Raw genomic sequence first — 72,089 nt, forward strand, 5'->3', positions numbered from 1 at the left:
AGCAGCTACATATCATGTACTACCTCAGGTAGTACTATGAATGGGATCCTGGAAATGTTACACTATAGAACTAATACTAGTAAACAGAAGAAAATGGTACTAATCAGCTTTTAAGATTCTAAACTTCATTTTTTATTAAGACGGTGCATTTATTTCTCAGGAAATTTGGTTATTTACTCTGTCAACATTTTTCCTGGACTGCTCCACATTAACTGTTAACCCTTTTTGACCCTTTAAAATGAAAATTGGTATTTCCTGAGCAAAGGTAGGACACAACATGTAAAAACATTACTCAAAGAAAAAAATCTAAACAGAATTAAGTTGTAAAGTTTCTCTACACATGGAATTGCTCTGTTAACTGCAAGAAAACAAAACACAATGCTGCACAGATTTAACAATACTTTCCCCTAAGTCCAGATCTGGTACCAGGTACAAAGAAAGTCCTTTGATGATCTAATGGTAATTTAGGCCTGATACGTGGCCGGGGTTCGTTGTGACCAGAATACACAAAATAGTCTATTCACTTGTATACAAGCATACAGAATACAAAGGCACCTGCTTACATCTACTTGTGAATCCTTGTGGTTATGTGAAATGGACGTTTAAGGCCTTGTGTGTAACCATGCAGGTTCCTCTCAGCAGGACACCCCAGGCTGTATGGAGTACACCCAGATGAAGCTCAGCTGGTCTATCCATAGCAAAAGACTCCAGAGAATTCCTCTCCGTCCATCCTCACAGGAAAATACAGTCCAAAAACAAGAACATAGACTCTGCATCTACCAGCATTTTATGACCATTCTTCCTGACGTTTACTTTTCTTCAGGCAAAGCGCAGCAGCTGGATGCCACAGGTCCAAGGCTTTCACCACGCTTAGCTTAGATCCCGCCCACACACACGTGATTGGACACTGAGTTTACATCAACCAATGCAGTCAATGAAAATCCAAAATGAACAACGCAAGTGTGGTTGTGGACGGCGCACACTTTGGACATGGACATTTCAAACAAACTTGCAAAAAATACAAACATTATTAAACCATATTAATAATTACAACAACAATGGGTTGGCTTATTACTGTTTTTACCAATTATGAACATTTTACACACGACAAAAAAAAAAAAAAAATAAATAAAATAGCAATGTTTGCGTACATTTTTATCTTAGAAGATGCATTTTAACTGATTTTAACATATTCATTGTATTTATTTATAGCATCTACAGTCTGAAATAAATATTTTACACACGACTACATACACATTGATTTGAACCAGGTGTGTTGCAGCAGGAACACTTGGAAAACCTGCAGGACACCGGCCCTCAAGGACCAGGATCAAGGATCCCTGGTGCGGACCCTGGATTAGGACTGATATCCTAAGGCGTCTCAGAAACTATGTATTGAATATGGTGTTTTGGGTGTTAAAGGGTTAACTCGGTTTTTTTTTTTTTTTTAAACGTGTCTTTTCATTCTCGTCTATTTTGGGTAGGTCGTACCTCAGGATGAAGAGTGACTATTTCCCAGTCGTATAGTTGGTTTGAGTCCAGGTTTCCTCACATGGGTTCATGAGCATCTATGTGAAAAAGAAAAATAATCTGTTTGGTGTGTTAAGATAATCTGACCATTTTTTTTTTACATTAGAGGAGCATTCGGCACCACTGTTACTTTCTGTTACTTCTAACTACACTGTTATTAAAGAAGAACTGTATGATTTAGTTTTAGAAAAAGCTAGCTGTAATTTTCTATAAAGCTTTGTCTCTGTAGCATCACTCAGAACATTTAAGGAGAAACTGCTTTTTGCATTTGAGGAACATTAGTATAGTATATTGTCTACATGAATTGATTTGCACTTTAAACTTTAAAGGACTTTGACATCAGACAAACTGGCCACTTTCTGGTAAACCACTGAGGAATATGACGATACATATTGTCTGGCACTGAACTGCGTTTTCTGCTGAACTATTTTAAATATGTTTGTGTTGTATTTATGTAAGTATTTGTATTTAAACACTCGATGATGCAGCAACACGTCTGTAAGAAGTTAGAACTGGAGCAACAAAAGCAGGAAAATAAACTGGGAACAGCTGACAATCAGTAACATGGCTGGATACAAAGAGCATTTCAGGGAGGCAGAGTCTCTCAGCTACAAAGCTGGCCAGAAGCTCTGTGTCTACAAATAGTGGAACATAGACAGAGAAAGGTTGTAAAAGTGTGAAGAACTTGCAGGTTAAAGCTTTGTCATGGACAGAAGAAGCCCAGAAAGAAATGTAGAAAAAACTTGTCTGCACATGGATTTTGTGGAGGAACGCAGGGCAATGTGTGTTTTCTCACTGCAGTTGGACACTGGATCCCACTGGAACAGAGTGGAGATGTGTCTTAGAGGTGGCAGTGGCTCAGCAGGTAGAGCATGTTAATGATCCAATGGTCAGCGGTTGGAATCCTGCTTCCCCTGCCAATCCCACAGGACAATTCACCCTCCAGTGTCGGCATCGCTGGTGTATCGGTGTTTTGGTGGTTGGAGAGGTTGCTGGGGCGCATTGGTTGCTGTATTTCTGCCATTGGCCAGCTGACATTAGCGTATATGAATGCGGAGTGAATGGATAACAGGAAAGAGCTTTAGGTACCTTAAAAAGTGCTGTAGTCATCTATTCCATTATTATGTTTTTCTTTTTGAAAATTGAAGATTTGTCTCTTTTTCTGTGAGTTGTGAGCATTTGTCTGTGCACTGTGGACATCCGGCATAGATCTACCAACAACGATGGAGTATTTTCTCGCCAACAACAGCACGTGAAATTTAGATGAAAAGTTGTCTTGACTAGATTCTTCGCATCCATGTTTCCATCAGCTTAATGTGACGCAGCTGGTATGCTAGTTACTGTTCATGCAGACAAGAGGCTGCAGAGTTGAGGAGTGAGACTGATACTGCAAGTCTTTTTGTCACTTCAGACTGTTTTAGTCAGTGATGATGTACAAAAAGTGTTCACAGTGTTCTGTAGTCATTTCATCACCAACTTCTAATAACTTATTATAATGACATTTATGTTTTATATTCCAGAGTGAACTGTCGGTTAATAAAAACAGAATTTGTCAGATGAATGTTGCAAACATAAGCTTACCACAGCTTACTCCATCGCATTGTCCCAGTTTAGTAGCATTTTTAGCATTTTGTATAATGATTTTATGTCTGCTGGAATCTCAAGTTGGAAGGAGGTAATATTTTGGACCCAGGCATTCAAAGCACAGGTGGATTCTCATGAAAAGAGAAAAGAAAGAAAAACGTGCATGAAGGTGGTTGGGTATAAATCACTTTCTGGTATCTGCACCTTTAATGACCCCAACATGCCACATGTTTCTCCTGCCCACCCATCACTCTCCTGGCATGATCCCTCACAGATGATGTTGGATGAAGACCCACCGGTGCAGAGCCTCAACGCTGGAGCTGAGCAGGAGCAACAATGCTCTCAGTGTTGCTCTGTTTCTGGGCTAACAATCGCTGTTTTGCACAGAAGCTTCAGTGAAGCTTTCCATAAAGAAAGATTCTGGTGGGAAATTCCTTTCTGATAACCTTCCCTGATAAACGTTTCTTAACTTTTGTTGTTTTAGCCATGAAGAGAAAAATAAATAACCTACTGCAGGATTCTCTCTGCATACATGTCCTTACAGTTTCCAACGCCTTTCTCTTCCCATGTGCATCTTGCAACATATTCAGAGCATGAAAAGCTGGACTCACTTTCACAGAAAGATGTTTTGTTTGCCATGTCTGCAGTGTTTGGCTCTTTCTTTCTTTTCTCCCTTTGGCTGCATCTCTCTTTCTCTCTCATGGTCCTCTTCTTTTCCACTCACTCTCCCCAGATGTGTTCACAAGTGCAGACGTTGGTTAGCTTTGTTGCCATGGCGACAGACCTAACAGGAGTAAACAGAGATTTGAGGAGAGCAAATGAAGAACAGGGTGAAATAAGAAGAAAAATGGCAAAAGTGAAACAGTGAGAAGCAAAAAAATAAAGGATAGTTTCCCAGAAAATATATTTTCATATTCTCCTTCTTTCACACACACACACACACACACACAAATGCATACATAAATGTTTCTGTTTTTCTCTATAAACGTCATGGATCGCTGTTCTGGAGTTGCACTGCCTCCTCTTCTCCTGTAGGACGATTAATTATCACATCAGCTGTTGGTGATCAGCTGATCTGCTTTTCCGTAAAAATAATCTGAACTATATTGCTTAGATTATATATATATATATATATATATATATATATATATATATATATATATATATATATATATATATATATATATATATATATATATACATATATATATATTTATAGGGACATTTCTATCCATTATTTCTCTGATCAGGTATTGAAGGGTTAAATATATTTATCTCACTTCAGCCTTATTTTCTGTTGACCTGATTAAAGGCTGATAGGAGAACATACAAGATTAACCCCCATGACCCCCTTTTTATGCTTCTGACCCACCATTTAACAAAACAGTCAGTGCATGACAATGTTTTAACTCAATGACATCAGTCAGTCTGAGTTTGGAATAAGGTGGCAGGAAGAAAAGAAAAAAAAAGAAATGAAAAGAAAAGAAAAACTCAATTATGTGTCTAATTCAGGTAATAATTTATGGTATATATTAAGTCCAACTGGAGGTTGTTTGGGGGGGGGGGGGGGGGGGGGGGCTTGTTACTCGGCTGTTACTTGGTGCACTGTTAGTGCCGGCTTTATTATTGTGTGGTGGAATAGTTTCATTTTACTGTTTGTGTTTTATCTTGTATTTCCAACCTCATGTACTAACTCTGCTTTATGTAAATGATGTTTAAATAATCCCAAAAGCAGAGATAACATAAATGACAAAGTGTGGTAGGAAAAGTGTTGTTCATTCATTACATACACTGAGTTTTGCTGAAGAACGGCTGTGATCAAGCAAACAGCAGGAAATGACAGAAAACTGAAAGCAGAGGAGCAACAGGTGAACTTCAAAACAAATTCTGATTGGCGTGAAACTCTTGGCGGGGCTTTCCCCACATCTATTAAATCTTTCCCTCCGTGCGCTGAACATACGAGGGAACTTATCTGATAATGACTCAAGTATTTGCACAACAAGGCCCTGTTTGTTATCTCTGACTGGGAGTCTTGGTCTTATAGGATTATGTTGGGAGTCTCAGAGTTTCAGCAGATTCGAATGAAGCTGGCTCTGGCCCAGGGAGGATCCCGCTACATAACTGCAGCCGTGCGGACAAAGTGGGGTTTCATGTGTTTCTTACCGGCTGGAAACCAGCAAGTCATCAGATTTCCCCTCTGAGCAGCAAGTTTGTAAAGCAGGCCGGGGAATCAGATACTGAGATGTGTGTGCTATCCTTCAGCTCCGTGATGTTTGAAGGATGGTGCAGATTGTTAATGTGATTTCAGTTTGCTGATAAAGCACAGAAGTGTAAAGTTGGAGGACTCCTCCAGCAGAACAAAGCTCCTACTATGTGGCAGAGGGATATATTCTCAATCTGCCCCTTTGTGGTTCTGAGATCCTAAATGCCTGTGCAGCCTGATATAATGGACTAATGCAGTAGAGGAGACACACATATTTACTGCACACACACTCAGTCACTTAACTGGATGTGCACTTGGTGTACCACAAACCCCTGCCTTTGTGCTCCGTGCACACAGAGAATCCTCTTTAACAGCTCCTTCATACTGCTCAAATGTCACGGAGCATGAGCGTCGGGGTTTGCGTGGCTGGTGGGGTCAGGCTGAAGGAGCACAGGTCACCTCAGTCAGATGAAGGGGCTGGTTGTGCAGGGGGCTTGTTGTTCTGCTGAATGTCAGGGTGAGAGAGTTGGTAGTAAAGAATGATGGTCAGAGAACAGATGAACACCATCAGCCAGACTTTACTGTCACACCGTTGCTCACACACACATGATCTACTTCCTCCCTGACACACTTGTAGCCTTAAAGTCAGTTAAAGAAACTTTGATTTGGCAGATGTGTTGCAGTGCGCTGTGGTGCATCGTTATAATACGTCTAGTGGACACAACTTTATTTTAATCTAGCTATTATAAAGACTGCCCTAAAGTATAAATCATATGAGTGCTGGTGTAAAAAAAAAAAAAAAAGATTGAACAAATTCATGTATTTAAATTACACGATGATGTTCACTGCCGTTAACAAAGAATTTGGAGGTTAGTGATATTTTAAAATTAACCAAAAACTTTCTAACATTTTATTTATCTGGTTGATCAATAATTCATATATCACCATAAAGTTTTCTAATAATGTTTCTGCGTCTAGACATCTGCAGATAAAAACAGTTTCTGTGTCAGAATGATGACTGATGATGAAGGATTTATAATTAATGTTGTCGTGTCTGCTCTCCAGTTACGGGTCATCTGGTGTGTAAAACCAGTATCGAGGCAGCTGCTGCAATGGTGTGATATTATTTTAGCTACTACCACGTCCACAGCTCCTGCTGTGCAGCAGCTATGTACTATGTACATACTTTAGGAAAGGTGGAGGAGAAATCATCATGTGTGTTGACAAAAAAAAAAAAAACCAAAACAAAAAAGATTTTGTGAAGTTTTCTTGTAATGTCTGAGGAAATTATCACATAAAGTTTTTTTCCAAGACTTCATGAAGTCTCTTCAACATGATTCCTCATGCTTCCAGATCCTGACTCAGCTGGAAACGTAGCATGATCCAGTTTACCTGTTAAACTGGGTTAACTGGTGTCGTGTGGGGTGTACCTGAACATGCATGTGTGTTTGTCTCTGTTCTGGCTCTGTGATGGACTGGTGACAGTTATGAGCCCAGTCCTCATCTCTCCTGATGGTAACTGGGATAAGGTCCAGCCCACCCCAACCCTGCAGTGGACTGAGCGGGTCCAGAAAACAGAAGACTAAAAAAATGTTTAAACATTGCCACCTACAGGCTGCTGGTCTCCAACACATCCCATAGTAAGCTAATGATGCTGTGTGTTTCCTAACCTGGGGGCCCTAAAGAGCACAGGGGTCCCTGAAGTTCTGATGATCCAGAGCGAGTGTGATTTAAATGTGTATGACCACACGGAGACAAGTTCAGGTGTTTGTTTTTAATCCCTCGGGTGTTCATTCACATGGTGGAGCCTGAAAACACCAGCTTTGCACCAGTTCATTTAGCAGACATGACTGAGAAACAACAACATGCAGATGATTATTCCTGCTTTGGAATAAATAAATAAAGAGAGGGGTAAAGCCTGACCTTTTTTATTTATTTTTATTTTTTTTTCCAATAACCCTAACTTTGGTTTATAAAAGGAAAAGGTTTTACCATGAAGCAACATCCGTGTGGACGGGGGATTGTTGGTGTATTACTGTGTGAGAGATATTAACCCAGCTAGTGGTTACACATTACAACATTAAGGTGGATCCAGGCAGTTTTCTGTAACAAACAGGTAGGAACACAAGAAAGAAAATATAACCTTGTTGAACAAAAGGTGGCATCATAAACTCTGCCAAATATGTGTCCACTTTAGAAGTCTCAGTAATCAGGCTTTTAAACTTCTGTAAGAAATGTAAAACAATGAGAAATATTGTTGTAAGGAAATTTGATCTAATTCTCATTTGCACCTGATCTGGAAGTGTTTTTAAATAGAAAGCGGTCAGATCTCGGAGAAACGACCTGAAAATACCCAAGAGAGCACTAAATACTGTGTTTATGTCTATAAATATATATGTATGTGTCTACAGTTGTGCTCATATTTATTCATACCCTTTCATTAAAGAAGAATATATATATATATATATATATATATATATATATATATATATATATATATATATATATTTATATATATATAGATATATATATATATATATATATATATATATATATATATATATATATATATATATATATATTTATATATATATAGATATATATATATATCTATATCTATATCTATATATATATATATATATATATATATATATATATATATATATATATATATATACGTGTGTGTGTGTGTGTGTGTGTGTGTGTGTGTATGTATTTATATCCTGTGGATTAAAGTCACATATACATCCATGTCACATCTGGAGGAGGAAAGTGAGGAAGGTGTCCTCTCCAGTGGAAAATCCATCCTCTGCAGGATGTTTTTGATAACTAGTTTAACTCTTTTGTATGTAAGCAATGAGGACGATCAGTTTTATGGGGATTGACTGTTCTGCAGTGGTAAGTATTGTTCATTTTCACTGATATGACCAAAGCAAGTTATATAAAAAAGTTAAAACACAGAGAAATGCATCAAAGCAGGGATTCCCAGGCCTGATCCTCGAGGACCAGTGTTCCTGCTGAAACATCCAGACATTCAGAAAACAAGCAGGACACCGGTCCTCAAGGACCAGGATTGGGGATCCATTCATTAAAGCAAATACTACATGTCCAAAATCATTTGCAATTTGATCAATGCAATGAGAAATGCTGCTCTGGTGTGCAGAAAGAACTGATTGTTGTGGAGTTTCGAGTCAAGTCTGTTGTGGGAAAAGCAGCAAAGTCACTGAAAAAAGAAACTGTATATGTTTTAGTTTACTAGCAGCTTGCATCCAAACAGTAATGTTGACATTTGACATGATCAGACCAAGATGACACATCACATATGAGTTAATGAACAGTTTATGTCACAGCTTTTCATTCAATAAGTTCTTCAGCCAACTGTTTGAGATAAAGGAATTCTTACTGAATGAATGAATCACAGACAGATAGATGTTTCTGTACACGTGGGCCGGCGTCTGTCTTGCGTTTTCTTCCAGCTGGGAGAAACAGGAGTGTGGAGGGGGAAGAATCTTCTCAGATTTCACTCCAAACTGCGATCCTGCTTAACAACAATGTAGCTTCTGCTCCCAGACGCTCGCGCGGATGAGCGTGCTCCCCCGGGGAACAGGATCTCTCCAGAAACGAGTCTGGCCATCACCTGAGACATGCTGAGAGGAAAATGACCGCTCGGTTGTGTCCGAAGCAAAAGCAGGCTGTTATTCTCGGTTTGGGAGAGAAACGGCTGCAACGTCAGGACTACCGGCTGTCCGCCAGGAATTCAGTCCAGATGATCCATAAATGAACTTTTTACACCTGGAGGGTGTCGCTCGCGCCCAGAGACACGAACCATGGTAAGCTTTCATATAAATGTATTTTTCCCTTCAGTCAAACAGCCCGAAACGAGACTGAAGGATTGTGAACGTGGCTGAAGAAATGCTGAGTAAGCAGACTGTCTCCATAACAACATGGCTGTGTCTGTAGAGCTGCTGTTACAGAGATGCTTCATCATGTTGTCCACATGTTCAGCTGTCAGGGTCACCTGCAGACCTCTCATCTGGCCTCATTCAAATGTTTTACTGCTGAGCCATTTATAGCAGGACGATACAGCAAAGTCAATTATTCCAAGTTTCTCCCAATCAACCAACGTTCAACTGATGTTTGATTATTGATTTATTATTTCAAACGACCAGTAATCTGCTTGTAGAAGAATAGTTATCATTATCAAACTGCAGGTCATTTTCTCTAAAATGACAGTTTTGTGAAATATTATCCTAACACCTTGCTGCTTTTAATTATAGTTATAGTTTTCACATTTTTAAGGTTATACAAAGAGAATAAATATTGTTTCACATTTGCACAGCTGTAGCTGCACTTCTAGGCTACAAGTTAGTGAACATATAGCCTTTTTATTTGACCAAAACTTATTTTATTCTAAATTTTAAAAAAAACTCTTTAGTTGCTCTTTTTCAAATGAGACATTTTTTGCCCCACCCTTGTGTACTTAATTATGTTTATTTTTTTATGTAATGTAAACAAATGACCTGTATTTGTAAATAAGGAGTCATATTTCTCAGGAAAACAAATAAATAGTTCTGGTCATCTTCCAAATTTTGTTTTGCTGACGCGATACTCATCAGTGTGGCTAGTAGACCAGAACATGTGGTAGATGTGTTCTTAGTTTATCTCGTGGGTAAATTAAAGCTTGTGGAGCAGTAAAAGCTTTAGCAGCTTTCTTATTTTACTTGCATGGAGCTAATGTGGGGCTAAAGATTCAGCCTTATTCATTGATTTGTGCACGCAATCTTTATGATGTAGACTAGGCTCCTATGAAGAATGTCGGCCAGCTATTACCAGTTCCAGACTTTGAGGGACCACTGTCCTGCAGGTTTTAAATTGTTTCCCTTCTTCAACACACCTGATTAAAATGAAACGTTCTCAAAAAGCTTCTTGTCAAGTTTTTCACAAGCATCTCAAAGTTATACACAGTATAACTTTCTGAACTTAAAAGTTTCTGACAGTATCCCAGGACTGAAAAACTGCACTTCACAATTTTTTTTTTGAGGACCCTGTACTGCTTTACAGCAACGTTTTGCTTTATGGCACCACGTCACCCGGTAGCAAATAATGTCAATATACTACCCATTTTAGATCCAAACCACGACTGATTCATCAAAGAAATCCAAGAGGGCATTATTGATGTCTGAGAGGAAAAGAAAGATAAAGCTTTAGAGCAAGACACAAACAAGAATCAACATCTGACTTTGGCTGATTGGAGAGACCTCCTGATTCCTGAATTATGCTGTGTCTCAATTCAGGGTCTGCACACTTCCAAATGTGAGGACTGCGTAGGCTATGAAGTGTTTCATGTCGTCCTCACACACCGAAGTGTGCTAACTTGCCAGAAAAAGACAGACTATCTAGTGTACGAGAATTACCCATAGTGCTCCAGTCCTCCGTTGCCTAGCAACTACATATGTCAAGTTTATTAAAAAACTGATCCCACTCTTTTACAAAAAAAATCAAGTTATTTTTTAAAATGACAGAAAATGGTGCCATGTATTTTAATTTTATTTATTTAAATTTTCCTTTGTGAATAAATGACAAACATGAGGAGGCGGTTTAGATGAGCTCTCCTCTGGCTGACAGCTCATTCTGTCAAGCTGATGTTAACTTCAGTGAAAAATAATCCTTGTTAGAAGTATTTACAGTTGTCCTCAAATGTATTCACGCCCTCCCATCAAAGAAAAAAACAGCTGCCTGGGAAATAAGCTGAAATTGATAAAGGGAATAATAAATTACAAATTTATGATGAAAATTATGACATTATTTTCAAATCCTGGATCAACAGAAAGATTTTATAAAAAGCAAACAAATATGATAAAATAATATATGTTACATCCCTCATAAACTAATATTTAGTTAAACAATCCTATGATGTTTCCACTCCAGTCAGGTGTTTTCTGTTCCTCTCAGTCAGACTTCTGCACCTCTAAAAATAACCTTCATCACCATGATTTTAATGACCTACTGATTTTACTAAACATGTTGCATCAGAGAAACATCCAACACCCTCATGACAATGACCCTTTTTGTCTGGAGCTGATGATCCCTGATCTAGACCGTAGTGAAGTCAGTCATGGTTTGTTTACATCAAACCCACTCCAGATAGCAGGCAGGTTTGGGCTAATACAGGTTACTTTAGGTTTTTTGGCTAAGTGAAGGCACTGGCAAGTAATGTGTGGGCCAGATGTGGTCAAAATATGAGGAGCTTGTTATGATGTGGTACTGTTATGATGTGGTGGTTTGCTTTTTCCTTGGTTCTGGGTTCCTGTTTTATTTTGGTAGTATTTCCTGTTTGGTTCCCTTGTTTGTTTGTTTAGCTTTATTGATTTCCCGGTCATTGAGTTCACCTGCGTTCACTTAGTTAATTTGCTTCACCTGTTTCTTGTTTGGTTTTTCTGTGTATTTATACCCCTCGGTTTCAGTTGTGTTTGTTGGTTCATTGTCATTCTGTTAGTTGTCATTTTGTTGCTCTGCCCTGGGAATAAACCTGAGTTCTGTAGACTGGCGCCCCGACTCCTGCATTTGGGTCCACCTCCCTCCAGCCACTGTAACAGAGCTGGCCTTAAATTAGATTACAGCAGTTTCCTTGTGGGCTATATGTGGTGGTCATGTGGCTGAGTTTTCAAAGCATCGCTCACTTTGAGTCAGCGGCTTCAGTCAAGGCAAAAAATGAGCCGAATGTGGGACTTTTTACAAGTCACTTGAAAATGAAAAAAATAACCACGGATGGCAGCAGTGGGATAGCAAAGGGATTTGGGAAAGTATTTCCTGCACGTTTCTGTTAAAGTCTTTACTGAAGTCCTTACCTTACTATATTCCAGGGATCTGTCCTTGTTATGGATGAGAGGAATGGGCTTTGAATGAATGAAAGAGGCAGAGCAGTAATCTAACAGCTATCTTTGATTCTTGAATTACAGTCACAAATAGAGTCCAAATTATTAACAAAAATTATATCAAATGTATCAAACAGTGTGCACATGCAGCTGTCTGTTAACAAAGTCATGAAGTGCAGTTGTGACAAATAGAAACAGAAATAAACTGAATGACCATGAGTAAAAGGAAGAAGCTTCTGTACAGTCAGATAAATCACTGTTGTCTAATATTTACTGTTTACAAAGTGTTGGTTTGCTCATTAAACCAGTGTTTCATCCGTCTTTCAAGAAGTCCCCAAAGTTTCACATTTCAAATTGGTTCCATATGCAACACAGACACACTTCTGAGTTTCAAGTGCCTCATGGAAACCAGGAAGGAAACTCTTCTCTTCTCTTCTCTTCTCTTCTCTTCTCTTCTCTTCTCTTCTCTTCTCTTCTCTTTTCTCTTCTCTTCTCAGCAGTAAAATGTAATTATAATGGTAGTAATGGATTTTTAAAAAAAAATAAAATCGTGTCAGAGTTGCTGTCTGACTGGTCTGCACACATTCCCAGACAGTCCTTTCTTCCCCTCATCTATGGTTTTACCTTGGCTGTGCTTCATTTTGCAGGGGTCCTACACTGGAATTCGTCGTTGGGCACACAAACCCCTCCACAGTATAGTGAGCCTTTGTATGTTAAACACCAGGGACTGCAGCTGATTGTGTTCTCAGCTGTGCTCTCCTGTTACTTTGGTCCACCTCTGTGTCTGTGCAGGAGAGAAACAGAAAATTAGGAGGAAGAATGCAATTTAAACATGTACACATTTATACAAGTTATGAACAATGAAACAATGGAAGTATATTCCATTCAATTTATTTAATTTAATTTACCCAGATTTATTTTAACTTCATTTAAACATCATTCAGTCTTTTTAGAAGAAAGAATCAGTTTCATAGAAAGATGACTATAAAGATTCAAGTTGTTCAAATTAAACATTTAATTTATCCAATAAAACCCTTCATTTTCAGAATTTGATAACTTTTTTATTTTTTATTCAAACATGTTAGCAAGTGATTTCCATAAGTAAATTAGGATTGCATTACTGCAGCAGGTAAAGCTGAGCTGTAATAATTAAAATGTGTGAATTTCCACTGCGTGTTTAGCATGTAGGCCGGGGCTCGTGGTGGGTTTCTCTAACTGAACTGCCCTCCACACATGCAGCCCACCAGAACGGAATATTCCAACAACTTTATGTGAATGTAAATACAACACAAGAAGTAAAGCATGTAACTCAAACCTACTGTGTTGCAAACACAAAAGGTTAAATCCCTGCTGAATAAGAATTTTCCATGAGCCTTTTGCTCAACTTGAACTGAGTCAGAGCAACTGAGAATCAAAAGAAACAGTGATTTGAGTAACTCTGCCTGTCAAGTTAAACCAACACTATATATGAGCCTAAATAGACTCAGTTCAAACCCTTTTTACAAATAAAAAACATATTAAACTTGGTTCTACAGTTCTCTCAATTTCAAGTTAATTAAGTCCATAAAAATGCTACTTCATGCCATGTCATCACTAACTAACAGAATTAATTGGGATTCATGTAGGGGAAAAGTGTTTTAGCTCAACTGCAGATCAAGTGCTCTTTTTGGAGTGTAAGTGTCAGGTAATGATTGTTTGTTGCAGCAAGCTTCCTGCCTACAACCCAAAAAATCCCCACCAGGACCAAACTGAGAGCAGCTTTACTGTGTTCTTGAGTGCAAATGTTAACATATTTGAACTCATGTTGGGTGTAAAAGTGTCAGCCTCAGGCTTTCACTGAGCCCTGGTCTCTGTATGATGACATAATAATGGTAATCTGGGTGACTGTATGGTGGCGTAGGGGTTAGCCTCACAGCAAGGTCACTGGTTCAAGCCTCAGCTGAAATTAGTTTTTTTCCCCCCCCATGTACGTGCCAGTTCTCACTGGGTAATCTGGCTTCCTCCCACAGTCCAAAGCCAGTGTTAGGTTAACTGGTCACTCTGAATTCTCCCCAAGTGTGAGTGGTTGTTTTCCTCTCTTTGTTTGCCCTGCGATGTACTGGAGGACTGTCCAGGGTGTCCTGCTAATCGCTGGGATAGGCTCCAGTATCCCTGCGATCCTGAAATGGACTAAATGATTTAAACTATAGCGGGATGGAAATCTGAGCCTCCGTCACCTGTGAATTTGCAGCATTCTGTCAAAAAGCCAATAAGTGAAATTCAGAAACTATCATTCATATTTATACATATATATATATATATATATATATATATATATATATATATATATATATATATATATATATATATATATATATATATATATTAGTAATTAGGATGTATGTTAATCGTCTTTCAATTGAATGGTGTTTGAATTGATGTTTTGTAATGTGATGATTAACATGAGCTAGATCAACTGCCCCTCATCTGTACAGTGACAAACCAAAAAATGTATTAACTTTATGCTAGGATGAAAAACTCTTCTGATTCGACCAAGTGACATAAAAGCTAAAGAAAGTTCACACCATCCCAGTGAAACCTGATGATATCTGAGGATATCTTGCTGCTTTGCCTGCTCAACTCAACTTTATTCAAAACAATACAAGTGAATAAAACAAGAGAGATAAATAATGTAATTAAATAATTGTTCATTGGTTCCAAAACATTTTACAAACAATTCTTAAGAGTAAGAAAATAAAATCCAATACAAACAAAATAAATAAATAATAGGTCTGTCGCAATAAGTCAATCACACGATAAGAAAAAATGCGCGTAATAAGTTTGCTGGACGCAATAATTTAAATTTCTTTCTTTTCTTTCTCGAGTGTCACATTTGTTTTAAGACCATATTAACTAAACACGGCAATACAACAAGCTTCCATCTGCACTTAAAAACACAATCATCAACTGCAGTTTTCCCAGCTGGGAAACAAAAGACCTTAACAAACAAGCTATCTCCATTTTCCTGACTGGCCATGATCACTGGGGTGTTTAACTGACCGATTAAAAACAAACAGGACAGTGCAACATGTTGTGCACTTAGACAGTGTGGTTGGTAAAGCTATGCTGCCCTTTAATATTGCTGAAAAGGCGACATTTTGAAAAATGTTGCAAACATTTCACAGCCAGTATGAATAGCCTGGATGAACATACATGTTACAAACGGCATTTCCACAGCTTTAAAGTGATATGAAAAATTACATACTGGAGGCGATCAAAGACATTCAATTTTACCTTTCCACCTTTGGTCTAGTCCAAAGATGTTTCCATATATGAGCTTGACCATAGACTATATAACTGCTGACTGGACCCTGACCTCCAAGTGTTCAGAGACCATATGTTCCAGATAAACACATTGTCAAAACCCCAGAAGAAATCCTGATCGTTTTTTGGAGACTGGGGACTAGATAAGCATAAACTAATCTGCACATTGAGGTAAATGTTCTTTAGAAATAAAGTATGTTGATCTTTGAAAGGGCGTACTTGCATTAATATGGCATTATATTTATTTTAGTTGAAAAAGGTCTCAAAATGACAACAGTACTTGCTCTACACAATATTATCCTCTATTGAGACAATTAATCGCATTGCAAAATTTGTTACTGTGACAGGCCTAAATAATAACTATCCATCCATCCATTTTCTGCCGCTTATCTGGAGTCGGGTCGCGGGGGCAGCAGCCTAAGAAGGGAAGCCAAGGCTTGTCTCCCAAGGCATTCCCAGGCCAGCTGAGAGATATAATCCCTCCAGCGTGTCCTGAGTATTCCCCGGTGTCCAGGAGGCATCCTGGACCAGATGCCCGAGCCACCTCAACTGTCAGCTGGTTCCTCTGGAGGAAACTCATTTTAGCCGCCTGCATACGAGATCTCGTTCGTTCTGTCACGACCCACAGCTCATGACCATAGGTGAGGGTAGGAACATAGATCGACTGGTAAATCGAGAGCTTCGCCTTCTGGCTCAGCTCCTATCTTCACCACGACAGACCGGCACAGAGTCCGCATTACTGCAGACGCCGCACTGATCCACCTGTCAATCTCATGCTCCATCCTTCCCTCCCACATGCACAAGACGCCAAGATATTTAAACTCCTCCACTTGAGGCAGGACCTCACTCCCGACTCCGAGAGGGCAATCCAACATATTCCGGCTGAGGAAAAAATTTCTATATTTAAAACCAATAGATAAAACCAAACTATACCACACTAAACCAGAAACGGTCTCACACTGGATTGAAAGTCAAAGAATAAAAATGGGTTTTAAGAGGAGTTTTAAAAATGGACAGTGAGGAGGCTTGTTTAATGTGGAGGGAAGCTCATTCCACAGTTTTGGAGCCAGAACTGGAAAAGCTCTGTCCCCTCTGAGCTTCCATTTGGACCCCTGTATGTCCAGGAGCAGCAGGCCTGATAGCCTGCTGAAAAAAACAACTGACATTATGATATCAGCAAACTAACACATTGATCCAGCAACTGAGAACACAAATCAAGGGGTATAAATCATAGACTGCATATAAAAAGATGGGCGGACATCACCGTGACATCACCAGTAGGTTTCTGAAGAGCTGAATTGAAGCTCAGTGGGTGGTTCCTACCATCCTACCATCCTACCATCACCATCTTGGCAGGGTCATGCGTGTCATCTCGCATGGAAAATACAAATATGGGCAAAGAGGTGGAGTTGAGAGGGGGACTGTGAGCGTCACGGTGGATGATTGACATCGAGCAAACTCCAAGCTTTCTGTAGCAAAGAGCTAACTGAGCTAACCCGGAGATAACAGGAGCTAACCCGCTAATGGAGGTAAGCGGGTTAAAGCTAAGTCATGTTAACCGGCTGAAAACCGCGGTTGTGCTTCATTCTTCTGATGTGAAGTGGGAGATCGGGTACCTGTCAATCAAAAAGACATGCCCCTAAATATGCCGAACTTTGAGATTAAATTACTTTAAAACGGGCGAGTTAGAAAAAAAATTCACTCCCTCCACAGTTGTCATGAAGGTAAACCTGACCTGTTAAACCTAAAATGGATTTTTTGAACCAGGCTGTAAACATGTTTATTTCTGCTGTGAAGCTGGTCTTTTTAATATTGGAGTCTTTGGGGATTTGCTCTGTATTGCAGCCCCTAGTGGATGAAGGAGGAACTGCAGTTTGATGCACTTCCGCATAGGCTTCACTTTTAACCACCGGAGGCTATGTCCATCTTTCATATACGGTCTATGGCATAAATACACAGAGGAAGTAACTAGACACAGGTGAAATGAATCAGAAAATCAAACCAGGTGAACTAATGAATAGGAACCAAAATATGAGAGAACTAAACAAAGAAAACTACAAACCAAAACAGGAAACCAGAAGTAAAAAGAAACACAAAATATCATATCATGACAGATGATCCGGATCACCATCAAAGTATAATCACTTCTTCCTAATTCGTTTCTGAGATTTCCTGAAAAATGAAAACCAGTGTCGCCCAACACAAACGGTACAGAGATAACAAAAATGCTAACTTATAGTAGGAGTAAGCGGGTAGCATCAGACGCATTTCAGAAAACACTAGCTGCCTAGTTTCTGTAGTGGAGTTACTGTAAAAGATGCCCTGCACCTATTCCACAGAATGAGCAGGAACAGGGTTTTTGTTGTTGTCTACAGTTGGAAAAAGGTGGATTTTTCTTGGCAGGTTGAGAAAGTTCATCTATCCCAGGGTCTCATTCACAGCTGAGGGAACAATGAAGAATAGGAAATGGACAGGCCTGTAGTTGCAAAGTTTACAATAACACTGCATCTCTCAGTCATTGTTAAGAAAGACCTGAGCCAAAAGGGGACACTTCATTTATCCGTCGATCTATGTTCCATCTGAACAGATGGTCACGAGCTGTGGGCAGTGACTTAAAGAGTGACATGACACATTCACAAATAAAATCAAACTGGATCAGAAATATTTATTTTAGAGTGAAATTTGAAATAACAATGACCCAAACTACTTTCTTTCATAAGTGACTGTACTCTGTTAAAGAATGGATGGGAAGCTCAGTCATCCAGGAGGGACTCCGAGTAGAGCTGCTGCTACTCCACATTGAGAGGAGCCAGTTGAGGGAGCGCTGGCATCTTTTAGGATGCTTCCTGGATGCCTTTCTGATGGGTTATCTCAGGTATTTCTCACTGGGAGGACTCCCCATGGAAGACCATGGACCCAGGACCAATCAAGATCCCCTCAGAAGAGCTGAAATTGAGCTTGCGACCCAACCTCAGACAAATGGAGAACAGAAGGACAAATTGATGGACAGTTTACATGTAAATAAAAATGTATTAAGAATATTTTTGTAAGCACTTTGAACATCTGCACCTTTCTAGTTTTTTAAATAATTGCTGCTTTGGTTTATGAAGTTTTTTTTACCTGCATCATTTCCCACACACAGTAATTTTCATTGCTTCCAGTCAGTATGAGTAATGGCAAAATGGTAGCACTTAATATGTATTATTGTAGTATTACAGGTTATTCTGAAAATGTATGCATCTAAGTCTTTCTGTGCAGACCTCTGCTTTCACCTAGTAGAAGTCAGGTGCAACAGTCCAACACATGTGAAAAGTTACTGCTTCATTTGTCTTAGAGTTGATGTCTGTTCCCTAACAAGTAAAACAGCAATAGTGAGAATCTAAATGTAAAGCTGATTCAGTTTCAGGAAAACTCCTGTTAAGAAGTGGGATGGTTTCACAGACAAGTAAAAAGATTCACTGCCCCTTTCAGCCTTAAAAGTTCCAACTTTTGCTTTTTAAACTAGGATAGCTTATACAGAGTTCAAGAGGCTTTTTTTATTTTAATTATTTTGGAGAAAACCCAGATTTATGTCTTTCTTTACAATAAGTATTTTGAAAAGACAGTTATTTTTTGGCGGCAGTTTCTCTCAGCAAACATTCATTCTTATGCAGCACCTTCCTCTCCAGAGAAAGGAATGTGCACGGGGGAACAGATTTGACCACGTTTACAGTCCTTTTGCAGCCATATGGAGGGGAGGATTTTTGTGCCAAGCAGTAATTGCTTTCAGGGCTGTGACCTGATGTCTCGGCTTCACTATACAGACAAAGACATACTGCTAAGCAATGCATTCTTTACATATTTGTCAATGATGGAAAAAGAGAAAAAGTATCTTCAGAGAAAAGTTTTGAAAAAAAGATAGGAGACATTTGTGTGCGAATGAAGACATATTTGACCTCAAGTTTTAAAAAACATGAAAATCTACAAACTTCTAGAATCTATAAACAAAAGAAATGGTTGAATATGGTTAATGTCTTTGGTACTTAAAAGAAACTTGACAGCTGCTGTTTAAATGACATGAAACTAGCATGAAATTCATTGAAACCAGTTTATTTGGAAGTCATTTAGCACTGTGGAATTGGCAGTTTGACAAGAATTGGTTGCCTTTGATCCTTTCAGGCGCCAGTGCTGCCATGCTGCCAACATGCAAAGATTTATAACAGTGATATTTATTGCATAACTCATTGTAATATGTAGCTTTTGTGGCAGCTAATGATCTCACAATAATACGGGTTATAAATATAGTTAAAAATATATATTCTAAAGTAGTCCAAATACAGGTTGGATGCACAGGTTACTAACATGCAATACAAACTATGGGATCAAAGTTTACACATTGTCATGATGTTGGTTGTTTTGTGCCTTAGTTTCAGGTTTCCGGTTTTATTTTGTAGTTTTTCCTGTTTGGTTCTCTTGTCTGTTGTTTAGCTTTATTGATTTGCTGTTCATTGAGTTCACCTGGTCTTGTTTAGTTCATTCCGTACACCTGTTTCTTGTTTGGTTCCCCAGTGTATTTATACCCCTCAGTTTCAGTTCTTGGTTGCTGGATCATTTTGTTGCTTTAGTCCCTTGGGTTACAATAAATCTCTTTGAAATCCGCATCCCTGTGGCTCTTCTCTGCGTTTGGGTCCACGTCCCCACCGCCCGACCTGACACACATTTCTGAAGCTCCAAGCCAAGTGTTGTTTTTTGTTTATTTTCTTTGAGCAACTGTGGAGAGAACACAGGGGTGTTTGAAAATAATTAATTCTTTAGAGTGGAAACCATGGGAAATGTGAAACATGACAACAGCACATATGTGTAGTTACAGCTCCACAAATGGACCAAACAGATAGGAAAATGGTCCAATAATTGAGGAAAATGGTGACTTTGGATACTTGCTGTGCAAAAGTTGGTGTTTTTAAAAATGACAATGGTATCATTGGTAGAAGATAATATACTTGAAGCAGTACTACTGAGCTTTTGAAGATATTTTTTAATAAGTTACCCCCAACCAAAAGATAATTCAGCAACTGCCTTGCATCCTGTTACTTCTCTGAGATCGCTCCAGCAAGTAAAAGTCAATGCAATGTTGACTCTTATCTAACTTCTTGGTTAGTCACTTTCATTTAATCTTTTCCTGCTTCCTCTGATCATGCCCTCTTGCATTTTGTAGATAAACTAGCTATGGTCCACTTTAATGTATCCAGTGTCATTATACCCAGATGCTAGTATCTGATGCGGTGCCATAAAGCAAAATGCTGTTGTAAAGTGATGCATCAGGACAGAAAGTCAGATGCAGCGTTTTAAAGTCATAAAGTTGCATTATGATACTTTAATGAAAATGGTTTTGTAATTAGATTCACATTCTTATTTTGTGTCAGCAAATTTAGAAAAAAAACTAAACAGTGTATTTTAAAGGCACATTTAGTGGCTTAGTGGGGTAGGCATTGGCACGTGGCAACTCCATGTGACAAAATCGCATGGTATTTTGCAAAACTTCTTTTTTATTAAAAGTGTAGAAAGAAAATGTGGATTAATATTTGATTGTCATGGAACAGTCTTTGCCTCCATTAGCACCTGTCAGTGATTGGTAACACCACCACAAGCTATTGTCAGTTAGTATACCAAGCTGTTTGGCAACTACCAGACAAGAAAAACATCCATGAACTGTTGCTAGATTCTACTAAAGTCTGTGGCACTGTGAGATTCTGTGCTAATAAAGCACAAATACTCTGTACAAGCAAGTAACCATCACATGTAATACTGTACTCGTTTACGTGCAAAGAGCTGTTCTTCAGAACCACAGTCATAAATGAGGGACTTAATGCAGAAAAACCCTAGAAACTGAGGGCTAAATAAAAAAAATAACATATCATTGGCTTCATGGCAAAATTACTAAGTTTATATTTGACAATTTAATGGGAAGTGATGCACAAGGGATCACCAGTGTTCAGAGAATCCATTTGAACAAATGTTACAAATTAACAAAAATATTACTTTGACAGTTATGCTCTGATGCTAACAACATGCACTTGACGATGCTAAACGTGTGGCGTTACACCTGCTGGGGTTTTTTGAAGAGTTGTTGAATAATTCTTGTGATTTTGAATACTAGTTTTGCTAAAAATGCCCATCTCAGTTATGTCTAGCTTACTATTTTAATTTATGTTGTAATTTCTGGAACATTTAATGTGTTGTCTGAGAATGCATAACTGTCAGAAGCACTGTGAGGAGTGTGTGTGCATCGTGCACACAATGTTGCACGTCTGTTGCACAATGCACACACACTCCTCACAGCACCTGAATAGCAGAGGGTCTTATCAGCAGAATATTGCCAGATTATTGCTGTCATACTTTACATTTCTGCTGGCATACAATGGCCGACAGGTAAACCATGCAGAAAAAAACACACATTCCTAGGACACGGAATGACAGCTGGAGCCAAACAAATAAAATCTGCAGCATTTTTATGTTCAGTCTTTCTGTCTTGAATATTCTGTGTTTAGACTTTGCATGGGGAATAATATGGGAAGTTGGCTTGACAAATACTTACCAATTTTTATTTATGGGTTTTTCTGCGTATCTGTAATTTGGTTTTTTTTTTCTTTGGTATTTTAGACATTCTTATCATCTGTTGTTCTGTTTTTGGTGTTTGTGTTAGTATTCTTTTTGTCTTCGATATTTTGTGTTTTGTTTTTTGCAATGTGCCAAAGTCCAGAGTTTTTTATACAAAAGAGTAACTGTTGGAGCTAGTGAAGATGGGTCATGGATACGGACTAAAACATCTAATTCCAGCTTAACTGAGGAGGCCGTTTTGTGGATGCAGAACTGGAGTAATGAGGTAGCCTAAAAGAAATGAGAACAGGTGGAGGTAAAAGCCTTATCTGCCCAGCAGTATAATGGGAAACTGATTTTGTACAGTATGTGGACTGTCCAACACGTGGAGCTAAGACTCAAGATCTGCTGTATGCCAACTGGAAGGAAGCATACATGGCTGTACCCCTTCCACCACTGGGCAGATCTGATCACAACATGGTCTATCTTTGCCCAACGTACAAACCTTGTGTAGAAAAACTTCCCTTTACCACCAGAACCTTCAGGAAGTGTTCACCAGAGGCAAGGGATGCACTGAGGGACTGTTTTGGCTGCACTGACTGGGATGTATTGCTGGAGGAGCAGGATTTGCACAGGAGTGTTGATACCATCACAGAAAACACAAGTTTCTGTCGAGACACTGTGATTCTAGTCAGGACTGTTAGGTGCTATCCTAACAATAAACCAGGGATAACCAGTGTCATCAAAGGTCTCCTGAACCAAAAAAAAAGAAGGTATTTGAGTCAGGGGACAAGGAAAAGCAGAAGAATGTGCAACAGGAGCCTAAAAGGTCTCTGAAGCATGCCAAGCTGGGGTACAAAAGAAAAGTGGAAAAGCAACTGGAAAACATCCACCTTCGTGGGTGCCCCTTTCACCTCTGCTGCTGGTTCCTCCACCTCTGGTGCTAATTCTTCCACCTCTCCAGCTAGTTCCTGCAGCTCTGCTGCTAGTTCCTCCACCTCTTCGGCTGGTTTCTGCATCTCTGTGGCTGGCTCCTCCACTTTTGCAGCTGGTTCCTCCACCTCTCTGGCGTATCCCTTCACCTTTGCTGCTAGTTCCTTCACCTCTCGGGCTGGCTCCTGTACCTCTGCAGCTGGTTCCTGCACCTCTTTGGCTGATTCCTCAACCTCTGTGGCTGGGTCCACCACCTCTGCAGCTGGTTCCTGCACCTCTTTGGCTGATTCCTCAACCTCTGTGGCTGGGTCCACCACCTCTGCAGCTGGTTCCATTGTCTATGCAACTGGTTCCTTCTCCTCTGCAGCTGGTTCCATTGTCTATGCAACTGGTTCCTTCTCCTCTGCAGCTGGTTCCATTGTCTATGCAACTGGTTCCTTCTCCTCTGCAGCTGGTTCCATTGTCTATGCGACTGGTTCCTTCTCCTCTGCAGCTGGTTCCATTGTCTATGCGACTGGTTCCTTCTCCTCTGCAGCTGGTTCCATTGTCTATGCGACTGGTTCCTTCTCCTCTGCAGCTGGTTCCATTGTCTATGCGACTGGTTCCTTCTCCTCTGCAGCTGGTTCCATTGTCTATGCGACTGGTTCCTTCTCCTCTGCAGCTGGTTCCATTGTCTATGCAACTGGTTCCTTCTCCTCTGCAGCTGGTTCCATTGTCTATGCGACTGGTTCCTTCTCCTCTGCAGCTGGTTCCATTGTCTATGCAACTGGTTCCTTCTCCTCTGCAGCTGGTTCCATTGTCTATGCAACTGGTTCCTTCTCCTCTGCAGCTGGTTCCATTGTCTATGTGACTGGTTCCTTCTCCTCTGCAGCTGGTTCCATTGTCTATGCAACTGGTTCCTTCTCCTCTGCAGCTGGTTCCATTGTCTATGCGACTGGTTCCTTCTCCTCTGCAGCTGGTTCCATTGTCTATGCAGCTGGTTCCTTCTCCTCTGCAGCTGGTTCCATTACCGCTGCAGCTGGTTCCATTGTCTCCAGACGCTTCAAATATATGTCCCCGTGGAGTCCTCTGGTGTGCAACACGGCGTTTTAGGTGCTTCGTCGTCTCTCTCCCTCGCTGCGCAGCCACACTCTCAGCCCGCCTGCGGAGAAGAACAGATGCGGCAGTCCACCGTTCGAAAAGCTTCCTCACTCCTCCCACCTGGCCCCGCAGCCAGCCTCCAGTTCTAGGTCCGAATTAGTCTTACTCACGCTTTTCCCAGGCCACGTAAGGTTTCCGGTGGCCCAGGGCTGAGTAGTCAGGCCAACAACCTCAGAACTGCTGCGGTTTCCCGATCCTGCCTCCGCTCCTGGCGAGTGAGCTGCGCGTCCGGCTCTGTTCCTCTGCCGTCCTTCTCTGCCGTTCCTGTCTGCCTCAGCTGTGGCTTCACTTAAATAATGTCCAGGTGCACACAGCTGTTCCTGCTCATCAATTAGCTGAGGGATGGATGGGCCTCAGTAGGGATTGGTGGCAGCACACAATTTAAAATACACAACAATACAATCTAAAATGAACATGCACTGTAACAAATCAAAATAAAACTAATCTTTGGCCCAATCACATATGCAGCTGGTTTCAACACTTCTGCAGCTGCTCCCTCCACCTCCATGGCGGTTTCCTCAACATATCTGGCTGCTGACTCCACCACTGCAACTGTTGTTTCTACCTTTGCTGATAATCCTCTTCATGAGCCTTTTGAGCAGCTCCATCTGTGTGTATCAACTACAGAGGTTGCAGTTGAGCTCAGGAAACTCTGACTAGGAAAGGCTGTAGGTCCAGATGGGTCATGTTCAAGGCCCCTTAAAGCCTGTGCAGGGCAGCTAGCTGTTTCTCTCCAAAGGCTATTCAATATGAGCCTTAAGATGGAAAAAGTCCCGGTTCTGTGGAAGACATTGTGTTTCATACCGGTGCCCAAAAAAGGGCAACCGGTCAACTATTTTTTTAACTGACCAGTTATTATGGAGGTGATGTAATAGATTTAGCAAGGTGTTGGAAACATTCCTTAGCAATTTTGCTTAATCTGTTCAGTCCATTCTTCTTTGACCTCTGAGATCAAAATGACATCCTGGTCCAGACAACTGGTGCTCGCTGGATATCTTCTCTTCCTCAGATCATCTCTGTAAATTCTAGAGATGGTTGTGTGTGAAAATCCCAGTAGATCAGCAGCTTCTGAAAGACTCAGACCAATCCGTGCATCATTAAGTTAGCATGTCTACATGACTAAATGCGTTGTGTTGCTTTATTATATATGTGTTAACAAGCAGTTGAACAGTTAAAGAGGCATCGGAGTGGACCTCTCATTTTGTATAACTCCACCACTTGTGTTTGGGTGACACAGCAACCCATCTTACCATGGACACTGGTGAAGTGAAGGGACAAAGGTCAATGACAATTTGTGGCTCTCTGATGTCAGCAGATGTTCCTTCCTCGGCTTTCTTATTATCTGTGTTCCAGCTAATTACAGGCTATTGAGTGGAGAAAATGATGCACATGGGGAAGAGTTTGACTTTCAGTAGCACCAATCATTAAAAAAGAGAGAAAATAATATATTGTGCTGGAATTGAGGTTGTACGAGTTTGGCGTCTACACATTTTTGATTAAGTGTGTGAGCCTGGGAACATTCAAAGCATTAGTTGACACATTAACACTCAAATTACAGATGAATAAATGTTTCTCATGCTGTTTAAAAATAACAATTACCAGCTTTCAGTTTTAAAATGCTTGTTCAATCTTCATCTGGCATCAAAATTAAATCATGATTTTCATTCAGGATTTTGACCAAACCACGACACTACAACAGACCTGGTCAGTTTTAAAAGACTTCCATCTAGACACAGATAATGTAAGTTTGGTTTTAGTACTTTTAGATCTGAGTGCTGTTTTTGACTTAGTTGATCATTATGTCTTATTAGACCAACTGATAAATGGGTGGGAATCTCCAGTTCTGAACTGGTTTGAGTTCTTCTAGGAAAAAAGGGACTACTTTGTGTCAGTTGATAACTATCCACTCAAAGATGATGCGTGGAGTTTTACATACTGGTAGAACAAACTGCATTGGAGGTTTAAACCAGGAACTTTCATGCTGCATGGGGGTGTCAACCATCACATCGCCCCAGAAGACATCTCAAAGCCATTAGATATTTCTGTCCCTCCTTAACGGGACAAGTGACCTGTGGACTCTAGACTAACATAAGGCTTTATTTGTATTTCTCAGCTAATTTTGATAGGATCAGTTTTGCTTTACAGACCTGACATTAAATGCTTTAGTTTTGCATGAATGTTGGCCTCATAGTTTGTTGATTCTGATTAAATGTTTCAGATGAAAGGAGCAGATAACAGTAAATATGAGACCAAATCCTGTAAATTTATATGTTTTAATATCTTTTAAAGAGTGTTTAGAAAAAATGCAGTGAACACTGTAATTGCAGTGTAAAAAAATGTCTTCCGTCTTGCTATGTACTTCAGGCAGCAGCACTGATTTACGTGTGTGCCACAGTGCTCCTGGATTCAGCTACAGCGTCTAATTCTACAGTAGTTTCTAGAAACACTCGGCTGGCTGACAGTTTTCATACATAAGTGGTGTTGTATCACAAATGGACTGAATGGACCTTTCATTGCAGGGTGTGAGTCACATGTTCAGCCTCTTTGTGACCATTCAGGAATATGACTACTATGTTGTGTTTAAATTGGAGGACATACTAACTTTGTCATTTACAATGTTCCTCCATTATAATCATGGTTTTGCTGTTATCCCTCTAACTTTGCTTGCCTTTTTCTCCTTACCCCTCCTGCAGGGAAGGCGAGTGTTGCCAAAATTTTCCTGTGGCAATAATTGGATCCTCCTCCTATCCCCTCTGTTTATTCTCTTTCTCATGGTCTTAGTTATGACAATCACTCTGCCCCCGCCTTTGCCACCTGGTGACATCGACCGACGGTCATCCCGAGCTCTGAGCTCTGCATCGGAGTTCAGATCCAGGCTCAGGATCATGGAGCCCCCCCCTCCTGCCTTCCAGCAACCTCGTCCTCACATCCACAGCAGCACATGGAAATTAAACGCTGGCAAAGCTCCATCTAAATATTTAGCGGCTTTAGCTTGCAATGACAAAAGCTGCATAGAAGCCAGAAATAATATGAAGAGAAATAGACACAGAAGCAAAGAAGTGGGCATCCAGTCAGACAGTCATCGCCTTCCTCATCACTCAGACTTTACAGTCAACAACCGTGAACCAAAGCATAGAATTAAGCTGGGCAACCACAGCAATCTGGTTCAGCGCACAGCACAGGCACACATTAATCTAAGAAGGAGTAAATCCACAGCATCACATAGCCCTTCTCCAACAGACGCCATAATAAGTGGAGGTAGAGTTGCAACCAGACTAGAAGGCAGAAAGAGGGAAACACGCATAAACAGTAACTCAGACAGACAAATACATGGCAACCATAGGAATCACCAGGCTTCAGAAAGACACAGACAAGGAGCAATCCACTCTGGGAAATCCAACGGTGTGCTTTTGCTGGATCCCACACAAGATCCCCCTCGACCAAAGAAGAATTCTGGATCAGTGAACCGTAGAAAGGATGACTGGGACTGGTGTCAGAGCTTTGTGGAGCAGAGCTTCCCAGAGAGTGACCACAGGAAGATCAGAGTCAGCAGGAATCCACAGCTTACCTGGTTCAGTGAGGACGACATTCAGAAGATGGAGCTACTCGCTGGGGGAGAGGTCATCAGCAAGGCCAGGGTGCCTTCACATGGACAGGTGCTCCAGGTGGCACTGAATCCTCCTGCACAAAACCAGGTACAGTGAGCTACTCTTTACATATCAGGTTACTGGAAAACTTTCTTTACGGTGAGAATAGTTACTGTGTTCTTATTATAGTGTTAGACATTGAATGAAGAGGTGTGGAATAACCACCAGTTCGTTAATTATGTTCCTTTCTATGTGGGTGCAACGTTGTGGGGGTTAGAGTTGTTACGGTCATGGCTCAAGAAGTTTGAGAAGTGCTTTTTAACTTTTATCATTTCCTGCCAATTTCATCAAAATCCATCCATTATTTTAGAGTTGTGATGCTAACAGATGAGAAGCAGGCAGACAAAACAAACGCCAATGAATACATTACCTTCACCCTGGCAGAGGTTTTAATATGGTGTAATGTAGTAATAGTTCACCTGTGGAGCCTCCTTGTGGTTCCATACCAAGTAATTGAAAAAGTATTTTATAGCATACAATGCAGACGTTTATTGTGAACGTGATCCTCTTTACATTGATGACATTTTGTTGTGGATGTAAAGTTCTTCATCCTTTTTTTTCCCAGAATATTAACAAAAATATTTTTATGTGTATTTACAGCTCATAATGGGAAAACCTGGTACACAGCAATCTAAAGATGCCTCTGGTTTTGTCCATAATTACGTATCACTGATATTATAAGAGACTGTTGTCCTGTCAATTTAACTTTACGAAGATTTTAGGACGATATACTCATGAAAGAAAAGGGGAAACCTGGCTGATATTAAATTGATTAAATGTCATGTACAGGCTTGTAGAATTTAAAATGTTTGTATTTCACAGCAGCTTTGCTTCTCTGCCACTAACAGAGATTTAAAAAGCTCAACATCATTAAACGGTACATTTCTGAACTGCTCAGTTGTTGCTTAAGTGTTGCGGGGAAGCTGGCGCCTATCCCAGCAATCTTTGGGTGAGAGCCAGGTTACACCTGGACAGGTCACCAGTCCATCACATAGAGACAAACAACCACTGACGCTAACAGTCACTCCTAGGGACAGTTTAGAGCAGGGGTGCCCAAGTCCAGTCCTCAAGATCTACCATCCTGCTGTTTTTAGGTGCAACCCTTCTCCAACACACCTGAATCAAATAATTGGCTCGTTAGCAGGTTTCTGCAGAGCTGAATGACATGTAGAAGAGGAATTCAGCTATTTTACTCAGCTGTGCTGGACAGGGGAGGCATCTAAAGGTTGCAGGATGGTAGATCTGGAGGACTGGACTTGGGCACATCTGATTTAGAGTAGCAAATTAACCTCACATGCATGTTTGGACTGTAGGAGGAAGCCTTAGTAACCACTATGCCACCATGCAGCCTCTAAATTATATATCAAAAGTTAATATTTAAATTAATAAAAACCAAAGGTTTTATGTGTCTGTTACAGAACCCACCACTGCTGAAAAATTCACATCTGCATGGAGCTGCACATGAGCCTCCGGCCAACCACACTGACTGCTGCCGTCAGGGGTTCTGCTCCCTGATCAAACGCACCGATGACTGGTTTGAAGTGTTCGCCTACCACCTTGACCGAGTTTTGGGACTCAACAGAAGTCTCCCTGCAGTTCTGAGAGCTTTCCATAGTGATGTCCTGCCCTACCGGTACACCACCGGAACCCCCAGACCAGCAGTGTGGTGGGATCCTGATATTCAGCATCTTATCGATGAGGACAATGATCAGAACTCGGTACCTCTCAGTTGGGTCCAGTACCAGAAGCTGTTACAGGCCAGGTGTGGGAGCAAAACAGACCTCAGATCAGAGCCCTGCGTAGGAGTCCAGCACTCAGAGTGGGGAGGACTGGCTCTTTATGATTTCCTGTTACAAGTAAGAGAACTGTTTATGGCACAACATTCACACACAAGCAGTAGAGGGGAGAAATGGATGTTTAATCATCTTATAGACAGGAGATAGTGAAGCACTGAACTGTTAACTCTAGTTTGATTTGATGACATTTTAATTTTAAATGAGTCAAAGTTAAATGAAAGTTGTAAAAAAATCCTTCCCATTTGCTTTGCTGCAGTTTGCAGATCTGCTGATTGCTGTAATTCCACTGAAATTAGTACATTAACACATCCTTACTATCCACTCTGCACCTGGAACGACATGAGGACAGTGTGTGCTAGAAATCCAAAATATAAGCAGAGAATTGGATTATCTACAATATTCACAGTCAGTAATGCACATATTTGCAGCTGAAGCCTTAGTGAATGTTATATCTTATGTTCTGCTATGCTACATGACACAATGCACCATTTGGAGGAGATGAAAGCTGGGCAAGAATCCTTCAGTCTTCCACCACCTGAACAGGCTACAGAGCTGGCCTTTCTGATCAGTTTATCTGTTTAGCATAGGTGTCGAACTCTGTCCCGTGGGCCAATGTTGGCCCGCAGTGTAATTTTGGCCACAAGGTCAAAATTGTGCTGTGTAATACGTCGGTATTACACAGCACATGAATTTCCAATATTACAAACCCCAAAATGCTCTGGTGGTGGTTTGGTGCCTCAATCAAGACAGGACCTTCTCCTCTTTTGGAGGTAGTCATATCAACTTCAAGTTAATACAGCAGAGATTGCAAAAAGAGCACAACCCTTCTATAAGGAAAAAAAAGTGTATGATGAAATTTGAGCTTGTGTGCCCAGAAAAAAAAACAATTTCAACTGAGAGCCTGAGGAGAAACTCAGTAGCTGAAAGCGCGTGAGTTAGCCACCAATCCGTGAGGTTTATTGTAATATCTGGAAGATTTTTTCCATGAATATCGAGGTTGGCTCATGAGTTTTACCAACTTTAAATTTTTTGAGTTTGGCACCCCTAATCTACAGTAAATCAATTTCCCAAGAAAAGCATAAAAACGGTATAGCATGTAGAGTCTGCTCGGGGCCTAATGAAAAAGTTATCAGTGTTGTGAGTCCAGTCAGGTTTATCTGTATCAGGCGGACGTTTTTGCACCTGTACTCCCTCAGTCTTCCCTAATATCGATTTGGAGAGGTTTCCTCTGGCGCCAGTCTGTTCTGTCATTGTCATATGGAAATGGACTTGTACAGCACTATTCCAGTCACAGTTTAAAGCATAAAATGTCAAAGTGACCCATCACTCTTACTCACACACAGGGCGAGCAAGGCCTGCCCTTATGGGCGCATTTATTAAATGTTACAATTACAAAGTCAGAACCCAAAACTCAGCCAACAGGGGAGATTAAAAAGATTTATTGAAATAATGATGGAGTCAAAGGTGGTCTCGCTTAGTCCAGTTGTCTGGAACACAAAAGACAGAGGTGAACCAAAAACAGGGGTGGGAAAATAATGAAGAGGCCACCAGGAGCTGGGTGAATGAGCAGCCTCAGAATGGTCCTCCAGAGCAGGGAAAACAATCTTCACAATCCAAATTCTCAAAGTCCAAAACAGTCCAGGGTTCAGGACAAGCTGAAAGGACTTCTGGGATCTAGTCTCCAGGACCATTTTGGAAGATGTGAGAGGAAAAGGTTTTGTTTGGAATTGTTGCAGTGAGTAAACATTTTCTTTTGGACTTCTCTAATTTTTTACCTGAACTTTTTAACAGACATATCAGTATACAGTTGTGCTCATATGTATTCATCCCCCTTCATTAAAGAAGAAAGGCTGAATTTACAACAGTCACTCAAATAACTTGAGACTTAAAAAAGACTTCTTTTTTTTCCCCTTTCCTCTCCCTTTATCTCTTTCACTTTTCTTATGAGGTGTTTTCTCTTCTTTCTCTTTCTGTCTTTTGTCTGTCCTCTCCGGTCCAGCAGTACAAACTCTATAATTCAAGCAATAATACAAAATAAATATAGAAATAAAATAAAACTTCAGAAAGTCAAGGGGATCATTATATCTATAAAGCTTCCCTTGGCAAAGAAAATTCGCTCAGCAGAACATCCAGACCATCATTCTGCTGCCTAAATGCTGGACAAGACACACACACAAAAAAAGGAACAATAACTTAAATTTGCAAAAATATAATTTTGTAATATAAGACACTGTTTTTTCATTTAATTGAATTGAAGAAAGAAAAAAAAACAAAAACAAATGTGTCCTGGACAAATGAGAGACTTTTCTGTTGAACAGTGGGACAAAATACCTGTCAACAGGTGCAGAAGTCTGACTGAGAGGAACAGAAAACACCTGACTGGAGCGGAAACATTAAAGGATTGTTCAACTAAATATTACTTTATGAGTGATGCAATATGTAATAAATTCTTATTTGTTTGCTTTTTAAAAAAATATTTCTATTGTACAGAATTAGAAAATATTGTAATGATTTTCATAAAATGCAGATGGCGTGCACCTGATTTTACAACCTCCAGGAGTCATTTGGATCTGCTTTGATCTGTCTACACATTGAGATAGAGTGTGTATCTCACACCCATCTACAGTGTGTAAAGATGAATATGAATAACCCATAAGGCAGCACTCTCCCCCCATTTTGCTTCTAGAAGTAATGGCCAAGCTCTAATAGCTTCTTATTGAGCTGCTAAGAGCAGAAGAGAACACTTGTTCCAACCTGCTCCTTCAACACCTCCATGGACCCTGATAGCAGGGAACCAAACACCAGAAGCACAGGAAGGTCAGTGTGAAGGACATATACTCACTCGTTCACACACAGAGGAACAGTGGAGGACACCATGGGGAGAACAAGGAAACAGGGGATAAGGTTGCATTTAGACTCAAGGTTTATGAAAAAACGATTACTTAGACTGCTTCTGCTGCAGAATAGCATGTTTAGATTCAGATTAAATTCAGTAATGATTGGATATTGTCATCAGGACTATTTAAGAGCAGTAAGTCAGGTTTGCACAGTAACACACACTGTAGTAACACAATCTGAGTCCAAACCAAATGAGGTTACAGTGATAACTCCAAAATGTAAAAAAATAGGGTTGAAATGTTTAAACTGTCTGGATTATAGATGTTCTCCAATCATTTTGGGCATCTTGTATAAGCTTTGTCACTATAATAGAATTTCAAACTGGATAGGCCAAAAATTATCTAAAACTTTCTATGATTTTTGGGCTGTAGTGGTTTATGTGACTTTAGAGTGACAGAAAAACGGTCAGAGAGAGAAATGATAAGCAGCAAAGGTCATAGGGGCCCTCATCCTACAATATAAGTGTCAAAACTTACAAATGAGACAAGGACAGAAAAAAAAAATAAAAACATAAAAAGGCTTTGATGAATTTGAGTCCATAAAAAGATGTATGAGCTTGTCAGGCTGGAAGGTAGGCACCTTGCCTCACCACAGCTCCACATGGTGACTTCAAGTCCATTTCATTGTCCCCGCAAAACTTCCACATCCTACACAGATTTAGTCTGTCCGAGTGAAATGTGGCAGGAGGGTGAGGAATCTCCGAAAGCACTGCAGAAGTGAGAAGAAACAGCAGAGTTGAAGCCTTTCTGCACAACATAACACAAAATGCAACTTCTCTCTCATACACACACAAATAAAGCTCTTTGAGACTGAACATGTCTACATATGTATGGACAAGGCTGAGGACACATCTCATTCTTCTGCCGTATGGGGGCAGTGCTGTTAACCTGGAAACAAATTGAAATCTGGGGTCCTTCTTTTGTTTTTCCTGAAAGTGTTTTTTTTTTTTTTTAGCAACACAGGACTGAGCCCATGGTTAGCCAAGAGGAATGTAGGCTTAAAAGTTACCCACAATCTTTCATTGTGCTGGTGCCAAAAGCTTTGCAGATGGATGCATACAAAAGACCAATGTTTGGAATCGGGATTACCCCCAAATTTACCTTAAAAGCACTGTGAGAACCAGAAAGAAGTAAAGCCCAAGGTGGTTTATTATAGGAAGAATAAATACTTTACGATAAACCCCCTTCAAGACTAGTTCTGTCCTAGGCAGAAGTCTGGACGCTGTCAGAGCTGTGCTGGAGCAGAGGATGAGGAGAAAACTTCAGGGATTATAAAAACCATCTCCTCCATAATACCCTGGCAGGACAGGGAAGCAGCTGCAGAGTGAGACTGATCTCTCTTCCATGCAGGACTGAGAGGTTCAGAAGGTCCTTCATTCCAGCCGCATCTATCTGTCTATCTATCTATCTGTCTATCTATCTATCTATCTATCTGTCTATCTGTCTATCTATCTATCTATCTATCTGTCTATCTATCTGTCTATCTGTCTATCTATCTATCTGTCTATCTGTCTATCTATCTATCTGTCTATCTGTCTATCTATCTATCTGTCTATCTATCTATCTATCTATCTATCTGTCTATCTGTCTATCTGTCTATCTATCTGTCTATCTATCTATCTATCTATCTGTCTATCTGTCTATCTATCTATCTATCTATCTGTCTATCTATCTATCTGTCTATCTATCTATCTATCTATCTGTCTATCTGTCTATCTATCTATCTGTCTATCTATCTGTCTATCTGTCTGTCTATCTATCTATCTATCTATCTGTCTATCTATCTATCTGTCTATCTATCTATCTGTCTATCTATCTATCTATCTATCTGTCTATCTGTCTATCTGTCTGTCTATCTGTCTATCTGTCTGTCTATCTGTCTATCTATCTATCTATCTATCTATCTGTCTGTCTGTCTATCTATCTATCTATCTATCTATCTATCTATCTATCTGTCTATCTATCTGTCTATCTGTCTATCTATCTATCTATCTATCTATCTGTCTATCTGTCTATCTGTCTATCTATCTGTCTATATCTGTCTATCTGTCTATCTATCTATCTGTCTATCTATCTATCTATCTGTCTATCTATCTATCTGTCTATCTATCTATCTATCTATCTATCTATCTATCTATCTATCTATCTATCTATCTGTCTATCTATCTATCTGTCTATCTATCTATCTGTCTATCTATCTATCTGTCTATCTATCTATCTATCTATCTGTCTATCTATCTGTCTATCTGTCTATCTGTCTATCTATCTGTCTATCTGTCTGTCTATCTGTCTATCTATCTATCTATCTATCTATCTATCTATCTATCTATCTATCTATCTATCTATCTATCTATCTGTCTGTCTGTCTATCTATCTATCTATCTATCTATCTATCTGTCTATCTATCTATCTGTCTATCTGTCTATCTATCTATCTATCTATCTATCTATCTATCTATCTGTCTGTCTGTCTATCTATCTATCTATCTATCTATCTATCTGTCTGTCTGTCTATCTATCTATCTATCTATCTATCTATCTATCTATCTATCTATCTTCATCTCCATGGAAACTACCAAGGTTCGTGACTCATTCGTGACTCATTTCAATGCAACGTCAGCAGCAAATTTCTAATTGTGAAGACTTGCATGAATGAAAGAAATATGGCTGTGTTACCCTTTGTTATCGTTTGTTCTTACAGGTTAATGACCGTCTGGACAGGTACTGCTGTGGATTTACACCAGATCCAGCAGATCTCTGTGTGGAGAACCTGCTGCATGCCAAGTGTGGCAACAGCAAGGACCTGCTGCTGGTTCATATTCTGGTGGGTACCACGCCCCCCAGTAATCCTGGTTCTTTGTCTGCATGTGCCATCATCAAAGTCTGTTGGTGAGGTACTACAGGGTCATTAGATCTTTACTCTCTTATCAATATAAATACAACAAAGATTGATCTATCCCTGGTTAGATGACAGGTTGGTAAACAGAAAAGGCAGACAAAAAAGGATTTTAATCATTATACACCAACAAAAGCAGATTTGTTTGCCAGTACTTTTTCATTTAACTGCCACTGCCACATAAAGTGCAGTAAAAACCAGGTGTTTTTATCATGTATGATATTCCCTGAAACAGTTTATGTCCAGTTGAAGGCAGAGTCCAACTCTACACTCACATATCCTTTTGCACAGTGGGAAGTATGAGAAAAGTGAGATAAATTATGAAAATGTAATCTATGATACACATCACCCATTGATCGTTGGCAGGAACATCATGAGAAAACTGATTAAATGTTTTTTTTTTATATTTATTTGAAAGGACATAACTCACCAGCAGAATAAATAACACTGCTGTTCTAAATTGTTATGATAAATTTGATCTGTGATTAAAGTTTGATATGAAGTAAAAATGAAATGTCTGAGAGGAATCATAATGCCGTGTGGCTTAAATTCCACATCTCACTATTTGCCCCGCCAGTTTCTCCTTTCTCCAAAACCAACGTATGTCTAGGTCAGAGTGTTAAGTTCAAAATACAGTAAATGTGTTTTGGTTAGTACATGTTTCATTGTTATCATATATGTACTATTGTGAAAGAGTAAAATAGCCTCTTGCTATTTTACTCTGAAAATGAGAACAGAAGTTGGTGGGACAGAAGGGAGTGTGTGTGTATGTAGTGAACATGGCAAGAGTTAATAAAGTTAGCGTTCAGCTTAAAGAGTGGGGTTTTTTTGTACAATAAGAGTTTGCGAGATGGACCACACGTTCAAGTTTGTTTTTAATAAATCACAAACTTTGTGTGACACACGTCAGTTTCCTTCCCCATTTTGTGCAGACACAATGGTACCACAGATCAGGATACTGGTTCACAACAGATGCTCAGTTTGAACTTCAACAAGTCATCTTGACTATGCCTACATGTCTGTATGCATTAAGTTGCCACCATGTGGTTGGCTGAGAAGATATATGTGTGAAGTACTTAAAGCTGGGGTAGGTAAATCTTGCTCAGAGACATTTTTTTTTCTCTCTGGGTGAAATGCCTCCTCGTTCTGATGGACGCCTTCAGAAAAATATAAATTATTTACAGGAGAGAAATTCAACACCAGGCATCATTCCTGCAGGCCAGAATCCAAACAGCGGTCTAATCAAATAGTTAACAAACAGGTTATCTACAGCTTGGGTTTAAGAAAAAAAACCTTCATTTTCCACTAATCCTGCAGCCCTCTCCACCTTCTGCAAGCAGCAGACTTTGAGAACCGCCAGCAGGATCCTTCAGGACACCTAAAGGTTTCAAAATGTTTTGGCAGGATTCTAATCCAACACCTCAATGAAGTTAATAATAGTTTTAGAAACTTCTACAGAACTACATTAGAATGTTGCTCTGATGCACCACAAAGCACTTCTTTTCTTCTGAAGCTGATGATGCTTGATTTAACCCTCTCAGAAAGTCTAGAATTACAGGAACCTACTTCATCAGCAGAGTTAGAGAAAGAAGTCAGAGCTGCCCAGCTGGCTCTCTGGGATCAGGCTAGACCTCTTGTTCTTGGCTCTATTAACTTTGCCACTGAGATGAAGACCCGCTGGAGTGTTCAAGTTATGGGCCATTTCCCCTCCTCTGTGCAGATGTAAAACTGTATGAACAGGTTGTGTATGGAATGGTTATTGGGAAAATAAGGCTGGGGTAGGAGACGTTTTTTTCTTTTTTTTTACTCTGGGTGAAGTGGTTCCTCATCCTGATAGTGGTCTATTCATTTTGTAATCATAAACAATAAGAAATATAGTTATACCACTCAGTTTACTGTAACTCTGTAAAAAAAACTTTGACCCATCAAATTTTTTGGGTCGAATAGAAGTTGTTCATTTCTTATGTTTTGTAAGCTTCATCTCCCGGCTCCCCTCCTCCCCCTCCCGCAGCGAATACCTGATAGCCACACCCTGCATATAGATAGTGTTTTAGGATGAAAATACAAAGTAGTGAAGAAGAAACTATGAGAACAGTTTTTAACATTAAAATATGAATAAAATTCTTATCTTACTGGCTGAATTAAAAAAATGTCAAATTTAAGCTGTAATTCTGGACACTGTGCAAATGTCAGCCATGTCAGAAGTGTTTTTTTCTCCTGTGTGTGTGCTCAGGTGAGGAAAGCAGATCCTTCAAGACTGGTATTTATAGACAATGCTGGGAGGCCACAACAGTCCACTGACAACCTCAACTTCAGGCTGGTTGAGGGCATTGATGAGTGAGCACAAGACATTTTCCTTTGGTTTATGGTTTTGAAATCCGTTCAGTCAGGCATCTTATCTGCAATATTTAAAAAAATATTTTCATATGTCAAGTGTTATATTAAATTATTCTAAGGAGAGCTGGTTAGATAAGTTTATTCAGTCTAACATTCGGGAGGATTTTTATCTTCTGTTCTTTCAATTGGCAATCCTTTATTTATAACATTTCAGCAAAACACTTTTCTAAGATACAATTTTAAGAAAACTGTCAAAAACTGTCAAACTGTCAACTGCAACTCTGTCAATTTGATGCTCACCCTTTCCCCTATAGGCTTCCAGAGAAAGCCGTTTCTGTGCTCCGCTCAGGCTGCCTGGAAAATCTTCTTCTACACTCCCTTTACACAGACAAGGAGTTCTGGGATAGCTGTGGAGGAGCCAGCGGCCTCAGGCCTCTGATCCGTATGGTGGAACAGAGAGGACAAATACTACTTCAGTACATTAAGGAGAAAGAGCTGGAGCTGGAGCGGGACCTGTGACTCCAGCTGTTCAGGACTAACTGGAGTAAAATTGAAATGATGTGATATGATATTTCTTCCCTGTGATGAAAAACATTGTATTTTTATCATAATTGTCTAAAGATAAGGTCACATGTGCTTGTGTAAATGTATGGAGGTCCAAAGTGAACAAATTTCTGGCAGTAAGAATCATGAGATCATGGAGGAAAATGAAAACCTGCTGCATCCTGCAAATTGTGAGTCTGCTTCACTTCACAGATGGTTAAAATGTGACATGATCATTGAGACTGACGATTTTTATTTAAAAAAAAAAACCCAGAGGCCATATTCAAAGCATTTTAGGCCCAGACCTACTAAAGATTAGCATATACTAAAACGTGTGCAAATTGCACGTGCAAAAAAAAAAAAATTAAAAATACAAAACAGATTTTCAAAGAGAGCGCTCTGCGGATTGCATCTTTCAAAGGTGCAAAATAGTGTGTATCTAGTTAGTACGTAAGCTGCAATGACAGTGTAATGTAGAAGCTTGATACACTATTTTGCATGTGCAAGGAGAAAATGTGAATTAATTTAACACCTACAATGTGATCTAAAAGGATGTTTAAATAGTCTGTGTGTATAACTTCACACATGACTGAGCTTATTGTCACAAGAAGGAAACATCGAAACAAAGTCTTGTTAAGGATTCAGTGTTCTGCAATCATTGCCCTGTTTTAGGTTAGTTTATAGACATGGAGCTGCCAGCCGTGCATCATTAATTCCAACACTGCTGCTACTGGATCAAGTTAAGTGTGGGGTACTCAGGGTTAGACTGGGCTCTTCCTGCCTTGTGGTGGGTTCAGGGAGCAGGAGGGCCTACTGCCTCTAATTGAAGCAAAGTTAAACAAATAACCCACAGAATTAGGATGTTTTGACCAAGTGGCAACCTCCAGGAGTTCAAAGTGAAGTCTATACGAAATGCCAAAAATACCATTTCCCCCTCATCCACTAGGTGATCCAAAACGGAGCCAATACCCATAGAGGCCAATGTTAAAAAAGCCAACTTTTCAGCAGAAAGACATGTTTACAGCAAGGTATAAATCCATTTTAGGTTTAATAGGTCAGGTTTACCTTCATGACAACTGTGGGAAGAGTGAATTTTTCTTCTCATTTATTAAACTAATCCATTTGCAAGTAATTTAATCTCTTATCTTTGATTGACATGTACCTGATATTCACCTGCAAGAAAGCAGAGTGTAGAACAATTCCATAGTCCCAGAACTCAATTTAGCGAGTTAACATAATGATTTAGCTTTAGACCACAACCACAGACAGCAACGAGTATAATAGTATTTGTTAAAGGCATCACATGTGGAAATTCTATGGAACCTGTGGGGAAAGATGGGACATTTGGTTGTAATAAATCAATAAAAAATAAAACAATGCCTAACTCAGGAGCATAGTGGGTGCTTCAACTGCACCCAGTATTCTCACCAAGACTGGGAACGGAAACTGGGATATGATAGTAAAAATGCCAAATCCTAATCAAATCAAAAGAAGCACAGTCTGCATGGTTGGCACAACTTGCCTTTTTCAGGCAATGTGAGAAAAAAACGAGAGTGAAACCTGGGAATTGAAACTGCCATGGTGAAGAAAATGCAAAATCACAAGCCACAAGCACATCAGGGATCATGCTCCATGCTGCATTGCATGCATGCAGGAAATGTCCGAGGGTGAAGCGGGACCAAGCAACAACCTTTAATTTGACTGAACACAATAGAAAATTAATCTTACATTTCCCATATTTGCACCAACTAAAGAAAAGAGACTAAGACTTAAATGGCTGGAAAAATCGTGCCACATTCGCTTTGTACACAGAAAGAAATGTTCGTCCTTTCGTGCAGCAGCTTCTCGCTGCTGTCTGAGTTGTGAGCCGTAACATTTATGTGACGGCACCGTGTATTTCTTGGAGATGATGCTTCTGTGAAAATTCGTGCAAAATTTAGTGCGGTTCTCTGTTTGCAGGACTTCGTTTGTAGTTCACAGGTGGCATGACATGAGCTGACAAGTCAGTGCCCTGCCTGCCCCTCATCAGCCTGCAGGATAGACTTCAACTTCGAGAAGACTAATGTGGGTGTGCGGAAGTTAGATATGATCCAAGGTCAACTTCTGCACCTGGTAAACACTGATATCTGTTGCAGTAACATGGCAACTCTATCAACAACAGCAGTCACCAGCAGTCAGCTTGGACAGTGTATAATTAGCAACCTGTGACATGCCTTTTCCATGTAAAGAAGTGTTGCTGCAGAGATGGGCCAATATAAGCAAGGGGCTTCTTCTGAAGAGAGGCCTACCTTGTCCCACACTGAAGCTATGCTAGTCTGTGCAATAAAGTAGTCCCTTTCTGCCATCGGCTGCTCTGTCCTCTCTGTAGCATCAAAGTAGTATAAAATATGTTATGCTTAAGTCATATACGCATGATTCAGATGCAGACTCGGCTCAGAATTCCGAACAAGACTTTATTTGACCTCTCTGGATTCGGATATTTTCCGAGAGGCAGGCAGGCAGGCAGGGGAAAAATGGGGAAAAACACAAACAAATTACCGACTTGAAAATCACACTGAGAAGAATTCTCAAGGCCGAGAGTTGTATCGCAGGGTGAAACAACAATCTGGCGAAGACTGGTAGGCTGATCCCTTCTTAAGTAGGCTGGTGCTGATTGAATGAGGACCAGGTGTAATCCATAGACATGAGCACAAGGCACGCCCACCACTGCCACACACAGGAGAGGGCACCATAAAAAAATATTCCACAACAGGTGTTCATTACACTGTGTTCATGCGTTCTGTGTTCATGTAACATACAGTATCAGGCAGCAATATTGATTCTTAACATGTTATAGTCATAGAAGGAAGCCACGTTCAAGCCATGACACTTATGGCTGGTTCAGTGATTATCAGTGTACGTGCATATACCAGTGGTTCAATCTTATTTGTCAGAAAGGTCTTTTACTGTCTTTTTACTGTGGATTTACTGTGAATTTGTCCTCTTCTGTAACCCCTATTTACTTGGATGTACCACAAGGATCCATTCTGTAGTCCAACCTAGTTTTCTTTATCCATGCAGATAATATCCACATTTATTTTCCCATAAGTGCGATGTCTCTGTCTCCTTAAAGCCTCCAAATCGAAAATCGGCACATTTCCTTTTGATTGACAAGTACCCAATTTCCCGCTTCAAGTAAGAAGAACGCAGAACAACTGCAGTTTTTAGCTGGTTAACAACATGACTTAGCCCGCTTACCTCCGCTAGCTGGTTAGCTCCTGTTATCTCTGGGTTAGCTCGGTTAGCTCTTAACTACAGGTAGCTCTTCGCTACAGTTTGCTCGATGTCAATCATCCACCATGACGCTCACAGCCCCCCTCTCAGCTCCACCTCTTTGCCCATATTTGTATTTTCCGGGCGAGACGACACGCATGCCCCTGCCAAGATGGCGATGGTAGGAACCATCCACCAAGCTTCAATTCTGCTCTTCAGAAACCTATGGGTGACGTCACGGAGGCTCCCATCTTTTTATATACAGTTTATGGTGTGGCCTTTAGTCAGACAAGTTGAACAAAAAAATATGACTCCGTGTTATAGCTGATGGCGAAACCCACCTAAAAAGACAAAGCTGGGATGGGGAAATAAAGACTGGAAAAGAAAACCAATTAGAATCAGCTTGACGAACAAATTAATTTATTCACAAGTCAAGTCACATAAAAGAGAGATGTGGAAGGGCATCCAGGCCCTAATGAACCATAGAGACCAACCCCTGCAGTGTTGCAGTGCTCCTCCTCCAACAACAACAATCTGGCTGAGGAACTAAATAGCTTCTTTGCCAGGTTTGAGACGACCACTACACATACACCACCACTCCACCAACCCCCTGCACTCTTCCCTGGTCTGTTTGCTGATTATCCTCACCTGTTCTACCCTCTACTAAAACACCAGCCTTAGATCTGCTTTGTCTTTTCGACAGCTTTCAAGCTTTGTTTATGTGCTTGATGCTAAGAGAAAACCTGGTTTGTTCCCGACCACCATCTTGGCTACGTCCTTATTGATACGAACTGATCACCTGTTGCTTAACAATGCCTGATTCTGACCCTGACTGTTGTTTGCTCTTTGGATTTCTTCTGCTTGCTCATGTCTTTTGGTGTGGACCCTGGACTGTTTTTGAACCTTGAGATTCTGGATTGTGGAGATTGTTTTCCCTGCTCTGGAGGACTACTCTGAGGCTGCCCATTTCCCCATCTCCTGGTGAACATTCATTTCTTGGCCTCTCCAGTATCATCTCATCTCTGTTTTTGGTTCATCTCTTCTTTTTTTTTTTTGTGTTCCAGATTTCCTGTCGATCAGACTAAGCGAGACCACCTGCAACACCATCAATATTTCAAATCTGTTTAAACATCCTTGTTGGCTGTGTCTGGCTTCCGAAACTGTAACACCACCATCATCCCCATCCCCAAGAAACCCACACACAGCCTCAGCAACTACAGATCCATCGCCCTGACATCTGTAATCATGAAGTGTCTGGAGCGTTCTGTTTCACAACACATCAGAGACTGCCTTCCCCTTTCCTTCGACCCTCACCAGTTTGCCTACAGGGCAAACCAATCTACAGAGCACACCATCACCTTCACACTTTAAATCACTATGAGGCATCTGGAGAACAAGGGCTGCTATGTAAGGATGTTCTTCTTGGATTTCAGCTCTGCATTCAATACAATCATCGCAGACATTCTACACAATTAACTGCTGCAACTCAGTATCCCGTTGTCCACCTGCAACTGAATAAAAGACTTCCTGTCAAACAATCCACAATCTGTGAGACTTGGAACCTCCAACTCCTCCTTACTCACACTCAGCACAGGTCCACCACAGTGCTGTCCAACTCATCCCACCAATAACCTCATAAAATATGCAGATGACACCACTGTGGTGGGATTCATCCACAACAAGGATGAGAGAGCATACAGGGACGGGGTGGAGAAGTTGTCAATATGGTGTGCACAGAACAATTTAAGCCTGAATGTCCAAAAAAAAAAAAAAAAAAAAAAAAAAAAAAAACCAACAAAGAACTGATTCTGTACTTCAAGATGTGCTGATACAAAGCTGTTTCCACCTTTAAGTTTCTGTGCATGCACATCTCTGCCAACCACTCCTGGACACATAACATCAAGGCCCTGGTGGCTCAGGCTGAGCAACAACTTCACTTCCTGTGTGTCCTCAGGAAGAATAACCTGGACCAAAAGCTGCTGCTGGCCTTCGATCACTCGTCGGTGGAAAGCGTGGGTGTGGGTTGTATGCAGGCTCAACAGCAAAGGGCAATAAAAACTGATGAGAAGATGTCCTCTGCCCACCCTGGAACATCTGTCCACATCCTGCCGTCACAGGAGAATAAAGGCCATTGCTGGGGACCCCACATACCCGCAAACTCGTTGTTTGACCTGATGCCTTCTGGAAGATGCTACAGGTCAATAAAATCCAACACCAGCAGACTGACAGCCAGCTGTTTTCCCTGGATAATCCGCACAGCAAACTCTCATAGACTCACGCACACACGGACGGACATAAATATTTTTTGCACACTACTGCACAACGCACTTTTTAAGTTAACATCTTTGTTTTTTAACTGATTTTAAACCATCATTTTAATACAATCTTTTTTCCTTTTTCATTTTATATTTGTGCAGAATGATGCTTGAGTGCAATTTCATTGTAACATATGTGCAATGACAATAAAGTCTATTCTATTTTAGAAGCATTAGAGGTAATGTAAAGATGGCAGGAGGCCTTTTTCTCCCTGTTTTGTTAGGGAGGGAGGTGAGAAGGGATATTTTCATTTTTAGCCACAGAAACAGCAGAAAAATAACAAAAGAAATGTGACATTATTGAGAAGTAGAGTTTAAACACGTAACTGATTCTAATCTGGAGAAACGGCAGGAGAGACCTCGGCTAGCTAGTGACAACACAAACCGTAACAGTTCACAGGTTAACGTAAACTTGAGGCTTTTGATCAGTAACACTGAAAACAGACTTTTGTCTTTTTTATTATTTGTTTAAAGCAGGAGCAGGTAAAGGACTGTGCTGCATTTTTTGTATTGTTATTGAAGCCAAACAGTTACTGGACCAGGTAAGCCCCCCAGGAGTGGTGTGTCATGTAAAAATCTGCACAGTTTAAGACATTAAGTCAGTCAGTGAGTCCGTTTTCTAGGTTATTGGTGGCATCTGGATTAAACACCCTGACTGAACTTGCACAGATTAGAAGTGTATGTGACGTATTTCGTTCTGTAAAACATAACAGCTGTTGGATTCTGATGACTTCTGCCATCAAGGAAACATGAACATCCTGCCAAGGGAACCTTTGCCTTCCCCCCCTGATAGAAGGGATATAAATGGTGTGTATCTGTGAGTGTATACAGTAATAGGATACCACCTCATACCTTATTTATGCGGATTTCTCTGAACTGGTTTCTCCTTGTCCCGAAGGCAAAATGTTTCTTTGGAAGACTCTTGTGATAGCAGAAGCAGCAGAAAGAGGTGGAAAACATAAAATAACGGGTAAATGAAAGCTTAAAGCAGACCTAGCATTATCATTTTATTCAAATCTAAATATTGGATATCTCTTCATTGCCTTTTCATCTGTCTCAGCTCCAAATATGCTGCATTTTTTGTCAGAACAAACAACAGACAACAAGAGTATATGGAGAAAGAGTCTCTGATTGGTTGAATTCCTGGAAATTGTTTAAAAGGCAGACACAGATGTAATAGTTACTCTATGGTAAAAACATGCCATTGTCAAGCATGACATTACCTCAAACCAGAGTCAGAATAAGGATATGATGATGCAACAGCAACTATAAATATTACTGAAAGACATCTATAGTCACGATGATCTTTGTCAATCAAAGTCATTGTCATTGTCAATCAATCATGGATTGACAGGTTCAGAGCTGTAGCGATGCTGGGGTGGGGGCAGAGGGGGAGGGCGCCCCCGGCCCCCTCATTTCATAGGTTCCATGACAAAGGTGTAATAAAGACTGATTGCTGCAATCGCCAAAAAAGTATAATAATGAATAAAAATTTTATTCATACAGTAACTATAACAAGTAAATGGTCTGAATGAGCTTTACAGCATTTAAAGCATTAAAAACTGTTTGTCTGCTTATAAACGTGATGTGAGAGGCAGGAAAAGAAAAGCTTCCACTACGAGCAGGCAGAAGTTGAGGATGCACTGGATCTCAATAAAAAACAATAACATTTCAGTGCTAATTTTTACATCTGCCAAATGTTTTTAATAGTATTTATCTGTTTGTTTGTTAATTTGTGTTCAAGATAACTCAAAACTTTAAGGACGGATTTTCATAAAATTTTTTGGAGTTTTTGGAAATGTGAAAAGGAAAAGCTGATTTAATTTGGGTGGCAATCTGGATTACCATTGGGATTCAGGAAATTTTTTAAAAGGATTCTTTAACATTGGGAGATGGGGGCATTTTCAACTTTTGTGCACATAACTCCAACAAAAATGGTTGGAACACATAGAAAAAAGAATACAGGACAAGCTTCCAACAGGTTGTAAAATATATCGAAGACTGATCCAGGTAAAGGAATCATTCCAGATACTATGATCCAAAATATGAAAAAATAGGGAGCCTTTGGCATTTTCATCATAGGAAGAGAACAAATAATTACAATATGGGGAAACTGTGGCTCTTGGTGGAGGTTTGTGCTCTCCGAGTCTTTTAATAGTTATTTTAATGTTTTGACATCCTGGTGGAACAGTTTGATAACAGGTTCAGAAATTTCCACTGAATTGCATCCATAGACTGCATATAACACGTGGACAGATACTCCACGACATCACCTATAGGTTTCTAAAGAGCTGAATTGAAGCTTGGTGGGCGGTTCCTACAGTCACCATCTTGCCAGTGTCATGCGTTTCGTCTTTCCCGGACAATACAAAATGGGCAAAGTGGTGGAGCTGAGAGGGGTCTGTGAGCTATTGTGGATGTTTAACATCTAGTGAGGTCCGATCTGTATGTAGCTAAGAGCTAACCCAGAGCTAACAGGAGTAAAAAAGCTAACAGATGTAAGCGGACTAAAGCTAAGTAACATTGTCAACTGGCTAAGAACTGTGGTTGATCTACATTCCTCCTTCTTGAATCGGGATATTGGGTACCTTTCAATCAAACGGACAGATCCTTAAATATACCGTATTTTGAGATAAAATTCCTTCTAAATGGAAGAACCCCCCCCACACACACACACACACACACACACAGTTGTCATGAAGGTAAACCTGACCTATTAAACCTAAAATGTTTATTTCTGCTGTGAAGTTGGACTTTTTAAAATGGGAATCTATGGAGAATTAACATTGGGAGATGTTTTTGAGCCCCTTGCGGATGACGAGGGCACCGCAATTTTTTTGCACTTCACTTTTTACTGCCATTGGGTCCATCCATCGTTCATGTAGGGTCTATGATCACGTCGCTGTAGCAGGAAAAGTTCTCCAGTGATGATGCAGCTACTGCGCTGGCTGGGACTTCTACATAGTTGTAGCTTTACAATGATGTAAACTGTCGGGATATTTATGAATATCACTGCCTTCTTTCCACCTACACTTGTTTCATAAAGGACGACACCTGATGGCAGCAAGTGTTTGACAAGACTGACACCATCATTCTGGGTTTTAAAGAAGAATATAAGACTACAGCTCTGCTTCCTGATCTCAACCCTTTATTGTCATGGGTTTAAGTGACTAATAAAATGGTTCATATTCCAGAAATATGAGCTGCTCCATCCAGACTGGGATGAATGCCATCTCCAAATAAGTTGAGGTTTTTCTAAAAGATTTCCCAGTTATCTATAATGCTCACATTGCGTTCTGGGCATTCCTTAGACAACCAGCAGTTGAAGGATGACATTGAGCTAAGCATGTTATTGCTGGTCAGATTTGGCAGGGGTCCGGATAAAACTAACGAGTCCAACATGGTTTTAGCAAAGTCACACATCAAACCACTCTTTTAGCAGTTTCTTTTTTCCAAAAGTATTTTCCAGACCATAAGGCGTACTTAAAATCCTTAAGTTTTCTCAAAAATCAACAGTGCATTTTAGGATCTTGTGTGTCTTGTATAGTAATTGTATCAAAATAGATATTAAAAGACCAGCTAACAATGCCTATCTTTGCCTGAGTGCCTGGTCTATTACAAGCAGGGGATCCTCAAGGCTGATCAGGTCAAACATGTTGTGAAAGTTGTTTGATGGAGGTGCACTGGAGTCTCAGCCTCCCAGTTGTGGTGCAGATTGGATATCCTCCTCTCCAGACTTTTCAGCTAAGTGCACACAGCTAACACAACCAGAGGGGAGCAGAGAAGAAAGTAGGCCTTTTCTGCATCTGGTTAACATTAGTAGCCACTAGGCTACTGGGCCTGGTTGACAGGATCCCAGCTGATCAGATTTTCCCACAACGTCAGCACAGGGCTTGTCAGAAAAAGCAGGGAAGTCGCTTATCAGAAGACAAGAAGTTTTTACTCTTCTGTTAAAAAGGGACTTTAAAAAGTCACTGACAAAAGGATGGTATCTTTAAAACGATGTAAAACAGGTGTGTCCAAAGTCTGTCTTCAAGGGCCACTGTTCTGCAGGTTTTCGATGGATTTCTGCTTCAACACCAATGACTTAAATAGATCTAACAGCCTTTAAACGTCTGTACAATGACTCATTAATATAAGACAGTTGTCGGATGCACCAAAAACCTGCAGGAATGTGGCTCCTCGACGCTGGACACCCCTAATATAGAGTAACATGTTGGCTATCTGGTTGCTTCTGTCATGATTTGGGTTTTTCCCTTTGCTTTGTTTTCAGGGTTCCTGTTTTATTTTGTAGTTTTCCTGTTTAGTTCCCTCGGTTCTTGTTTAGCTTCATTGATTTCCTGTTATTGAGTTCACCTGGTTTCATTTTGTTAATTACTTCACCTGTTTGGTTTCCCTGGGTATTTATACTACTCAGGTTCACTCCTTGTTGCTGGATCATTTCGTACGTCAGTTAGTGTGTCTGTTCTGAGTTTCCCGGGTTAAGAATAAAGCGTTCTGAGTTCTGCATATCGGCCTCCCTCATCTCTGCGTTTGGGTCCACTCCTTCATCATCTTCACTGCCCGTTCCTGAGAGCTTCTCTAGCTGCGTATACTGGACAGATGAAAGCCAAATCTGGCTTGAACACCAATGTAAAATTAGCAACCAGACCGCAGAAATTGCTTCATTGATTATTTTCAATAAATATTTTGTTTTTAATCTTGGCTAAAGAATGATTTGCATTATCTTCCCTCCTTTACTCAGATCCAAATTTTCCCATCAAACCATTTTACTCAGACTGTAGGTTTATTTGCAGCTTCATAGGAATGTAATTATTTTTATGAATTGATTTATATTTAAACTGTTTTAAACCTAACTAATGTGGATCACATAACATATTTGAAATAATTGGATTATACTTGAGATACAATAGATTGGAATGAAACTTTAGTTTCCATAATGCTCCAGTGATCATGGAGCATTATGTCATTGTGTGCATTAAAGTCACATATTAAAGTCGTTTTGTGCAAATGACAGTTACTGACTGAAACACACTCACTGCTCTGTATGATCCTCTAAAGTCACTTTAACCTTCTGACACTGAATACCAGAAGCTGTACTCACAGTTCAAAGTACTGAAGTGTGTGCGTGAGAGAGGGAGCTAGAGGGAAAGAGGGTGGGAGGGAGGTCTCTACATTCCTCCTGCGAAGGAGATATGGAGCGTAATGAGAGAAGAGATGGGGAAAGATTAACCTCACAACCCTCATTGCCTGATGTTTAATCTCCCCCAAAGAAGGGTGATCCCCCATCATTGAGTTCAAGCTATCTTTGAGAGGATTGTGAGGGATTCAGTGCGTGTGTGTGTGTGTGTGTGTGTTGGGGTCGTATTAAGTTAGCTGCTTGAATTTAAAAAAAAAAAAAAAAAAAAAAAAAGAATGATACAGATGAACATTTGGCATTAGATTTGTACTCTGAATGTTTTGAATATGTTTCTAGTGGAGGTCACTGCTCTCTGTGAGCTGAGGGGAGTACAATGGATCCTGCACCCCTTTGTGCCTGATATATTTATACGAGAACAGAGCTTGGTTTGGAAGTGTGTTGGCCACTTTAGGTTCATAACAGTAAACACAGATAAACAAGAATACAGAGCTGCATTTGTTATAACAGCACCAAAGTTTAAAGGGATTTTGATGAAGTAATGGATGATACATGGAATTAAATGACTGACACGATTCTAATGATTTGATATTTTACCAAGAGATACACTCATTTCTTCAGAAATGAACATCTGTCAAAGACAGTTTCAATGTGTTCAGTCTCAATAATTAATGCAAAGCATTCAAAGGTAAAAGAAAAGTAGGTTAACAAATTAACACCTACACTGTTGCTCATCCATCCTGCCTGAAGGTGTGGAAATAGTTGGAAAACTGCAGGATGAGGAGAGCTTGAGCGATGCAGAGGATGTGCCTTATTTTATTGAGTTGAACTAAAAATGTCTAAGAGTTCTGGGAAAGTGTTTTAGGACAGTTTATCATATCTGCATCCATCAACAGTCAACTTGTCAATTAGTTACATTATGTAGTGGCAAGAGGGGTGGGGGTCTAGTCGCTCCTGGGTTCAGGTAGGGGGGCTTGGGGTCTACTGGACCTGTCCTTGGTCACCCAGAGGTTCGGGTGACCAAGGGAAGAGAGTGAGAGCACCCCACAGAACACATAGCATGTGGGGTGCTGGCTCTCTGTGCAGCCCACAGCACTCTTAGCCCAGTTAAGTTGAGTCTAAACATTTTGAGGAAACCGGTTGCCTTAAAAAATTTTATGTGGGATGAAAACTTGTGTATTTAACTTGAACTTTTCAATTAAGTGAAAGTTATTTGAAGTACACACAGTCATGTGTTGACGTTACTGAAAACCTTTTGTTTTTCCTCTGGATTTTAATTACACTTAATAAATGAAATACCCTCGACTTAATTCCAAGTTTTATGAAAATCTTTCACAATACCAACTTTTTTGGATAATTAAAAGCTTAAAGTACATCACATTAAATCTTAGGTTGATTTAAACTATTACTTTTCCCTGTAAAAAAAAAAAAAGTATACTTTTACATTTGTATAACACATAAAAATGTTGTAAACAAATTACAAAAAACTTGCTTTATTTTCTCCACATATTGCATAGGTTACATAGGTTTCAGTAAACATGTGAAGTTAAACAATATGACCTGCCTTTACATACTGTCTTAAATTGCAAACATATGGTCTGCTTATTTTAAAAACACATCTCTCTCATTGAACACAAGTCAACCAAACTTGGGCTATCTGATGCTTAACATAGGTTTGATGTGAATCAACAACAGCCTGACAGACAAACTAAAGTATTTCGCCAACTTAACAAATTTACATATTCAGCATCCAATATATGAAGTACAGCGACAAAATTAGTTTGCAAACCCACCCATTTTGGTCATGAATTAGAAAAAAAAAAAACATCTGTTACCTTTTGCTCATAAGAAAAGGTCACTTTAAATGCCAAATTTACATTCTCAAAAAGTAAACTCTTGGCGTGAAGTTGGTAAATGTAAATTAGCATTACAATCACTCAGTCTCTAAAAGTTGTTAACTTTGAACTGTCAGCTCACAATATAGCGGGCACTTTCAAAATCTTAACTTGCACACCTGATAAAAAGTGGTTTATTCAGTACTTCAAGTGGAACTGGGTACATTAAACCATTACTGAAGCTCTTCATACATGTCAGAGCCAATTTCATACATAAAGTGCAAACAGTGCAACATTTAAAACTAAGCACTTGGTATCAAGAACAGTAAAAATAACTATGAACACCCATTTTAGTCAGAGAGTTGATTTAGTTAGAGAGTCTGAATCTTGGGTGCCAGCTCACCTTTACCCAAGCTGAGCATCACCTGCTGCACAAAGAGGAAAGTGTTCATTATGTCCTTTGTGACCATTCAGAAGATAGGACCCAAAAGAATCAGAAGACATCAGGATCAGGTTAACGATTTTCACAATTGCTGGAGTCAGGGAAGCAGGAAGCCAATTCCAGTGGAACCTAGAGATGGGACATCTGAAACGGAAGCACTGAAGCCTGTTTCCTTCAAATGAGACGGACTTGGTCAAAACGCTGCATTGAAGCCTCTGTGAAAGCTCTGCTGTCACGTGACCAATGACGTGTGACTCTTCATGCGCCCCAGTGAGACACTGGAAATGACGTAACTGATTCAAAGCGTTGGCGGTACTGGTGCCGTGTTATCTATCTAAACAAGAAACGCCCAGTGTTCCCTCCTGCTCGCCGCTTTACAGGCTAAGACAGCATTAAGAATAAGAGAAAACTTTCAGTATGGAGACTTCTAGTGGAAGAAAAATATCCCATGTATGGGAAAACTTCCACCTTGTGTCACTCACAAAAGGAAGAGAATAATAATATGGCAAAATATTAAATAGTATTAGATTACATCGTACTTAGTAAGGTAGTATTGTATTTAGTATTGTATGGTACTCCTAAATATCTCTCTGTGATATTGTGTAGAATAACTGACAACAGAAGATTGGTTAATTTTAAAATTTTATGATGTTCAGGGTGTTGCTGACCGATGAGGCTGTTCTATCATTTTGAAATCAGGAAAAAGCACAAGATTGTTTTAAGAAATTCCCACCGAGATGCATAAGCACGTCTCCCAAAACATCATATATCCCAATAAACTAATCTTAACATACCTATCTGTCATCTTGTTTCAGAGCACACACACTGAATCGAATTAATGTTAGAAAATCTAATGAATAACAGGACAACACATTGAGTCTTAACTAACACACTGAGGAGACAGAATATTACAACACTTATAGAGGTAACGACCCCTCAGAATAAGAACAGCTGAAAGACTGACTGAACCGTTTGTGTTGGAAGTTAAATCAAGTTGGAGAAATTATTAGATCTGTGCCTGTAATAACCACAGCTGACCACCAGATGTCACTGCTATGGTCTATTTTATAAGGCTTTGAAGCTTTGACTCTTTTTTTCAGTACAATCAAATAGACGCTTCAAAGCTTTGCAAGGTTTCATCGACCCATCTCTCTCTCTCTCTCTCTCTCTCTCTCTCTCTCTCTCTCTCTATATATATATATATATATATATATATATATATATATATATATATATATTATATATATATATATGATTTTTTTTGACAGTTTTACTTTGAATTTAACTATTTTACTTTTCTTGCGAATGCTTTTATGTATGTTTTTAAAATGTTTATTTCTGTTAACAGTATATTTAAAAGAAGTATCAGTATGTGATAACCTTAAGTTTGGTCAATGTGTTTTCAAGTCCTCTTCTAGAAAAACTACAGACAAAAAATATAAAACCACATATCCCAAAATCCATTGAAGTTCAAGTCTTGCAATAGCTGCTGCTCAAGCAGATTTCTGACCTGGTGGCAAAAGCATCTTAATTTTTACAAACCAAACAGAATAGCCAATATTTGAGTTTTTGTAAATAATGTTTTCTCTGTGCACTATCATCCATAATTCAAATATAATTTTTTAAGAAAATAACTGTGAAGCAAAAAATAATTATTTCTTTCAAACTTTAGAGTTGTATTATCATCTAAAAAGAACAAAAAACTAGTAGAAGAATCACTATTCTTTTTTACTTACACTTAAATGCATTGCAACGTATTCCAAATGTATTTACTTACAGCAGATGTTTTGAAGAAAACAGAAGTCATTTCCCAAGATAATTGGTAGTCCTTGAAGACAAAGGCACAGCATTTCTGTTGGGTCCAATGTCTGAAAGAAATTTAGGATGGAAAAAAAGACAAAATATTCATCAAATTCCAAAGCCTCACAAAAAGTCTGATGTATATTTACAAGATATATATTTACAAGTCCAGAAATTGCAGTGGACAAGGAGGAAAGGAAAGAGGATAGGGAAAAAAGAAGATAAAGAGGTGGGGGTAAGTCAGTAAAGAATGGAGGATTAAATAGTTTAAATAGAAGAAATGAACCGGAGATACCAGAGAAAAATAGAAAGATCTGTCATAAACATGACAAAATAAAAAACTAAAAAGAAATTGCATAAAAATGGACAAGGAAAGGGAGAGCTAAGAAATAAAATATCAGGTACTGAGAAATGAGAATCTATCCATGCAAATAAAAAGATTTAGCATTGACAATGCAGGAGGAAGGGATTGAAGAGAGTAACAGGAGATTAAAAATAAATAAATAAATTTTTTAAAAAAAGAAGCAAAAGCCCAAGAAAAGAGACATAAAATTTTATGGAATTATCTTTGTCTGATGTAAAAGTGCTGTCAAAAGCTGTCCAGCTACACCTCTTTTCATCCTGAATAGGTTCACCATGCTGGGAGACATATGGTCCAGTGCATTAAAGAAGTCATCTCTGAGGTTTTTCCCCACCACTCTGCTGAACTCGGAAAAAACCTGAAACATTACAAACAGAGTAGAAAAAAGTAGTTGATAAATGGCATGGTACTGCACAATTCAATACAGACAAAAAACTAATACATTTTCTGATACATATGACTACATGGAAAATGCATTAAAAAAATCTAAAAGCAGACTCGCTGTGTGCCTGATAAATAAATAAAAAGTCATGCAAACCTGACTGTCTGTGAAAAGACCTGGCCATCGATCCACCATCTGGCTGAATTTATCTCTAACAACCTCTTTCCTGCTAAGTGCAAATGTCACATCCATTTCTCTCTTTACAAGGGATCCATCCGGCTGCTTCTTTTTCAGTTCAGGAACCAAAACTTTACAAACTTCTTCCATATTATGGTCATCCATCCCCTCTGGATAGTCGAGCAGGAAATTTATTTCCCCTTTCTTTGGTTTCTTGATACCTTTGTTTGGGGACTCACCACTTGTGGAATACTTTCCACATTCACCACCATTCACAGCCACATCAGCTCGGCCCTAGCTGGCGCATTTTTGATCAAAAGCTACCCATCTTGAACTTCAGACTGTTCTTCCATCCATCCCATCCACAAGCTGACCCCAATTCTTTAAGGCATGGATGTGTGTGTACTAAGGCTTTGGCAACAGCTTCAAAGTCTTCCTTGGTTGAGTATGCTTTAAATGAATACATGGTCTCCGCCAACTTCTCTTTCTTTCGTTACTTTTAGAAGGTCCCCATCCCTAAGATACAGCAAGTTACCTTGGCGAAGTCTGTACTAAACATTTACTGGAAATTTGGGAATTTGAAATTCTTCTGGCCATGGAGAGTTTCTTTTAGAAGAGGAGATGGACAAGATCACTGTGTCTGCCAGGGTGATTGAGTCACTTGATTTTTCAGGGTTTGTAGTGACAGGAACAAGCTCAATCACTGGGATAATTTTGATGGTTGTTTTTTATGGGAGCTTAGAGAGATCAATTAGATTACCCAACCCATTGTTAAATTCTGGATCTTCATATTCCAGGGTGAATCTATAATTTGTTTGCAGACTGTCTTAGAGACAATCAACCAAATCCTGGAATGTGTCTGGTCATTTTTTCATTGTCATGTTCCTAATATCTCCCTCAGAAACGAAAGTCCTCATGCTAAAGTTCTGCTGCACAGCTATCTGGGGAAAAATAAACAGGCATTTAGCAAATAATGAAATGCCTTAGCGTCCTTGGAACCTGTACACTGATAATGGGAGCACATCATTTAACTCTGACATTTTTACCACACACCAATTGGGGACATCATAACACTGGAGTTGATAAGATCTTAAATGTTCAGAGTATCATGCTGTCATTTATTGCAGACAAACAGAATTTCTGCATTAATTGCAAGAATCTTTTTGATCTGGACAAATAGTAAGCATCATCCATGGGTGGGTGGTATTCGATTTCAACAACAGAGACAGATGATGTGGCAAGTACTGAAGTTGGATTTGTAAGGTTTTGTACAATAACTGCCTGAATAGTTGAAGGGAATGTGGCAAGCAAGACTGGGATAACCTTTGTCATTTCTACAGATGGTCTGAAAAGGAGTAACAGTCAAGATGGTAACTGACTGTTTTCTGGTGTTTAGTTGCAAGAGTCATGGCAACATTTTTTAAATTTTGAGTATTATGCATTGCCCTTTTAAAAAAGTTATGCTTAACCCTCAAAGCCCATTGTCCAAACCTCAGACAAGGGCTAAAAAGTCCTTATAAGCTTGGGGTAATGTTCCAAATAGTGACGCTTTGGCCTTAAAAGAAACTCTGGAAATACTGACTGCAGCAAGCTTCTGTGTTCTGATATCTTACAGTTCAAGAAATGCAGTGTCTCTTCTGTATGCCTTGGTGCCACAACAAGCTCAATGATGTCTTTGAGAAGCATGAGAATTTGCTATGTGTTGTCACCTTCAGGGATACAGAGGCCAATAAGAAATGGAAGGAACCTTATGATGTACTAATTCTCATGGGTATTACCACCAATGGTCCGTTTAGCAGAAAATCCCTTTCCAATCATCTGAGGTCTGTCAGTGTTGTCAGTTAATGTGTAATTGAAGGACCTACTGGTTTAGCAAATCTATAGTGAAATACTTTTTACGTTTCGGATCTGTTAAACAAAGGCATAACTCAATGGGAACAATGCCCTCCAATACATCATGTATGATATCAGGAGGGTGCCCACTGACCACATGGAAATGCCCAAGATTTGCAGTTAAAAGACATGCATCTTTAACACCATAAATCTGATTTAATCTCAGATTTTATTTCATCTCTAGCACATGTCTATCGTGGGACTCTTTCTCCCGGGACTGAAAGAAACCAGAGCTTATCTCCTGCTTTCCAAACAAAATCTGCAGAATTTGTCAACAGAAAAGCTTTCCTGGAATCCTCCAAGAGAATGGGCACCCAGATTATCAGCTGCAACATATAAGACTTTACCTTTAATACTTTCACCTAGTTTCTCCAGTCAAACACCACTTTGCTCCAATAACTTCAGATCAGAGGCTGTAAAATTTTTGCATAGCTACACTTTTTGACGGTGGAGATCTTACAAAGTAAAGTAAGCTGGATGGAGTTAAGCGTGGACCTACACTTTGCAGGAATGTTGGCAATAACCCAGTATACTGCAGAGATTTTGTGTTTCAGCTTTGACGTTCCAAAGTCATCAATGTAAAGGCCAAGGCTGATTGTGAACTCAGCCCTTGCAGGAAGCAAGAAAGCAAGTTTGGTTTAAAGTACTCCCCATCTGCACATGACCTGTCTTCCTGTGGGATATGGACTTTTTCTGATATAGCTTTGTTTAAAACATCCTTCTGTTGAGCAGTTTCTGTGGCATAGGAACAACAGGAACATATGCCTGAGATTTTTTGCCTTTTTCCACAACATATTTGATGGGGTTTACCAGTGGAAACTCTTTGCGCACATAAGCAGCTAGGCTAAATAACTTGGCCCTCTTTTTACAGTTTACAGGACAGTATTTACACTTCCAATGCATTTTCCCCCAATGTTAATTTTAAAACTTACTTACTTTTGATTTAAAACTTAGTTAAATCAAAAGTAGTTAAGCCAAAGTCAAAGTGCTGGTTACTCTACAAAGTAATGGAAAATGCCCGCCAAGCAAAAAAAGTAAAGATAAGTTTCATTTCCTCCGAAACGGCACTCCTCAAATAGCAAAGAGAAAGAAAAAAAAAAAAGAGAGGCCGCCACCATAACGGACTAAAATCAAAACTGTTTGATACAAGAACTTTTTTTCTGCTTGCTGTCTCAACAAATATTCCTATTCACATCCACTCGAATTAACAAGCTTTTATCACCATGAATACCATATCTGTACCAAAGTTCAGCTTCTTTGCGGAGGAGCAGAAAAGGCACGCTTGAAAATGTCAAGCCTGTTTAAATAATGCATTAAACCAAAAACTTAAAACGATTAACTGTTTGCTTCATGTCTAACTTAATGCTCATAAAAACCTTTTTTCTCAAGTCTCGATATTTTGTCCGTCAGTGTCCTGATATGTTAACATGTAAAGTGTTAACGGTCTATCTTTGTTTCTCTAAGTTTCATTTAGCAATGGAGTAAATGCATCTCTCTAGCCTAATATAAACATTGCACAAAAAAGAAAATGGGGATAAAACTTACTGTTTTGTGCGTCCAGCAAATGATCCTGTGACAACAGAAGTGCGTCTGTAAAATAAGATGGTGTTCAATTGTTGACTGTATTACCGACATGGAGAGACGTGGCCACGAGCAAAACTTTAAAATTTTAATTTCATTTTACTTAAAATTATTCACACATAAAACTTTTTGTAAAACTGAGTGGAGTATACTTGGTATTTTATAGTATTGATATGAAACTTAAGTGATTTAAGTATATACTAGAACCAGCTATTATTGAAATAATAGCAAATGTGAATGCCCATTTATTGAACTATGCTGAATGATTGAAATAAAATTGCATAACTATAAGAATGTTTAAAAAAAAATCACAAGTGACATTTTTTCTACTTGGCCCACATCAGGATTTGAATCCATAAACTCCTATATTTAAGCACATTGACTTACTCACTACACCACCAGTATGATTTAACTCAACTTGGAAAAATAATTTATATTTTTTCCAATTGGGACAGGAACGCCTTTGTTTTTCACTTCCAGCAGGGTGTAATTAGCAGAATTCCAAAAACATGTGCGAGGCTGAACTAAACTCCAGTAAAGATGTGACAGATATTATTGTTCAATGTGAAAAACTTTGTTTAAAGTGTTTAAGATTTATCAAAGTCTTGGAATGTTGTAGGGAGCATTGTTGGAACAAATCCTTCATATTTAACTGTGACATTTGCAAATAAATTCCTTTCCTCCTTGAAGTGGGCAGCTGAGACCAATAGTTAAATGCTGCATTTGAACAAGTGCCTTGTATGTGTACCTGTGTCCCGGTGCACAAAATGGACCAATCGCTGAGCTGAATTCCATTTCGTCCAATCACAGGAATGGATTTCAATCCATTGACAAAAATCTGAATACATTAAGTTTAAATGTTACAAGGACCAAAAGTCGCAGAACATATCTCTTGAATGGGCTGAAGAGTTTGATACTTGAATGGTTTAAGTGAGACAAACAGTGTAGGAGGAGTAGCGTTTCAAAGATTTTGCAAGAAAGACAATGGAGACCGGGACCAAGACGAACTGGACACTGCAAACCGGTGCAGAGCTCTGAACCCCTGTTGAAGCTGTTTTCAGCTCATTATGCAAAAATTGACCAATTGCTGTGCAGAATTTTTGCAAGGTCCAAGCCGAATTTGGTTGGAAGGACTTTCATCCAATCACAAGGCTGAATTGTTTTTTTTTGTTTTTTGTTTTTTTTTTACAAAATGCTAAATATCTCAAAAACTACAAAGATTTGAAACGACAAAAGTCGTAGCACACATCTCCAGAAGGATCTGCAGGGTTTGAGATGTGAATGAAGTGAGCTGAACGGCGCAGGAGGAGTAGAGTGGCAAAGTATGGCGGAGTATTAATAAAAATGGCCGAACAGGATCTTAATAATGTTCACATTAACAAGATATAAAGAACAGGAACTCGATAATGTGAATGCCCTATGGGCATTAATAATCAAAATATCTAAGTAATCACAAAATCTGGTCAAAGAGTGAGGGCGCCCTTCGGTGCTTGGTGCCTGCTGGGCTTGCTCATTGTTGCTCTGTGCTATGTGTGCCCCTGCCTGATCACGCCTTGGGTTCTGCTTTGGGGGCCTCCTCAGCTCTGGGTTGGTGGAACTGTAGCTCTTTCTGTGTTGGCTGGCCTGGGCTCCAAGCTTGCTGGGCCTACTGGGCCCTGGGGATCTTAGACTCCTACCTGCTTTCCACTGACACTTCAAGTTACGTCGCAGGCCCCTTGCAAGCACACAGTTCATCGTTGTTGCATGATCATATGTGCGCATTCATACCTGCATACCCACAAATATGCTCCTCTCTCAGTCTGCTTCCGACTAAATGTTGTTGCAGTCATATCCTGGACCCCCACAATCCCGTGTGCCGTTTTCACCACCCAGGCCACGTCCTTCCTGTCTTATGTGCGGTTCCCTACCACACTGTTGCACTCAGACAGAGAAGGATTTCCATGGTGGCTCTGTAGAAGTTTGTCAGTAGCTGAGAGGAGAGTCCAGTCGTTTTGAACTTCTTGACGAAAAAAAGTCTTTGTTGGGTCTTCTTCACCAAGTGGCACGTATGCATTGACCAACTGAGGTCAGATGTAATGTTGATGTCCAGGAACTTGATGTTGTCCACTCACTCCACCTCTTCCTCATGAATGAGGACAGGGGTGTGTTCCATCCTCCTGGATCTCCTGAAGTCCAAAATGACCTCCTCATTCTTGTTTATGTTTAGGATGAGGTTGGTGTTTAAGCACCATCCTGTCAGGTGCTGGTGCACACAGCTTCAGAACCCAATCTGACATCTTATATGGTCCTGCAGCCAGATAAGATGTGTTGATCTTCTTTATGATTAAACTTACCTGGTATAGCTGCAGGACAAGAGGTTGAGGTTGCTCCTTCAACTACTGCCAGGTATATTAAAGTGTGCAAAGAAAGTGTTTAAGGTGTCAGGCAGGCTGGGTTGTGGCTGATCTGCTAGTTAGTGTTCCTGTAGTCTGTGATGGTTCTGAATGCATCTCTACCGCTACCATTGATTGTTGTCAGCAAAATTCCCTTTGATATGCTGTCTGTACGTGTTTAGCCTGCTGTATGCTCATCCTCAGTTCTGACTCGGCCCTGCTGTAGCCAGTCTGTCACCTGACCTGTAGGCTGCAAAGATCACACTGTAATGTCACATCATGGTTTCTGACTTCATGTGTAGAATAGTATCAGTGCAGAACTCCATGTAGCTCAGAACGAATGATATGTAGGCCTCCAAGTCTGAACCATCTTTAACTGTGCCCATTTCACATGCAACCACGCCCATTTGACATCCAAGTCTGCCCTTGCTAATTTGGCGGTGAAAGTGCCAAATCCTAGCAACTAGACCATCAGGGAGTAGCATCCCAAAGGCTCATTCTGCAATAAAATGTCGGTGGAGAATTTTGGCCGACAGATTATCGACAGACGCTCTGTAATGGACTGGCAGCCATCAACGTTTTAAACCCTAACCCTTTCTCCCTAACCCTATAACCACACTCATCAGCCACCTAACCATGCCCATTTGACAGCCAACCACGCCCATTTGACATCCAATCCCGCCCAATATCCAGGCCCGCCCCATTTTCCAGCCTGCAGCTGGGGGTTATTGGTCTTTCCAGGGTGTTCCCTGCATCTCGCTTGATGATCGCTGGGTTTGCTGTCACTGTTTGCTGTGGGCTTGGTTCTTAAGGGCTGTGTAATGGGGACTTTCCTATGCTGATCTGGTTCAGTGTTGTTGTGATCGCAGAGTGTGCATTGGTTAAATGTTGACAGAAATGTTGAAATTTAATATTTATTCTACACTTTTTTACAGCATTGGAAAACGTTAATAATGTTTGTGTCATGTTTGTCCTCCTACAGAACCAGATCAACACAAAAATATATATCTTTTTCCATTTTTTTTAAAAAACATTTTTGAAAAAGCTCCAGGGAGCCACTAGGGCAGTGCTAAAGAGCTGCATGCGGCTCTAGAGCCGCAGGTTGCCGACCCCTGACCTAGACCATCAGGGAGTAGCATCCCAAAGGCTCTTGCAGCAATCAACATTTTAAACCTTAACCCTTTCTCCCTAACCCTAACCCTAAAAGCACACCCATCTCCCATTTAAACACTTCCCAATCAGTGAGATCAGTCCTGGATTGTTGAAGACGTCTCCTCAGTCCATACCTGAACTGTTTTGATGGTTGGTCTTGTCCTGCTGATCAGAGATGTGATCCAACATGCCGAGGTGAGGAGCTGCTAGAGTCTTGTATACTCCTGGGATGTTGTAATAAACTTGATCATGTATGTTATTATCTCTGATAAGAAAGTGTATAAACTTCTGGAATTTTGGAAGCACTGTTTTGAGTACCACAATCACAGCTGCCTCTGTGTTGGAGCTCCTCTCGTGCTCGCTTAGCTATAGCTCCATCAGGATGGAGCAGAACTCCCTCACTGTCTTGGAAGGTCTTCTTTTCATAGGGAGGTACTTCAAGTCAGGTGTGCAGCACATTCTGATGAGGTCTATGGCTATACACCAGGAGTTGTGGATGTAAAGTGCAAGCCCTCAACCTCTGCATTTAGTAGAAGCTGCAGTCCTGTCTGCTCGAAACAAAGACCATCCTGCCAGCTCCATTACGGCGTCAGGTGAGTCGTTATCCAGCTAGGTTTCAATGTTGATGGCCTGCGTGGCCATCCTCCATGAAATGATCCTCAACCAAATCTAATCTAGTTTGTTGGCAAGTGATCTGACATTGACAGGGAAGAAACTGGGAAGAGCCAGTCACTGTGGGTTAGCCTGTAGCATAGCGTGCACGCCACTCTTCTTACTCCACTTTTGTTTTTGGTATGTACTCCATCACCTAGGCCACAGAGGACAGAACGAAAAAATGTGGTGGTCTGTTGAATCTCTGGTGGTAGTAAATCCAGCTCAGGGGACGCATACAAATGGCAATTATTACTTCCGATGTTCTATAGTTTACCCCTGCCGTACTGAACAAGTGTTTCCAATGTTGCCTGACATGTGCTTGAGAACAGAGTGAATGTAGCAACAACAAATCATATATGATCAAAGAAGATCCCGGAGATTGAGCAGAGGGGAGCCCGCTTGTCCTGATGGAATGCATCTTGCTGGAAACTTTTTGGACTTGTAGACCAAGTGGAGACCCATGTGTCTGACAGTTCTCTTGAACGAAGATATGGATGATGTTTACAATTTTGGAATTATGGTACTTGGTTTTCTGCTTATTGGAGCTGGCGGATTCCTGATGTACCCCAAGAATACCCCAAGATCTGAAGAATAATAAATTTACTAATTATATTTAGTGATCAAATATAAATATTTTAGTTAGTGGAATACCTGTAATGTGTCTTTTATGTGACAAGGGAAAACACAGAGGTATAACCTCTATTTTAAAGCTGCTTTACTCTACATGAAAGTCTAGGAATGCTACACTTCATCCTGCTACAGTGTGCCAGAAGTTAGTTAGAACCTGTTTGAGATTTCCTTCACATCTACATTATATAACAAAGCCCCTGATATTACTGTATGTTGCGAGGATTTACTGATCCCAAACACTCCAGCTGTGGAAGTCACTCAGTCTGTCTGTTCTCTCCGTCTGCTGTCAGATGAAAAATTTGCTGAATGTTGGGGGCGATCTCACATAATCATTTTAAAGAAGTTGTAAATGACTTAAAGGACATGATGATTTTGGATTATTTTTTCTAATTACTCTAAACTAATTATTAGTAGAATATACCAATATGATATCACTACATAATAAATAATTTGCTTTTTGTTAGATACATGCGTAACCTGTATTTTTGTTTTTCTTTATTGTTTTTCTAGTCAGAAAACTATTAGAAAACATCAACAAAAATATAAAATTAATCTCAAATAATCTCATCGACCCCTATGACGACGACAAACCTGGGCATAAATGTTCCCTTGCCTGGGCATAAATGTTCCCTAACCCCCTCTGGAGCCAGGCCTGGAGGTGGGGTACTAGAGCGAGCGTCTGGTGGCCGGGCCTTCACCCATGGGGCTCAGTCAGGCTCAGCCCGAAAGGGTTACATGGGCCCCGCCTCCCATGGGCTCACCATCTGCGGGAGGAGCCGTAGGGGTCGGGTGCAATGTGAGCTGGGCGGCAGCAAGGGGCGGGGACCCTGGCGGTCTGATCCCCGGCTGCAGAAGCTGGCTCTAGGGATGTGGAATGTCACCTCTCTGGTGGGGAAGGAGCCTGAGCTTGTGTGCGAGGTTGAGCGGTTCTGGCTAGATATAGTTGGACTCACCTCAATGCATGGCTTGGGCTGTGGAACCAGTACCCTCGAGAGGGGCTGGACTTTCTTCCACTCTGGAGTTGCTCATGGTGAGAGGCACTAAGCAGGTGTGGGCATTCTCATCAGCCCCCAGCCTGGTGTCTGCACGTTGGGGTTTACCCCAGTGGATGAAAGGTTAGTTTCCCTCCGCCTCCGGGTGGGGGGACGGGTCCTGACTGTTGTCTGTGCTTATGCGCCGAACAGCAGTTCAGAGTACCCACCCTTTCTGGAGTCCTTGGAGGGAGTGCTGGAGGGTGCTCCTTCTGGGGACTCCATAGTTCTGCTTGGGGACTTCAGTACTCATGTGGGCAATGACAGTGAGACCTAGAGACGAGTGATTGGGAGGCATGGTCCCCCCCTCTGAACCAAAATGGTGTTTTGTTATTGGACTTCTGTGCTCGCCATGGATTGTCCATAACGAACACCATGTTCCAACATAAAAGTGTCCATATGTACACCTGGCATCAGGATTCCCTGGGCCGCAGTTCGATGATCGATTTTGTAGTTGTATCGTTGGACCTGCGGCCACATGCCTTGGACACTCGGGTGAAGAGGGGGAGTTGGCTCAGATGGTGGGGGAGGAAGCCGGTCAGATCTGGCAGGCCCAAACGTGTTGTGAGGGTCTGCTGGGAACGTCTGGCTGAGTCCCCTGTCAGAGCGAGCTTCAACTCCCACCTTCAGCAGAGCTTCAACCATGTCCTGAGTGAGGCTGGGGACATTGAGTCCGAATGGGCTGTGTTCCATTCCTCTATTGCTGAGGCGGCCAGCCGGAGCTGTGGCCGTTAGGTCGTTGGTGCCTGTCATGGCGGTAATCCCAGGACTCGTTGGTGGACACCAGCAGTAAGGGATGCCGTCAAGCTGAAGAAGAAGGTCCTATCGGACCTTCTTGGCCTGTGGGACTCTGGAGGCAGCTGGGTACCACAGCTGGGTACCGACAGGCTAAGCGGCATGCGGCTTCGGCTGTCGCCAAGGCAAAAACTCGGGCATGGGAGGAGTTTGGCGAGGCCATGGAGAAAGACTTCCAGACGGCTTTGAGGCGATTCTGGTCCACCATCCGGCGGCTCAGGAGGGGGAAGCAGTACTCCATCAACACTGTGTACAGTGGAGATGGGGAGCTGCTGACCTCAACTCGGGACGTTGTGGGTCGGTGGAGGGAGTACTTCAAAGACCTCCTCAATCCTACCAACACGTCTTCCGATGAGGAAGCAGAGCTGGGGGGCTCAGGCGTGGACTCTCCTATCTCTGGGGCTGAAGTCGCTGAGGTGGTCAAAAAGCTCCTTTGCGGCAAGGCCCCAGGGGTGGACAAGATCTGCCCGTAGTTTCTTAAGGCTCTGGATGCTGTGGGGCTGTCCTGGCTGACATGCCTCTGCAGCATCACGTGGACATTGAGAGGAAATGCCACTGGATTGGCAGACTGGGGTGGTGGTTGACCGTTTTAAGAAGGGGGACCGGAGGGTGTGTTCCAATTACAGGGGAATCACACTCCTCAGCCTCCCTGGTAAGGTCTATTCAGGGGTCCTGGAGAGGAGGATCCACTGGATAGTCGAATCTCGGATTGAGGAGGAGCAGTGCGGTTTTTGTCCTGGTCACGGAACAGTGGATCAGCTCTATACCCTCTTTGGGGTCCTGGAGGGGGCATGGGAGTTTGCCCAACCAGTCTACATGTGCTTTGTGGATCTGGAGAAGGCGTTCGACCGTGTCCCCCGGGGGCTCCTGTGGGGGGTACTCCGGGAGTATGGGGTACCGGACCCCCTTGTGCGAGCTGTCCGGTCCCTGTACGACAGGTGTCAGAACTTGGTCCACACTGCCGGTAGTAAGTCGGATTCGTTTCCGGTGAAGGTTGGACTTCACCAAGGCTGCCCTTTATCGTGGTGAAGAAGGAGCTGAGCCAGAAGGCGAAGCTCTCAATTTACCAGTCGATCTACGTTCCTACCCTCCCCTATGGTCATGAGCTGCAGGTCGAAAGAACGAGATCTCGTATACAGGCGGCTGAAATGAGTTTCCTCCGCAGGGTAGCCAGGCTCTCCCTTAGAGATAGGGTGAGGAGCTCAGTCATCCGGGAGGGGCTCAGAGTAGAGCCGCTGCTTCTCAGCATCGAGAGAAACCAGTTGAGGTGGCTCGGGCATCTGGTCAGGATGCCTCCTGGATGCCTTCCTGGTGAGGTGTTCCAGGCACGTCCCTCTGGGTGGAGACCCCGGGGAAGACCCAGGACACGCTGGAGGGATTATATCTCTCGGCTGGCCTGGGAACACCTCAGGATCCCCCCCGCAGAGTTGGCAAATGTGGCTGGGGAGAGGGAAGTCTGGGCTTCCCTGCTTAGGCTGCTGCCCCCGCGACCCGACCCCGGATAAGCGGCATGAAGACGAGACGAGATCTCAAATATTTTCTGGTTAATGACATTAAATGACTAAATGAGTTCATCTCTCAACTAAACAGAGAACATTATTATACAGAATGATTTCATTCTACAGTCTCACAGAAATAAAGATTGTCTGCAAACTGGATGAAATGGCAATCATAGCATGCATGGAGCAGCAGCGGAAAACAGAAAAGCTTTCTGAGGTTGTGACGGGATGTACTGGCACAGCAACACATTTGTGTCCGTCATGCTGACAGGAAGCACAAGGAAGAAAAGACTGTCTGGATAACTGCAGCAGCTGCATCAGGCTGAGGAATCGTGGAGGTTCTCCAGGCACTGACGTCAAAAAATTTCATTAGAAAAATGATTTTTTTTTTTTTTTAAACATTTCTCTAATCAAATTTTTTTTTTTTTTTTTTTTTTTTTTTTTTTTTTTTTTTTTAAACTAATAACATCTGCATTTAGTCAGCAAGACTAAATGGTCTCACTACTGATGTTGCTGTTACTGAGGCTTTGTCTGGTAAAATTTGTGTAACTAAATTAACCTCATCAGTCTCTCAGACAAAAAGTTAAATATGTAGTTAATATTATCATGACTAGTTTTCCACCAGAAATTTAAATAAGATGTACTAATACAGGCATCACCAAAATGAGTTAAACAGTTTGTTTCTGCTCTGAAGCTGAGGTTACTTTGGGTAAAACTTCTCACCTGTCATGCTTCTGGCCTCCATTTCTAAGTCTCTTTCTTTTGTATCACTCTCTTTTCTTCTTCATTTTAAAATGTTTCTGCAGCTGTACAAGGTTCTGAATGGTTCTTGTCAAAATAAGAAATATCATCTGCTAACATCATGTGATCATCTGGGTTAAGTTTGCTCTCCTTCACAAAAGGTCAAACTAAAGAAGAAGAATCAGTGTTTATTTTTTCTGCTGGTAGTATCTGGCAGAACTCATTCCCAGAACAAATTAACCCTCTTATGGTCTACTGGTAAGAAGGGGGAACAGAATGCCAGAAAACCTGATCCTGTCATGTAACCTACAGCATGTATTCTGTTATCTGTTTCTTTTAGCTTTCTGTTTTCTTTTCTTTTCTTTATTTTATTAGTTTAAATCTTCTACTTTTAATATCATTTTTAATGTGTCATTTGTTGGCCCTGTAACTGACTGACGACTTGTGCAGGTGTACCTGCCCCAAATCGAATGATTGCTGGGATAGACTCAAGCTTCCCCACAACCCATTACTGGTCTAAGCAGTTAGGAGAATGAATGAATGCATGTTTGATTCACACCTAGTTTTATGCAAAGCACTTCGTTTGATTTCAGATTCTCCTACTGCCTTTTCCCGTCTGTTCTCATAGAGTTTTGTTCATTAAATTTCGGGCAGGTGGTAGAGCTGCTTGTTTTGTGATATGGTGGTTGGCAATTTGAGTCCTGCTCCCCTGCATTGCTACAGCTCTAAGAGGGACATGATTGTTCTCCAAGAGCTGATTCTAAGCCTGTAAAAACCCAAAGGGTTGTGTCAGTAAGGGCATCTGGCATAAACCATGCGCTAATTCCCCTGTAAAATGATAAGCTTTGGCGACCCCATCATAGAAAAAAGCTGAAAGAGAAATGACAACAAATCCAGTTCATTCTATTTGCTGTAAAACCAAACTATCTTATTAATCATCTTTACATTGGTTTGGACTCCAGGCCAATCAAACAACTCTAATATAATATAAAACGTTCTACTAAAAATGTTGGGTACATACACAATTTTAAAACCAAGTACAAGTAGTTATATTCTTTTTCTTTTTTTTTTCTTTTTTTTTTTTAGCTGTCCTGTCCAGCATCTCAGCATACAGAACAGCAATCTGGGTGCCATATTTTTGCCAGACAGATCTGCTCTGTCAAGGGAGACATCTCATGTATATAGCTGCCCTTGATCATCTGAATATTTTTATTATTATGATAATTTTTTTTTTCTTTTTATTATTTTGCAATAATCGTCAGTCTGGATATGACTGAGCTGGACCTGGCAGGGGAAGAGGAAAAAAAGAAGATGAAGGGAGAAAAAGAGAGAGAAAAGAAAGGTGTGTCTAAGCTGCTAAAGTTACAGTATTTGCAAAACAATATAAACTACGACAGAAATACAAAACATAAGTAGAATAGTGAAAATATTCAAAGACAGACAATAAAAAATAAAAAATAAAAGTAAAAAAAAGTAAAATGAATTAATAAAATAACAATTACAATACCAAGCGTTATCAAACATACCTACAGAGAGTCATCAGCAACATTTAGTAGGAAGTAGATGGGAAGATGAGAAGCTTTGTGGGCGTGGATGTGTGAGTGTTCAACCTGTGATCATGCAATCAAAGATCAGATGAGTGCTTGTAGGGGAGCACGACACCACAACGATACCAGGGGCGGGATCCCCAAGGACGAGGATACGTCTGTAGCCCATCCCCCCAACAATCCCTCCCTACAACCCTCCCTCTGCTTCCACAAAACGTCGTGCCGCACTTCACGTTGTTCACTCACTTCTGTGTTTGCATTGAAGTGGACTTGTTTTAATTGAGAGTAAAGGCGAAATATTGCGGCTGTAATGTTACAAACTGGAGCAGAGTTTAGAGATGACAGTATTACTACTTAACCATAATTTACGACACCAGACAATGAAGTTCAGATGCTGTAAATTAAGTGTATGGCTGTTCAGTAGTTTGAGTTTTTGAAGATTATTTCTAGATTAAAGATAGATAATATTGCTAAGTGCCATGGACCGTGCCTAATGCTGTGAAAAACATATTTCATGGAGAAAAAGTGTAATGCTAATACACTGTTAAATTAGTCTGGTAATAAGCTGAATAAGTCTAAATGTATAACTTTTTTTTATTTTAACCTTTTCATGCATAGTTGCCCTGTAGTGGGCTCCTATTCATAAGCTTTTTTACTTGCATATTCATGAATGAGGAGGGTATTTTTTTAAATAAACCACGTCAGTGGTTTTTTTTTTACAGAAATGTGAAAAATGTTGCATTGTTTTGAGCATTTATGATTAAAGTTAATGAACTTTGAGTTCATGTGTTTACATTTCATTGTTATTTTTAATGTCCATGTAATGAGGCTTGAATTTTATAAAAGTGTCTCCATGGCACTTTGAATTTGGCAAATGGGGATTTAATTTGGAACTAGCTGTGTTTGTTTTTGTTTTTTGTTTTATTGTCATTTCTGTGCAATAAAACTATTAATAAACAGATCAATTTATAGATCTGCATGGAAGTATTAGCCATGTTTTTATCAAATATTAGCATGAAAAACTGAAAGTAAGTCATTAAGGGACCACCAATTATTTTGCTACACTTAAAGCACTGGCTTTAACCCCATGAGTTAAATGCCCTTGCTAAGTGATGAAAACACCACCCTGATGGTGTAGTGGTTAGGATTTGGCTTTCTCACTGCTGTCCATTCCTGGTCAGGGAATTTGATGACTGCAGCAACTGCCTGGCATACATACCTAACTTTTGCTGCTTTCCAGCACCATGACAAATATGGAATTCCTAATAAGCTCTGCCAGGAAATCACAAAAAAACTATTCAACACTTCAAGTTTGCTGTGAAAAAGGCTAATTGCAAATGCACATTGGAGCCAACAAGTTAAACCTGTCTTTTCAGACAATGACTCACTATGCTTACAAATGTCATTACTGAATGCATCACTTATGGTCGGGCTGGCACACCAAATAATGTCTTTGGAGTGAAGCAAAGTGCGTGTTGAATGGTCGGCCGCAAGCTCTTCATTCTCAAATTACACTTTTTAAGTGCCTGAATGCTGACAACTGTTGGCCATATGCCAAAGAAACCTTAGTATTATCCAATCCATTTCCAGTTTCTTTGTTGCATGCAGACATAAGTGATGAAATTGGTGAGGGCAAACAATGTCCTGAAGATGTCAGAGAATGTACACAAATTTCCTTCAACAACAATAATTCCACATTGGGAGAAAGGCCCCTGCTCTAAACACTCACTGCATTGGCCAGGAATCAAACCCTGGTCAACTGTTATGGCAAGCAGCTATGCTCTCCACTATACCACCAATGCCCGCAAAGAGAGCTGCTGAAGGCAACATAGGGCTGCACTTAATGTCATCTTATGCAGAGTCGTGAAAATCCAAAACCACATTGCTGCAATGGTGCTTTTTACTATGTGCAGCAATGTGTGTACTCACATGGAAATTGCAAAACCCAGCCTTTAAGAACCAAGCCCACAACAAACAGTGACAGCAGACCCAGTGATCATCAAGCGTGATGCAGGGAACATCCTGGAAAGACCCATAACCCCAAGCTGCAGGCTGGAAAATGGGGCGGGGCTGGATATTGGGCGGGGTTGGATGTCAAATGGGCGTGGTTGGACGTCAAATAGGCATGGTTAGATGGCTGATGGGTGTGGTTATAGGGTTAGGGTTAGGGAGAAAGGGTTGGGGTTTAAAATGTTGATTGCTGCCAGAGCCTTTGGGATGCAACTCCCTGATAGTCTAGTGGCTAGGATTTGGCACTTTCACCGCCAAATTAGCAAGGGCAGACTTGGATTTCAAATGTGCGTGGTTGGATGTCAAATGGGCACAGTTAAATGGGTGATGGGTGTGCTTTTAGGGTTAGGGTAAAAGGGGTTATTGTTTAAAATGCTGATTGCTGCAAGAGCCTTTGGGATGTTACTCCCTGATAGTCTAGTGGCTAGGATTTGGAACTTTCACTGCCAAATTAGCAAGGGCAGACTAGCATGTCAAATGGGCGTGGTTGGATGTCAAATGGGCACAGTTAAATGGGTGATGGGTGTGCTGTTAGGATTAGGGTTAGGGAGAAAGGGTTATTGTTTAAAATGTTGATTGCTGCAAGAGCCTTTGGGGTACTACTCCCTGATGGTCTAGTGTCTAGGATTTGGCGTTTTCACCGCCAAATTAGCAAGGGCAGACTTGGATGTCGAATGGGCGTGGTTGAATGTCAAATGGGCACAGTTAGATGGCTGATGGGTGTGGTTATAGGGTTAGGGTTAGGGAGAAAGGGTTAGGGTTTAAAATGTTGATTTCTGCCAGAGCCTTTGGGATGCTTCTCCCTGATGGTCTAGTTGCTAGGATTTAGCACTTTCACCGCCAAATTAGCAAGGGCAGACTAGCATGTCAAATGGGCGTGGTTGGATTTCAAATGGGCACAGTTAAATGCATGATGGGTGTGCTTTTAGGGTTGGGGAGAAAGGGGTTAGGGTTTAAAATGCTGATTGCTGCAAGAGCCTTTGGGATGCTACTCCCTGATGGTCTAGTTGCTAGGATTTGGCACTTTCACTGCCAAATTAGCAAGGGCAGACTAGCATGTCAAATGGGCGTGGTTGGATGTCAAATGGGCACAGTTAAATGGGTGATGGGAGTGCTGTTAGGGTTAGGGAGAAAGGGTTAGGGTTTAAAATGTTGATTGCTGCAAGAACCTTTGAGGTGCTTCTCCCTGATGGTCTAGTGGCTAGGATTTGGCGTTTTCACCGCCACGGCCCGGGTTCAATTCCCGGTCAGGGAAGTTTTGCTTGTCTTCCTTTTACCCTTGGGCATTTTATTCCTGCATTCCCTGAAAAGAGCACATTTATCCTCCATGTTCAGGCAATCTTTGTTTGGCTTGGCCTTTCTTCTTCCATAGAGAATTAACCTGACATCATTCACATGCTAGCATCTGTGGCATATAGCCAATCCAAAGCACTGTGTATATTAACATCCGGCCAATTGGAGCTTTAACCCCATGACTAAATCCCCCTTGCTAAGAGGTGAAAAAGGCTCCCTGATGGTCTAGTGGTTAGGCTTTGGTGTTCTCACTGCTGTGGCCTAGGTTCCATTCCTGGTCAGGGAGTCTGATGGCTGCTTCAACTGCCTAGCATACATCCCAAGTATAATTTTACTGCTTTCCAGCACCATGACAAATGTTGAATTCTTAATAAGATCTTCCAGGGAATCACAAATGGAATCATGTGTAACACTTCAAGTTTGCTGTGACAAAGGCTAATTGCAAATTGGAGCCCAAAAGTAAAACCTTGTTGTCATTACTGAACAAATCACTTAGGGTCAGGCTGGGACGCCAACGTGGAACATCTTTTAAGTGAAGCGAAGTGGGTATCGAATGGTTGGCCGCAAGCCCTTCATTCTCAGATTATACTTCTTAAGTGCCTGAATGCTGACAACTGTTGGCCATATGCCAAACAAACCTTAGTGTCACTCAAACTAGCCATTCCATTTTCCCTCCCAGTTCCTTTGTTGCATGTGAACAGAAGTGGGGGCAAACAATGTCCTGAAGACATAATAGAATGTGCACAAATTGACTGCAAGCATTCACAGGAAATCACAAATTGAATCATGTGTAACACTTCAAGTTTGCTGTGACAAAGGCTAATTGCAAATGCACATTGGAGCCAAAAAGTTGAACCTTGTTGTCATTACTGAACATATCACTAGGGCCGGGCTGGGACACCAACGTGGAACATCTTTCAAGTGAAGCAAA

At 40.6% G+C, this 72,089-nt stretch overlaps 1 protein-coding gene across 2 annotated transcripts; it reads left to right on the top strand.

Annotated features, from left to right (window-relative positions):
* The first annotated feature begins 8,901 nt into the window (after positions 1–8,901).
* gask1a (golgi associated kinase 1A) lies at positions 8,902–38,556 on the top strand. Of its 2 annotated transcripts, none has more exons than XM_079240283.1 (6): positions 8,902–9,147; positions 26,838–27,839; positions 29,210–29,647; positions 35,185–35,307; positions 37,613–37,716; positions 38,031–38,556. In XM_079240283.1, exons 1-6 carry the CDS (start codon positions 9,145–9,147, stop codon positions 38,233–38,235), a joined length of 1,875 nt encoding a protein of 624 aa, XP_079096409.1. In that variant the 5' UTR covers positions 8,902–9,144; the 3' UTR covers positions 38,236–38,556. The 2 variants fall into 2 exon arrangements, with proteins under 2 accessions (XP_079096409.1, XP_079096410.1); XM_079240284.1 differs by having other exon boundaries at positions 26,926–27,839.
* The last annotated feature ends 33,533 nt before the right edge of the window (positions 38,557–72,089 follow it).

The sequence above is a fragment of the Telmatherina bonti genome (genome assembly GCF_933228915.1).
Source record: "Telmatherina bonti genome assembly, chromosome: 5".
Classification (NCBI taxonomy): Eukaryota; Metazoa; Chordata; class Actinopteri; order Atheriniformes; family Telmatherinidae; genus Telmatherina; species Telmatherina bonti.

What these genes read in the sequence shown, in the direction of transcription:
- gask1a (XM_079240283.1), top strand. An exon ending in TTTATGATTTCCTGTTACAA is followed by an intron (nt 29,648 to 35,184) that starts GTAAGAGAACTG and finishes TTGTTCTTACAG; the next exon opens with GTTAATGACCGTCTGGACAG. An exon ending in TGCTGCTGGTTCATATTCTG is followed by an intron (nt 35,308 to 37,612) that starts GTGGGTACCACG and finishes GTGTGTGCTCAG; the next exon opens with GTGAGGAAAGCAGATCCTTC.